The 71,178-nt window shown below is 37.7% G+C and overlaps 5 protein-coding genes across 23 annotated transcripts in view; all 5 read left to right on the forward strand.

The window, feature by feature from the left end:
• LOC112275863 (uncharacterized) overlaps positions 1–4,713 on the forward strand; it is a 5,684-nt gene extending 971 nt beyond the window's left edge. For 5 of the 8 annotated variants that reach the window (XM_090246604.1, XM_090246605.1, XM_090246607.1 and 2 more), the window contains 8 exons: positions 1,251–1,597; positions 1,873–2,027; positions 2,421–2,660; positions 2,811–2,914; positions 3,181–3,379; positions 3,661–3,728; positions 3,972–4,221; positions 4,398–4,713. In XM_090246604.1, coding sequence (XP_090102730.1) covers positions 1,429–1,597; positions 1,873–2,027; positions 2,421–2,660; positions 2,811–2,914; positions 3,181–3,379; positions 3,661–3,728; positions 3,972–4,221; positions 4,398–4,460 — 1,248 coding nt within the window. In that variant the 5' untranslated portion in view covers positions 1,251–1,428 and the 3' untranslated portion in view covers positions 4,461–4,713. Of the gene's footprint in view, positions 1–28; positions 583–1,250; positions 1,598–1,872; positions 2,028–2,420; positions 2,661–2,810; positions 2,915–3,180; positions 3,380–3,660; positions 3,729–3,971; positions 4,222–4,397 lie in introns of all 8 variants that reach the window. The other 3 variants (XM_090246610.1, XM_090246609.1, XM_090246603.1) reach the window with 3 other exon arrangements.
• A 25,984-nt stretch (positions 4,714–30,697) lies between these two features.
• Positions 30,698–36,377, forward strand: LOC149986483 (uncharacterized). Of its 8 annotated transcripts, none has more exons than XM_024506555.3 (11): positions 30,744–30,968; positions 31,218–31,282; positions 31,693–31,777; positions 32,915–33,261; positions 33,537–33,691; positions 34,085–34,324; positions 34,475–34,578; positions 34,845–35,043; positions 35,325–35,392; positions 35,636–35,885; positions 36,062–36,377. In XM_024506555.3, the coding sequence occupies exons 4-11, from the start codon at positions 33,093–33,095 to the stop codon at positions 36,122–36,124; spliced, it is 1,248 nt and encodes a 415-aa protein (XP_024362323.1). In that variant the 5' UTR covers positions 30,744–30,968; positions 31,218–31,282; positions 31,693–31,777; positions 32,915–33,092; the 3' UTR covers positions 36,125–36,377. The 8 variants fall into 8 exon arrangements, with proteins under 8 accessions (XP_090102739.1, XP_024362323.1, XP_090102745.1 ...); XM_090246619.1 differs by having other exon boundaries at positions 31,236–31,282; positions 31,693–32,246; XM_090246615.1 differs by lacking the exon at positions 31,693–31,777 and having other exon boundaries at positions 31,072–31,282.
• A 23,878-nt stretch (positions 36,378–60,255) lies between these two features.
• On the forward strand, positions 60,256–64,608 carry LOC112275643 (phototropic-responsive NPH3 family protein NPY4). Of its 2 annotated transcripts, none has more exons than XM_073530536.2 (5): positions 60,256–61,594; positions 61,730–62,403; positions 62,497–62,745; positions 62,846–63,368; positions 63,543–64,608. In XM_073530536.2, the coding sequence occupies exons 1-5, from the start codon at positions 61,321–61,323 to the stop codon at positions 63,551–63,553; spliced, it is 1,731 nt and encodes a 576-aa protein (XP_073386637.1). In that variant the 5' UTR covers positions 60,256–61,320; the 3' UTR covers positions 63,554–64,608. The 2 variants fall into 2 exon arrangements, with proteins under 2 accessions (XP_073386637.1, XP_024361954.1); XM_024506186.3 differs by having other exon boundaries at positions 60,264–61,594; positions 63,634–64,608.
• A 1,185-nt stretch (positions 64,609–65,793) lies between these two features.
• The window catches only part of LOC112275645 (uncharacterized), a 5,821-nt gene continuing 436 nt past the window's right edge, over positions 65,794–71,178 (forward strand). Inside the window, exons 1-6 of one of the 4 annotated variants that reach the window (XR_016500422.1) lie at positions 65,804–66,886; positions 67,509–67,567; positions 67,766–67,976; positions 68,224–69,297; positions 69,429–69,524; positions 70,007–71,178. The exon at positions 70,007–71,178 is cut by the window's right edge and continues 436 nt beyond it. Coding sequence is in view for 1 of the 4 variants with exons in the window: in XM_024506188.3 (XP_024361956.1) it covers positions 66,602–66,886; positions 67,509–67,567; positions 67,766–67,976; positions 68,224–69,156 (1,488 nt within the window). In the remaining 3 variants the exon portion in view is untranslated. Of the gene's footprint in view, positions 66,887–67,508; positions 67,568–67,765; positions 67,977–68,223; positions 69,673–70,006 lie in introns of those variants that run through there. The other 3 variants (XR_002967777.3, XR_002967776.3, XM_024506188.3) reach the window with 3 other exon arrangements.
• LOC112275646 (uncharacterized) overlaps positions 70,287–71,178 on the forward strand; it is a 927-nt gene continuing 35 nt past the window's right edge. The window contains exon 1 of the mRNA XM_024506189.3: positions 70,287–71,178. This exon is cut by the window's right edge and continues 35 nt beyond it. Within this exon, the coding sequence (XP_024361957.1) occupies positions 70,287–71,178 (892 nt within the window).

Genomic DNA, 71,178 nt, shown 5'->3' on the forward strand with positions numbered 1-71,178 from the left:
TTGAATGATGGATACTTAAAAACTGCAGGGGGTTTTCTGAGTAGACGAGTTCAGCTGCCCTTTTCTAGAACTGCTTTTCGTAGGAATTGTTTGCTGGAACTATTTGCTGCCAGGTAAACTCACAATTCAATTTCACTCGACAAGCATGGCAGAGTTGGCAGGAAAAATTGTTCGCAATATTGTTACTCTACGCAATTTTGAGGCACTTCATGATTATCCATGGCCATTTAATTGGATATTGAGCTAAAGATTTGTTTGTTAGTTTATTTCTATCCAGTTGAAAAAAGAAAGGCTTAAAAAAACCACATAGAGTATCAATTGTCTCTTTGAATTCGAAGTTGTTGATGAGTCGTCGGCAGTGTCAGCAGTAAACAGTATATTTGTTTTTCACCTTTGCTAACGCGTTATCCGACGTTATCTGATCCATGTATGTGTACTCGCAACGGAAGTAAATTTTCACACAGAGAAGAATTCCAATTCTATCGCAGTCTACGTTACCGAGATCGAAGTCAGTAACATTTTAGAATGGGACACTCACGTTTTCGGGAATACTGGTTGCCGGTGACTGAATAATTCGCGAAGGTAGTAAATACTTGCAAGCGAGTAATTTTCTTGTAGAAAGTCTATTGATATCTTCACAATATTTGTACCCACAACCTCGACTGTTGGGCTTGCATCTTGAGAACGCTTTTCAAGTTTTGGTAGCATCCTCAGGGTATGAATAGGTTCGTGTGGAGTCTAATGTAAATAATTAGTTATCTTCTGGGGTTCTTGATTACCATGAGATTAGAGGGTTGTTAAATCTGAGCACCTTGATCTTAGCAGAACAAGAACCGCTTGTGCTGGTTTCTTTCTGAATATGAGCAAGAGCTGCTTATGAGAAGATATTGCACAAATGGTCAAGTTCTCGAAGAGAAATGCAGGGAGGACTGTCGCCATCTCGTGGCTTCTTTGATTCATGAGATGCGAGCCAGCGTGTATGGATGCAGAGTACTGCCTGAAGAAAGTTATGAACCGATTCAAAATAAAATAGAGTTAACTAACAGTTGCAATAACGATCATAGGAGTAGACTGTGCTCAGATTTTTGCCGATTGCCTTCAGAGGGGTAGTTTCATGCCTTATAACAAGTGAATGTTTCTCACAATATTTGAATGCTCTGCGGCATCATTATCATAAATGTTGTGTTTTACACAGTTTTTCTTGTCAGACAAACTTGGGCAAGGTCTGACGCTCTATAGCGTGCTTGCAGGGGAGGGATTTTTTCTGACGCTTTTTGTGATAAACGAATCGAATACTTGAATGACAACTACATTTCCAGTATTCTTCAGCCAATATCTAGAAGACTTCTATTTTCCTTTATTCTCTTAGTTACAAACTTCCTAGAATTAGCAGTGCATCCAGGAGTATGTAAAGACCAACAAAAAAAGATGGCACAAAACTTGAACGGAGGATTATTCAACGTTTGGTATAATGTGAAGAATGAAGACGACCATAGACTTCAGGACGAGGAGGCTAGAGAGCAGGACCTTCGCAGAAGAAATGAGGCAGGTGGTATGGGAGCTAGTAACATTACGAAAATCTCTTATGAGGGTCCCGGTAAGCCATATTTTATCGTCGTTTTGGAACTAGTTTCAGGTTACTTGGAAATGTATTTCCTCTTGACTTGGTATGAGGCTTGCGGGAAACATCAAAGTCTTAGCACAAACTCATTATATGTTGATCATCGTTGGACTTATCGTACCAATTGCAGAGCAAATTGTCTCTTGACATTTTTGTTCTTCGAAGCGCCTCGCTCTCCAACTAAATTCAAAACCAGAATCTCCATGAATGTTATCCGCTTGAGATTTTAGGCGCTGCATGAATTTGTGTAGGTACATCTGGGACTCAGAATGATGATGATATATACGGTGACGTGCATGGAAAGTTCCGTACACCACGTATCTTTTGGCAAGGCTCCCTGGATTCTCAAGGATGTCCGAGGGTAGCATGTGCTGAGGTCAAGAGGATCTTTCGCTATATCATCATGGTAATCTTTCATCGCCCTTTTCATATTATTCATCACTTCATAGAGGGTCTCGTATGCACCATGACTGCTCCACGCTTGCTGTGAGGATCTCAGTATTTCCATGCAAAAGAAAGCGCTTTCTTGGTACATTGTGCCATGTTTGCCATTGTAAGAACAATCTTTCTAGCAGCTGAGGTAGTCCAGCAGTTATTTATTTTTTGTTTCCATCATGTGTGCTTCAAACGTCGTTGAGGCCATATTAGGTGAGTTCACATCAGGCATCAATAAGTAGGCATAAGTTATCATTTTAGTCTTTTCTTTTTTCATTCACTTCATAGTGAAGTTGGATGTTACTTGGTGAGATCTTGCAAATCAAGGTAATTGATGTATGCCCACATTGATTCCTAACCCCAGAATTTAGGAGCATATGGGAACGATAAAAAAGGATTGACAAAAGACATCAATGAGCACGATCCTTCGTTTGAGCCGAATGGAGTCGTTGATTTTCAGAGGCCATCAATGCCTGGTGCATGCCCTCCGTACTTCATATATGTCGATAAAGAACGTCAAGAAGTCAGCATGTACATTCGAGGTCTCAACCTCATGCACCGAGAAGACTACAAGGTTCTCTTGAATAATCGCAGGGGTGAAAAGGTCCTACAACCAGAACGATTACTGTCCCATTCGATTAAAGTTTATTACCGAGGAAGTGTCACCTAACGAATTTGAAGTTTCCTTTGTGTCAAGGTTGAATATTAAAGGACTCTTCGATTTGTAATCGAATGTTTTGTAATACATGTGCAGCCTTTTGATGGGGGTTACGTGCATTTTGGCATGTCAGAGGCTGCTGAATGGGCAGTCGAGAAAGTAGCACCAGACTTGAAGAAGCTACTTATGGCTAACCCAGGGTAGGACTTGCAAATGAATTGTCTCAGCACTTGGTTGTGGATTCAGAATTTGCTTTAGTATTGGTGTGGCAACTTTGCTCCATAAGCTAATGTACCTTTCTTGTGAATACCACATTTCAAGATGTAATGCAGCAGATAGCGATTGTCATGTCTGATGGATCATGAGAAGTGATCCGAAAGTTCTAACTTTTTAACCGGATGCTCCAGAAATATGAGGATTCTGTAACATCAGTAGTTAACATGTGTTGTTCCGCCATGATGCGTAGATACCGGTTGACAATAGTAGGGCATTCACTTGGAGCCGGGGTGGCCTCTTTGTTGACACTTTTCCTCATCTGCGACACAAAGAAGCTTGGAGGCATCAGTTCGGACTTGATTAGCTGCATAGCTATTGCCCCTCCACGAGTGATGTCACTAGATCTTGCGCTCAAGTATTCTCTTCCAATCACTAGTGTAATATACCAGGTACGAGTTCTCAGTGGCTCTATCTTTTGATTGATGGGTGACACTCAGTTTGTTACGAAAAATTGGATTTTCCTAATCCTAAGCACGTGAATTGCAAATACTTCTTTGTCTGACCTGTATACTATGAGAGTCTCATTGAACTCGTAGAATTTTCATTTTTAGTGCTTAAGTTTTTACATAGAGAGACATACCTAATTAACCAATATTGTTCCATTGCTACCCGAAAACGTTGCTTTCATGGATTGTGTAGCATATTTGCTGACTTGATTGCTGTGTACTAGGACGACTTTCTACCAAGAGTTTCAACGCAGGCTGTGAAGAAATTTATCTGCAAACTCTCAATCTTCAAGTATGCTTTCTAACACACTGCTAGATCAACTTCTGAGGTTCCCGATGAAGTCCGCAATATAGATGTATGAGAGTAGAAATCACACAAAAATCAGCAGGCGGATAAAGGCTTATGACTGCAGGGCTTGATAATCTTACAGTATGCTCGACTTAGGCAAATTGTTTTTCTTCTTTCTCTTTTCCTTTTTCTTTTGTATGCCCCCCTCCCCTGAGAACGTCACTAAGCGGATAAACATGAATGCAGGCCTGATGCCGCCTTACTCGTATACCTGTCCAAACAACTGTTACAGATGAGTAAAACTACAGATGATACCCAACGCCTTTTTCCACCAGGGAAAATATATCACTGTGTTTATAAAAAACCGGGAAAATCGGAAGATCGTCCAATTCGAGCACGTGTGGTACACCCGGAGAAGCATAAGTTCGAACGTATTGTATTGTCACAATCATCGATTCAGAACCATTACATCCTAGAATTGACGAAGCACTTGAAGGTACATATTTAAGTGCATCTTCCCATGAAGTTTGAGTGATATCAGTCGGACGAAAATTTTAGTCCAGCAATATTATGCTAAGGTTTTTTCGGATTCATGGCTTAATATGCAAGGATAGACGTTATAAATCGTACGATGGTGGTTGTTGAATAACGGAATACTGGTTTGTGATGCAGAAATACAACTGGCCGGAGGAAGTGAAGGACAAGTGGTTAAAATCAGTCCTCACAACAGCCTAAAAAAAACGTTTAGGGAGACCTAATAGACACTCCCACCAACAATTGATTTGCATGTGGGATTTGATTGTGCTTCAACCGTTTTCTATTTTTGTTTTTATCGTGCACAGATAATTCAGGAAGACCAGGCTAACAAGAATGTTCCCTATTAGATAGAAGCATGTAAAGTGTTATTCTGAAATGATGATTAAATTTGAATTTGATCCCTATGCACACATGTAAGTGTGGAGCATGAGGTATGCTATGTATTTGAGGAGATGGCTATTTACACTTGAGTGCAATTTTTGCTACCTCACATGGAAATCATTTTATCTCTGGTGAGCAATTATAGTATGGAGTCCACAAGGTGCAGATATTTGCCCTGCTGGTGTTGAATCCTTGCTGTGAGTAGCCATCACAAAGAGCTTGGCCATTTTTGGAGTTGGTACCAATTGCACCACAGTGGGGTGAAGCATGGTACAGTTCGGTAATCATGTGGGAATGGATCCACAGAAAACCTTTCACCCAACTTGGCATTACTATCTTGTGGCTCCATCAAAGGAATTTCAGACTTTTGACCCTCATGTATGCTCTTTTCTCAGCGAAGTGCATGAATACAGAATTCCAAGTTTCTTGAGGAAGGGAATGGATGGTTCTCTCTCTCTCTCTCTCTCTCTCTCTGCTGCTACTCCCTGAATTTTATGGTTCCATAGGGTCAAATCCAACCAAAAGGTTCTGTGAGGAGGAAGGTTGTCAGCCTCACCAACAGCCTCGAGTTGTTCTTTCCATAATTTAAGGGTAAAATACTTGCCCATTTCCAGGAATATTGTTCTTAGTATCCCAACTGTAAACCCTCTCCTCTGGATTTGCTAATAGGAGAAGGTTTACAGTTGGGATAAAAAGAACAATATTTGCCAATAGGACATATCTCTATGGAGCAATTGCACAGATCTGTCCTACTAGGAAAATCCAAGGGATTTGACTCAAACATGTTATTTTTATTATAAATAATTTTTTAAAAAAAAAACAAAACACAGATCAATCAACTATGATCAACATTAAATATAGATTGTGACACTATTTGTTTTAGAAACCTTTCCACGTGCAAGCTCAGAAACAAAATTACCATACATGGAGAAGGGAAGGTAGTTGAAAAATCTGGAAACTGGTTAAATAGGGAAATGGATATGGGGGCACAAATTGGGATTTTGGAAGAAATGAAAATGATGCTGTGGTGATCAAAACAAAGGCAAAGGACATGTGTGTGGTTTGCAGATCTGCATGATTACAATGACGGTTGAATTTGAAGATTCACAAATCCCAACATCAAACTGCGGTTGATTTAATCTGACCCTTTCCCTGCTCTGCAAGCACAATCTTTATGTGAGGTTGTACCCTAAGTTTAAAATTATTCATCAGACCCTGGATGGGTTTATTATCTGAGCAGCCCTTTGCCACAATCTCTGCAGCAGAAGTGTCTCAGCTCATAGATTGTATACAAAATGGGGGGGGGGGGGGGGGGGGGGGGGGTTCTTGTGTGCACCTGCTGACTGCTACTACAGCTTTTTTGCTACAGCATTTAGATGTCTTGCACTGCCACAAAGTTTTTCTTGGCATGTGAGATAATACACAAATAACAGAGAATGATCATAATCAGATATGTAAATTATCACAAAAAAAATTATACTGGTAGCCTAGTATAACCTTCTGGATTTGTTGTAGCTTTAAAGCTGTCAGGATGTATATTTTTTTTGTTTAGTAAAAAACGAGTTGTACAGAGAAGTCAATTAGCATGGCATGGTGAAAAGCTCAGTTTAGCTTTGTTAATTTTTCTCAATGTCAACCTGCCATGAGTAAATAGTGCTGAGTCCTTGAGTGAGGAAGAGGAGGAGGTTCACAAGAGTGTTGTGACTCATTCACTTGATAAAGCTTTCTTTACCATTCACTCCTTCACACAAACTAACAATCAAACAACAACAACAACAGATTAGTATCATTTGTACAGTTGGGGTACATTCCTCAAGTTAGAATGCCTAAAGGGCAAAGCTTGCTGTCCCTGTAACCCCCTGCTGGGGTACACACTTACTTGATCTCTGATCATCAGGAGTAACTCAAAATAACCCTCACAAAATTAGAAATCAACATTGGGATGCATGTGTTTCTTACTTTGTTTCTATTATTGTTTCTATAACAGTTCCTAATCCACTGAATGGGAACTCATCTTGGAAGATAGATGCATGTGGAGCTCCAATCTCCATATTTGATGTTTGTTGCCTGCCTGCCAGTCCAGGCTGCATGAAGGGTATGGTCTTGAGCAAGTTGTGATGGGGTGATGCTGGAATTGCACCCATTCACCCATCCATGAAGAGCACATCAGTACAATGCATAATAGAATGGGGTTTGTTGTTGTTTTTTTTATATATATATATATATATATATATATACATTGTTTTTATTATTACTATCAGCAACATATTTGCACACTCCAAATTCTTCTTTGTACTCAAATGAGGTCTTTGAGGAAACCCAATTTACATGTCAATGTACATTAAATTAAAAGTAAAATTTCACTCAGTTTTTCAAAGCATTGCATTGCATTTCATGTATATATATATATATATATATACATAAAAATATAATTGACAATGTTTGCAATAGAGCTTGAATAGTATTATTTTTAATATTATGCTTCAAATTTATTTATTGCCTTGGGCCTGTGAACCACAATGACAACCTCAAATGTGTTGCCTCACTTGTTTACTCTTTCAAACTGGTATGGATTTCACAATATGCTATGACCTTTCAAACCAAGCCTTTGAATGCTCTTGTTTTTTCTTTCACCAACATACATTTATGTGTGTGGTAATGAATGAATGTATGTTTCATCATGAGATGAATGCCACAAATTTGCATGCACAAGGTAATTTGAATGGATAGGAATTCTTTGAAGTTCAGCCTTCTGGATACTTATACATTCCATGTAACTCTCTTACATTACCCAATTTAAAAATATTTTCCCTTTTATTAAACAAAAAGGGGAGCTAAACAATCCAAGTAATCCTAGTTTAGAAATCTCCCCCGCTGTTGTGGTTCCCTCCGATCAAGGCCAAGTAAACCCAATTGATTCTTCCTTCTATAGCAAATAATACTGCTATTATTATTTGTGATTATCATTGTTATCAAAATCACTACTAATAAAATAAAAAATAATAAGTTTTTACTGATCCGAAGCCGCCTGAGGTAGTTGGGCGCCAATGAAGGCAAATGGGATGCCCAGGCATCCACAGCAAGTACTGGCTTGCAACGCAAACTAACCCCCTTTTCCTGTCAGTCCAAACTCCATGAAAATTATGCTATGTCAGGAGAGGAAGAGACAGACAGGAAAAGAGCAGGCCGAGGAAAGCGCCGTCAGTGGCAGCAAAAGTAGCAGAAGTCGAAGAAATAACAATGATTTGGACAACTCTGAAAGAAAGAAAGAGCCTATGTCTTTCTGTGTGTGTGAGAGTGAGAGTGTGTGTGTTTGTGTGTGTGTCTCTCCCTCTCTCTGTGTCTGTGTGTCTGTCTATTTGTCAGTCCTGACTCCACCGCCAAATCCTAGGAAGTTAGAGGGGCCTTGCCCAGGTTTACTTCTATACGAAGGGTTTCATGAGTAATATCTCCAAAAGACATGGACGACTATCTATGACTTCTACATGAACAGGTTTAGTTTTCTTTACTAAAGATATGCTATGTCTTTTAGTAAATTTTTCATCTAAAAAACACGTTGGGACTCCTGAATCTAACAAGGCAGAGATTTTGTAATGTTTAGGTTTTAAAATAATATTTAATATAAAATAAGGAGAGGGCTCTGAAGAGAGAATAGGACCTTTACTAGATGTTGTGCAAGGTTTCAGCTGCACGGTCTCTATTGTAGATGGACAAACTCGTTTTCCAACATATTGTCTTTTTTCACAGCCATACTCCTCATTTTGTGATTGCGTCATTTCTTTGGACAATATTGAGGAGTGTGCTTTGGTTCTCCACAATATAAACATAATTCTTCTTGACGACGACGAGTCTTTTCTTGCTTAGTAAGAGATTTGAAACGTATTACATCAATTTGTATATCCTCTACTTCTGAATATATGTGTTGAAGAGGTGTTGGTGTTGCCATTGAATTATAATAACGTTGAGGTCCACTTGTACGGTTCTCAGATCGGAATTCAAAAAGGTGATTGTCGCACTTCACAGCAAAGTCAATTGCTTGACTCAATGTTTGAGGATTAGGTAAGTTGAGCATTAATTTTTTTACCTCATATTGTAATCCATAGAAAAATTGGCTAATAAGTGCAACATCATCTAATTTGATATCAGTTACAAGTTGTCAAAATTGTGAAGCATACAACATTACTGATCGATTGCCTTGTCATAAAATACAGATCTTATTGGTTGCAACATGAATTGCATCATGTTCTCCATACATGGATCGAAACTCTGCTAGAAAAGCCTCTAGATTATCCAATATTAGATATCGTCATTCAAGAAAAGATGATAACTATGATAGTGTTGAACCTGAAAAAAACATATCAATAAATCTAACTTGCAATCCTAGAGTTGGATACCTTTGGGGTTGAAGTTCAATCACAAGTTATACTTGATTGATAAATCCTCGAAACTTGAATCTGGTGCCATCAAACTTCTCGGATAGGACAATTCTTCGTTCTCTAATACTGGAAGGGCATTCCACCATAGGAAAAAAGATATGATTTGGTGTAGATGTTGAAGTAGCTCCAACCATTTCTACATCTTCACTTCCTGCCAATCTTCTTGCTCCTTCTCGTGGTAAATTAAGTTGATGCATCACAAGCATTAACTTCCTCAATTATTCTTGCATTTGTGCCATTGCATTCTTCATTTCAACAAGTTCTACCATGATAACACTTTGAAAAGAGAAGATGTCTAATATCGCTCAAGACAAATAGAAGAGAAGACTTGAGAATAAAGAAAATACTAAGGACAATATCAGTTTAGAAGAGGGTAATCTGTAACTTCTAATATGCTTATATCTTATCAAGAAAAAGGGGTAATCCACTCTTAATTAAGATTAGACAAAGCTCTGATATTGTAGGTGTACTCTTGTCAATCTGTCAAGGACAAGAACTCGATGAAAAAATAATTCAGACAAGTGAGCCTTCACTCAAAGAAAGGTAATAAAATATAAATAAACAAGTATCTATATTGAAAGAAAAACTGAAATAGCTATTGCCAAAAGACAAGAAAACTAGAGACCCTTGAAACTAGACTGGAAGCAAGAAAGGAGTTGACAAGAGTGAAGAAGCCTTCACTCTTGTCTCTATATATACTATCTAACTAGGGGCTACGTGGTGACGTTCTATAGGACCTCCAATATGTGTTGACTTTGTAGGACACATGCTTTGACTTACAAGGCAAGTTTTTCTACGTATCGGCCACATAGTTAGCTTGATCTTCAAGCTAACAACATGTGTGGCACATGGCCAACTTGTTGACCATGTTTCTAATCCAAAAAGTCAATTAAAGACACCTATGAAGTCAAAGCAGCTTCTATAAAGTTTCTAAGAAGCTTCCATATTAAATATATAGAATTAACTTACTTTTACTTACTTTTACTTATTTCCACCTATTTATATTTGTAATTAGTAGCTTACATGAGTATGTCCGTGACATAGACCTTGTTGTTTTTTGAATCAATAAGTGATCTTGAAATTGAATATAGATAAAGTCATGCTCCAACGGACTTGGTGATGATTCAAGACATGTGCTGACATGAAGTACTCGAGATTCTTATGGTCTGTAGACATAGTAATTGGACTTGAGGTGCCTTCTAGATAATGATGTCATTCTTCAAATGAATCCACGATTGTAAAGAGCTCTTTGTCATGGATCTCATAATTAATCTCGACTGCTCAAAATTTCCTTGAATGAAAAGCTATTAGATGGAGTTTGTCATCTATTCCTATTTGTGACAACATTGCACCTATAGCAAAATATGACGCGTCTGTTTCCATAAAAAATACCTTAAAGAAGTCAATACAATATAAGTTTCACATAGAAATAAATTCTTTCTTTAAAGCATCAAATGATGCTTCTACTTCTTTATTCCACTCAAGTTTGTCTTTATAAGTCAAACGTATAAGTGGAGCTCCAACTTGAGAAAAATTCTTGATGAAGATTCGATAGTAATTAGCAAAGCCCAAAAAGCATTAGACACCTCATACTGTTCTTGGAATCTTCCAATCTATACCTTTTAAATAAATGATTATTGCATGCAATGGCTTGAGTAATAAATTGTTTCAAAGATTCTACTTTCGGTATTGTTAATAACAAATCTCTAATGCTATCCTTCAATCCATATCAAAATTGGTTGATAAGTGCTTTGTCATTCTAGTCCACATCGCAAGCAAGATTTTAGAATTTGGTAGCATATATAGTGGCTGATCGTGATCCTTACCATAAAGATAGAAGCTTAATCTCTCCTACTTATTCTCGATCACTTTCTCTGAATGTGGCCGTAAACACTTCTAGAAATGAATTCAAATCATAAAAGAGTCATGAATCTTTTTCCATTAAAGGTACAAACCAAAAAAAAGCACTTCCTGATAGTAGTGCGCCTAAAAATTTGACTTGGGTAAATCCATCAGGATATTGGAAAGGGTGCAACCTTAGATAGAACTTGACTTGATGCAAAAATCTTTGAAATTTTGATCTTGTTCCATCAAACTTCTCAAGCATACTAATCCTTGTCCCTATCATACTTGTAGAAGCAAAACTCCTTGGATTTGGTTGTGACGTTGATCTATTTGCTTCTTTCAACTGCACAACTTCTTATCGAAGACTCTGAACTTCTTCCATAGGCGTAGGCATAGTACTTCCATGATTCACATTGAAAATATGTGAGATTTTAACTCTTAGAGTGTTGACAAGCTCATGAAGATGTGCTATAATTGCAAATCTATTCTCACTTCCATTGAGAGTAGCATCCATAATCTTTCCTTCTATAGACAACTCAAACGAATTCAAAAGTTAAATTAGAGGAGAGTAATCCGCTGTCGTACTGTAAATACTTACAGTATGTAAAAATTAGCTAAAACATATTATATGTTGATAAATCTAGATGTATGTTAAAGTGGCTAGTAGATTAAATTAAAAGGAGTTGGAATAAGAAACTTTACTTTGTTTCTTAATTTCTTTTGATTTTGACATTAATATATATATATATATATATATATATATATATAGGACCTAAATGTTTAGTATGAAACCTTGGAAAAAGGTAGAAATCTAAGGATGAAAATCTAAACTAGTAGGAAGCTAATTGGGAGGGATGAAAGTAAGGCATGGTCGGATGAAGGCAAGGAATGGAAAACTTCATTCCCATTGGTCGAATACCATGCCCAATGGACTTTGAGCAGGCTGCTTGCGACCTTAAGAAGGGTTTCGGCGACTTCGAAGGAGGCATTCGGAGATTAGAAGCTAGGATTATAAAGTTTAGGGTTTGGAGAACAATTTGTATACAAAAATTAGAGGATTTGGAGTTAGGGTGAAAAAGTTATAACCATTTGAAGTTAAGGTGTTTATTTAAGACATACTGTTACTCTTTTGAGAGTACGAGGAGTTTTACAGCAGCTTTTGAAGATCGGAAGATGCGACTGGAACGGCGATTTCAAGGCCTACATCTTTCACGAAAGAGTTATTGCTTTTGGAGTTCATATGAAGGAGTTGTAAGAAGTTGAAGGTGACACTTCCAAATCAAAAGCAGTAAGTAAGTGGGTTTGTTTGTAGTAATGGTTGGAGCCATAACATGAGTTTTTGTCAAGGACAAAGACTCAATGAGGGAAAATATACAAAAAGGCTATCTTGATATAATAAGTCAAAATATAAACAAGTAGGTATATTAAAAGGAAACTGGAATGGCTATTGCCACAAGACAAGAAACTAAAGACTCTTGAACCTGGACTAGAAGCAAGAAAGGAGTTGACAAGAGTGAAGAAGCCTTCACTCTTGTCTCTATATATACTATCTAACTAAGGGCTACGTGGCGACGTTCTATAAGACCTCCAATATGTGTTGACTTTGTAGGACACATGCCTTGACTTACAAGGCAAGTTTTTCTACGTGTGGGCCACAAAGTTAGCTTGATCTTCAAGATAACAACATGTGTGGCACATGGCCAACTTGTTGACCACGTTTCTAATCCAAAAAGTCAATTAAAGACACCTATGAAGTCAAAGCAGCGTCTAGGAAGTTTTTAAGAAGCTTCTATATTAAATATTATAGAATTAACTTACTTTTATCTACTTTTACTTACTTCTATCTATTTTTATATGTAATTATTAGCTTACATGATTATGGCCGTGACATTACCCCCCCCTTCTAGAGACGAGTTCCACGAGGAGCGGTCATCATATGTTGAGGAAATCTATGATGCGACAAATTGTATTCGCCACATACTCTGATCTTTGTTCTCTTCGAAGATGATTGATAGGGCCTCTCAACCATCGGTAGTGTCCCATACCAGGGCGGGAAGACCACCATGTTATTTGATCATTGTTGAGGCCTTCGTAACTTCTTTGGAATAGAATATTTGGAACACCATCAGGAGTTGTTCCTACCTCTAGCAAAATCACCAAACATCGGGAGTCCCTTCCCAAATCGTGATACCAAACGCGTTGTATCTCACCATCTATTCGAGGAAGAACATGTCGTTCTTGAAGATGTTCATCTCGATTGCAACATCTTGGAGGTTGTGACAATCGTAATGTCTCGTCCGGAAGGTCAGCAAACGAAGGTTCTTAATTTGAATCCGTTGGTTGTTGGCTCTCCATCTAATTAGCGTCACAAATGTAAAGAAGTTACAAACAAGGATAGAAAATTGAATGTTATCTTGCCTCAATCTTGTCTCTTTTATAAGAGAGATTTTCATCTTAGTTTCGATGGATGTCGTTGATAAAAAACTTTGACTTTAGCTGATGCATTTGTTAGATTCCTGGATGGCTCCCATGTGCGTTCACTAATATCATATCCGCGCCAATGAACAAGATATTCTAGCTTATTTCGGCGCCGCCTTGAGTCTAATATCTCTTCCACCTCAAATTCTTCATTATTATCTACTTCTATAGGAGGCGGTGGCATTTGTCTTCTTCCTTGTATATCCACTGTCTTATATGGTTCAAGAAGAGACACGTGGAATACAGGATGGATCTTCATTGACTCCGGTAGATGTAACCGATATGCAATTGGGTTGATCTGTTCAGAAACAAAAAAGGGGCCAAGCCTACGATAGTCCAACTTGTTACAAGGTCGAGTAGTCTTGATATTGCGACAAAGTAGCCATACCTTATCACCCACATTGAGTTGTGGTTGCTCCTTATGATATAGATCTACTTTTATCTTTTGTCGTTCTTGAGCTTCCTTCAATTGCGTCTTCATTATTGCATGTAACTCTAACAACCGATTTGCCATATCTTCTACTGCAGGATTATCAACTTTTGAAAAATCAAAAGTATCAAGTCGTGGATGATAGCCATAATTGGCAAAGAAAGGTGTTTGTTGCGTGGAAGAATGTACCGTATTATCATAAGCAAACTCTGCCAATGGCAGAAGGGTTGTCCAATCATCTTGTTGGTAGTTGATAGTACACCTTAAATATTGCTCCAAGACTTGGTTTACGCGCTCTGTTTGTCCATCAGTTTGAGGATGGAAAGCCGAAGATAGCTTTATGTCCACTTTTAAAATCTTGAAAAGGATCCTCCAAAATCTTGACACAAATTGAGTTCCCCTATCCGATATGATATCTTTAGGTAATCCATGATAGCGATAGATATTATCAATGAAAAGCTTAGCTGTTTCTTCACCTGTGATAGATTTTGTACATGGCACAAAATGTGCCATCTTGGTGAAACGATCTACTATCACAAATATAGAATCATAAGATCTTGAGCTTGGAAGATCTGTGATGAAATCTATAGAAATAGAAGACCATGGTTGTTCTGGTATAGGTAATGGCTGAAGAAGTCCGTAAGGTCGATGACGAGGAATTTTTGATCTTGAACAAATATCACATGATTGTACAAAGTCTTTGACTGACTTCCACATTTGTGGCCACCAAAAATCTCTTGATATGAGTTCCAAAGTCTTATTATATCCAAAGTGCCCTGCTGCTGGAAAGTCATGACGTGCTTAAAGAACACGTAAACGTGTTTCTCCTTCTGGAACATATAGGCGTCCTTCAAAATATAATAGATTATTCTTGAACTCGAACTTAGAAGAATCATGAGACTTGGAAGAATTATTCTCGATATCATAAACAAGAAGGTCTGAGGACATACTGGACTGGATTTGCTTGAGAAAAGTTGAATCAACCGTCAATGTTGATTTCATTGCTCGGAGATGAAATTGCTCCGGTTTCAAGAGGACCGTTCTTTGTTGCTCAAAAGCTGCATCTCCTTCTTTTGGTGCAAAATAAGAACATCTAGATAGGGCATCGGACAAACCTTGTTGTTTTCCTAGCCGATAAGTGATAATGAACTCGAATCTTGACAAAGACATACTCCAACGAGCTTGACGACGATTCAACACGCGTGCTGACATGAAATACTCGAGGTTCTTGTAATCTGTATACACAGTGACTGGACTAGAAGCGCCTTCTAGATAATGATGCCATTCTTAAAAGGAACCCACGATCGCAAGAAGTTCTTTATCGTGGATCTCATAATTGATCTCGGCTGCTGAGAATTTTCTTGAATGAAAAGCTATCGGATGAAGTTTGTCATCTGTTCCCATTTGTGACAAAACTACACCCAAGGCAAAATCCGATACATCTGTTTCCTTAAAAAATGCCTTGAAAAAGTCAACACGATATAAGACTGGTACAGAGACAAACGATGTCTTCAAGGCTTCAAATGCTGCTTCCGCTTCTTGATTCCATTGAAATTTATCTTTACTAGTCAAGCGTGTAAGTGGAGCTGCAACTCGTGAGAAATCTTTGATGAAGATCCGATAGTAATTGACAAATCCCATGAAACATTGGACATCTCTTACCGTCCTTGGAATCTTCCAATCCATGATTATTTGGACTTTCTTAGAATCCATCATGAGACCATCATTTGAAATGATGTATCCTAAAAAGTCAACTTGAGTAGTGTGAAATAAACACTTTTCTATCTTAACGTACAATCCTGCATCTCTAAGTTTTTGTAATACTTGACGAACATGTATTTCATGTTCTTCGACGTTCTTAGAATAGATCAGGATATCGTCTAGATAGCAGACGACAAAATTGTCTGCTATTGAAGAATATCTGCATTCTTTTTCTCAAAAACGTCTTGATACTCCTGATATTGACTTCGAATGCCACTTGAAGTCTTTACGTTTTTAGAAATAGGTGCAGCATAAATAGTAAAAGTTGATCCTTCTTTTGCTGCGTGTATAAATGCTTTTGTACCTATCAGTACGGATTTTACTATACTAGACTTATAATTTTTTACTTGGTTAGTAGAACTATTAATAACGCTCTGGAAAAAGTCAAGTTTACACGAATTCCAATCTATTCGAGGGTTATATTTTTCTAGCCAGGATAAACCTAAAATAACTGGATTGGATGGGGATTTAATTATGTTAAAAGCTATGTAGCTATCATGACCGTCTATTGTTACTTTTATAGGATGAGTTTCATGAGTGACATCTCCAGAAGACAAGGGACGACCATCTATGACTTTTACATGTACTGGTTTAGGTTTCTGTACATAGGGTATTTTACGACTTTTAACAAATTGTTCATCTAAAAAACATGCTGAGGCTCCCGAATCTAATAAAGCAGAGGCTTTGTAATTCTTAGGTCCTCAATATAAGTCTATTATAAAACAAGGAGAGGGTTCTGAGGAGAGGATAGGACCTTCATTAGGAATTGTACAAGGTTCCAGCTGCACGGTCCCTATTGTAGCTGGACGAATCCGTTTTCCAACATGTTGTCTTCTTTGACCGTCGTACCCCTCATTTTATAGTTGCGTCGTTTCTTTGGACAATGTTGAGCAGTGTGCTTAGGTTCTCCGCAATATAAACATAATCCTTCTTGACGACGACGAATCTTTTCTTGCTCAGTTAGAGGTTTAAAACGTACCGCGTCAATTTGCATGTCTTCTACTTCCGAATGTACGTTTGGCAAAGATGTTGATGTTGCCATTGAGTAATAACGTTGAGGTTCCCGTGAATGATTCTCAGATCGAAATTCAAAAAGTCGATTATCACATTTTACCGCAAAATCGATTGCTTGACTCAAAGTTTGAGGATCAGGTAAGTTGAGCATCAATTTCTTTACTTCGTATTGCAATCCATAAAGAAATTGACTAATGAGTGCAGCATCATCCCACTTGATGTCAATTGCAAGTTGTCGAAATTGAGAAGCATACACTGTTACTGAGCGATTTTCTTGTCGCAGAATTCGGATCTTATTTGTTGCAATACGAGTTGCATCGTGTTCACCATACATAGATCAAAACTCCGCCAAAAAAGCTTCCAAATTGTCCAATATTGGATTTCGTTGTTCAAGAAAAGACGAAAATCACGATAATGCAGAACCAGAAAGTAGAGTGCCAATAAACCTGACTTGTGATCCTGGAGTTGGATAGCTTTGCGGTTGAAGTTCAATTACCAATTGTACTTGATTGATGAACCCTCGAAACTTAGATCTCGTACCATCAAATTTCTCCGGTAAGGTAATTCTTGGTTCTCTAGTGCTTACAGGGTGTTGTACAATTGGAAAAGGAACGTGATTTGTTGTAGATGTTGAAGCAGCTCCGATCATCTCTATATCCCCACTTTCTGCTATTCTTGTTCTTTCATGTGTTGGTGAATTGAGTTGATGCATCGCAAGCATTAACTCCCTCATTTGCTCTTGCATTTGTGCCATTGCACTCTTCATTTCAACAAGCTCTGCCATAATGATACTAAGAAAAATTTGTTTGATACTGCTCAAGACAAAAGAAAAGAAAGACTTGATAACAAAGAAGATACTAAGAACAATATCAGTTTAGAAGTGGGTAATCCGCAAACTTCTAATACGCTTATGTCTTGTCAAGAGAAAGAGGTAATCCACTCTTACTCAAGAAAAACAAAGCTCTGATATTGTAAGTGTACTCTTGTCAATCTGTCAAGGACAAAGACTCGATGAGGGAAAATATACACAAAAAGGCTATCTCGATATAATAAGTCAAAATATAAACAAGTAGGTATATTAAAAGGAAACTGGAATGGCTATTGCCATAAGACAAGAAACTAAAGACTCTTGAACCTGGACTAGAAGCAAGAAAGGAGTTGACAAGAGTGAAGAAGCCTTCACTCTTGTCTCTATATATACTATCTAACTAGGGGCTACGTGGCGACGTTCTATAGGACCTCCAATATGTGTTGACTTTGTAGGACACATGCCTTGACTTACAAGGCAAGTTTTTCTACATGTGGGCCACAAAGTTAGCTTGATCTTCAAGCTAACAACATGTGTGGCACATGGCCAACTTGTTGACCACGTTTTTAATCCAAAAAGTCAATTAAAGACACCTATGAAGTCAAAGCAGCGTCTAGGAAGTTTCTAGGAAGCTTCTATATTAAATATTATAGAATTAACTTACTTTTATCTACTTTTACTTACTTCTACCTATTTCTATATGTAATTATTAGCTTACATGATTATGGCCGTGACAGTTTTTGGAAGAATTTTTGGCTCAAACTTTTTGGAAAATGTAAAATTTTGTATTAAGAAGCTATACATACAAATTTCGTGGCATTTGAGCTTATATTTTGTGAGATATGAAGAAAATTGCACGTGGATATATGAAGACAAGGGTTTGAAGCGGCTGTTAGAGGTTTCAAGATATCTCAAGATTTGCAATAAATTTGCGGTTGAAAATTGTTGTAGAAGTTAATAAGAATATATCAGTACCTCATGTAAAATAAGAGTTTTTTTGGACGGTGGGATTAAGAGATATGAGGTATTGAAGTTCGGAAAAATCTCCTCATAAGAATAAACAAGGATTTAGAAGATTTTATCATATTTTGAAAGTTGTGGGTTACTTGAGGATTGTGTATTTGGTGTAATTACTTAAAAAGAGAAAAATTATATATAAACTTAGGGCTTTCCTTATTTTTAAGCTTGATTGAATAATTAGTGACAGCCAGAAGCCCAGCATTTTCTTGAGGCAAATTCTCTCTATCCCAACACCGCAATCTCTAAAAATAAATTCCACAAAGAGAGATAATTGACTTTCTTTAATTAAAAGATCAGTGTTAAAAAATAAGATTTTTTGTTTAAAGGTGGATAGTCTGCAACCTTTAAAATACAATAATAGAAGTGGGATAATCCACTCACTTTTAGAACAAGACAAAAATAATATGTTAGCATTCTTATTAAACTGTCAAGGACATGAATCTCGAAGAAAGGGAATCCTCAATACACTCTTCTATCATTGAAAAGAACTAGAAAGTCACTCAAAAGGTGATGTAATATTAATTAAAATGGCTATTGCCAAAAACAAGAAGACTAGAAAGTCTTGAAACAAGACTAAGACTAGAAAGGCGTTGACAAGAGTGAAGAAGGCTTCATTCTTGCCTCCATATATACTATCTAACTAAGAGTCACGTGGTGATGTTTTATAAGACCTCCAACATGTGTTGACTTTGTTAACCACATGTCTTATCTTGCAAGGGAAGTTATCTATATATGCACGATATCATTGGCTTGTTCCACAAGCTACTACATGAAGGTAACTTGTTCCACAAGCTACCAATACATGATTAGCTTTTTAGCCAAGTTTCTAACCTACGAACACATCTAAAGTCAAAATTACATCTATGAAGCTTCTAGGAAGCTCGTCTAGAAGACTTTATAAAATTATTCTATTTTACCTGCTTCTACTTAATCATATAAGTAACTATTGAGATAAATATATATGTCCATGATAAATGGTACTTTGACAATTGAAAAAAGCAACGACAAGATGGTGTTATAAATGTATCTAATACACTATTATGAAGAACTTCAAATACTAGCATCTGAATTGACATCTGACAATGAACTCATTTCTGATGAAGGCATCATCATATCACAAGAGGGAACTTCTTTCAAGACAACTCAGCACCATGGGATAGTGTATCAATATAAAGGACCGAGAGAATATTTGATATATCTACCTAATATAGAAAATTTTGATCATGTTATTACAAATTAGATGATCGAACATGATGTGCACTAGATCAGTACATTGGATTCATAATTGAATACTTCTATTATGTTACACTCGGTGAATGAATCAGAACCAACAAGAGAGTTGAAACAGGAAAAGGCATCTGAACCTTGATATCAAATTATTAACTTGGCAACAAATGAAATGCTTTGGATAAATAAAATTTATAAAGATATTCAAGATCAAGAGTTGACATGTTAGAAAGAATTTTTTATTCACTATAAATCCACTTTTGCTTGAACTTATGCTGATTTGAAAGCTATCCTCGTGAAAATCTCCGAGCATTGGATCATTTTGGAGGAGAATCCTAAATTTTTCCATCAGAGACAACATTGACTTAATCCAAAATATTCCCTAATAGTGAAAGAAGAAATAGACAAGCTTATTGAGGTTGATTTTATTTATCTCGTACCGAATAGTGAATGGGTTTCTCCAATCATGATGGTGTCAAAGAAAAATGGAAAAATCAAAATTTATCAGGACTTCCAAAAATTAAATGCGTCTACCAAGAAAGATTACTTTCTATTACTTTTTATGGATAGTATATTGGTTGTCATAGCAGGGCATGAATGTAATTCTTTCATAGATGGATTTTTTGATTATAATTAAGTTAAAATTATAAAAAAAGATCAGCTAAAGACTACTTTCACTATGGACTAGAGAACATTTGCTTATCACGTTATGCCTTTTCGATTATGTAATGCTCCAGCTACATTTCAGCAAGTGATAACTCAGGCATTTTAGGATTATTTATAAATATTTATGGAGATATTTTTAGATGACTTTTATACTTTCAGTATAAAATAGGATCATTTGAAATACCTAAGTAAATATTTGGATCAATGTACTATATTCAAAATATTATTGAAGTCTGATAAATATCCATTTAGTGTTCCGTCCGAAAAATTCTTGAAACACATAGTCTCCAAACACGATATTGCCACTGATTTAGATAAAATTCAGCACATAATGAACTTGTCAAGACCAGAGATAATGTTGGGTGTTTGCGATTTTGTTGGCCATGTCAATTATTATTGACAATTTATTCATTCATTTGTAATCTTCCATCAACCTCTAACTAATCTTTTAAAGAAACCACTGTCGGATGGCACCAGTCCAGTTTGGATCAAGGAGTGTATAGTGGCATTTGAAGAATTAAAGCAAAAATTAATATCTGCACTAGTATTGGTCGCTCTTTCTTGGACAAAGCCATTTCATGTGTATGTTGATGCATCCAATGTTGCTATTGGATTTGTGTTAAGTCAAAAGGATGAAAAGAAAATAGATCATCCAATATATTATGACAGTCGACAATTGGTGGCTGTCGAACAAAATTACACTACTACTGAGTAGAAAGCTTTGGGCATGATATATTCAATTCAAAAATTTTGGTATTATTTGTTGGGTTATCCATTTGTATTTTATATGGATCATGATGCCCTAAAATACATGATTAATAAGCCTCAATTGAGTGGACATATTGCCAGATGGATATTATTACTACATGAATTCAATTTTACTATTATCGTAAGACTTGAGAAGAATCATGTGAATGCTAACCATTTATCTCGGTTGTCCAATATCTTGAGCAATGAACATGTTTGTGATACATTTTTATATGCTAATTTATTTTCTCTGGATGTGATTTCATCAAAATATAGTGAAATAATTCAATTTTTGATATTCCAAACATTTTCATCTGCATTTAGTGAGAAGTTTAAGAAACACTTAATTTTGAAAAGTACACCGTGTACAATGATTGGTGATGCTTTGTATAAGCAAAGAAATAATGGCATTTTATAATGCTGTATCTTTCAAAGTGGAGTATAGTCGATATTAGACAGTAGTCACTTAGATAGTTGTAGTGGGTATTTTATCAGTGATAGTACTGCTTGAAAAGCTTTATTGGTCGGATATTGGTGGCCAAAAATATTTTCAAATGTACACCAATATGTTTGCTACTGTGATCCAAGTCAAAGGATTGGTCAACCAACTAGCACTTCTGCTATGCCGTTAGTACCAATTTTGGCCCAAGCACCGTTTAAAAAATGGAGAATTGATTTCGTTGGACCAATTACACCAGCATGGTGATATAGACATAAGCGGTATATTTTAGTCACCATGGACTATGTAATCAAATGGGCAAAGGCTATTGCAATACAATATGATAATGCAAACACTATTGCCACTTTTCTGTACAAGAATATTATTACTCGATTTGGATGTCCTAAAGAATTGATTAGTAATTGAAGAATCCATTTCATTAATTCTACAATTACAGCTTTGACAGATATTTACAAGATCAAGCATAGAAAAATAACTCCATATCATCTTAGAGCAATGGATAAATAGAAAAGATCAATAGTATTTTATGTAAGATATTAACTAAGAGTATTTTGGAGGTTAGCAGAGATTGGGATACCAAATTATTTGCAGCCTTATGGGCATATCATACAATGTATAAAGTAACAACCAATTCCAACCTGTTCAAATTCATTTACGAGCAAGAAGTACTCTTACCTATCGAACTGGAAGTCCAATGTTTATGGATCATAGTGGATAAATAACTCAATGATAAAGAGTCCATACACTACTAGTTGGTAAAATTGAAAGAATTGGATGAAATTCGGGCTATTGCTCTTTTAACAATGGAAGCTATCCAAAAACGATGGAAGAGTTACTACGATAGTAAACTGCGACTTAAGAGTTTTATGTCCAATGATTTGGTCTTGCTTTATGATAGTCATCTTAATACTTTTCTAAAAAAATTTTAAGTCCGATGGCATGGTCCATATTGAGTGGTTGAAGGATTTTTTAATAGGTCAGTCTAATTAGAAGATTTTATGGGCCATCAATTCAATACATGTATTAACGGGCATCAATTACGACTGTATTATACTTAAAATTTGGGACGGATTTCAATTTTTTTTCTTGGGGCTATACTTATTAGTATAGGTGGACTAGGATGTAGATACAGCTGAAATTGGAGATCTGCTAGACGCTAAGAAAAATATGAGATTTTTGAAATGCACAAATATTTCAGTTTTTGAGAAAGTCAGATAGCTTGCCATCAATTAATGTGGCATTAGTGAAAGAATAAATTGCAAACTATGACCTAGAGGATGAATCGAGCATAGTACAAGGGTACATTATCGATATTGATGAAAAGATCCTAGAAAAAGTGTTGTATCTTTCAATTGGAAAGCTTACAATGGAAGCAATGGACTCAAGCAATTTTAACCTAGGAACATTTTTCAAAAAAGGAATATCATCATTTGAGAAGAATCAAGGTTGGCGGACAACTAAGACAATTACATTAGAGCTCATGGAATGGATGTACTTTGTATTGAGGCATTTAGGATTATATCGACACAATATGTATATGTCAAGACGATTAATATTTGCAACAATAGGGATGCTTGATAGTATGGTGTTCAATTGGAAAGCTTATGTAGCAACCTATATTCATGCAAAAATGGGAGCTAAGCAAAAAATAAGGAAGTTTATAGTGTTTCTCTGTTTTAACTATGTGTATGCTGTGATTGCATTTATATTGAATTAAGCAATGCCAGTAGTAGAGAGAAATGTATCCTTGCTAGTGCCTCAAGAAGATGAATGGAATTTATTAGCACTCACTGCCAATTCAATGGATGTAATACATAAAATTAGGAAATCCAGTCGTACATTGGTACAGGAGGCAGTTCCAAAAGTTACACCAAAACCGGCTCCGATTTGTTTGACAGAAGAAGAGGAGAATAAAGTCCTGATTTTGTTAGATATAAATCAATTGGCATTTCTACAAGGCCAACTATCGGAAGGCATACATCTTAAGAATGCTTTATTGAAGTATATTTTGTAAATACATTGCATAATACGAGCATTGGATGCAAAGGGTAGTATCGAATAGGAATTAGAGACAAGCAAAAAGGTGATATCAGAGCAAAACTAAAGAATTGCAAAGAAAGAATATATCATCTAGGTGAATGCAGAGTCCAAGTTGACATTGGAATGGAAGTTTTTACAGAAAGCTTAGACAAAAGAAAAAGAACACATCTTAAAGATTGTGAAAGGTCAATAGAATAAATTGCTCAAAAATCGCCAGACATGGGATTTAGAACGGGAGAAAGTCAGGTACCAATTGCAAGTGGAACAGAAAAAGGCAGAGTTCTTGGTACAAAAAAAAAAATAGTATTGAGTGACGAATACAGATATGAAACGAAGTGGTTAAGGGTAGAAATTGAGGCATTGAACGCTGAGGTGACAAAATTAGCAAATGATTTAGTCAATATTGGTCAGTTATAAGTAGCAATGATGTCAATTTTGGAAGTTCTAAAATGGATGATTCACATAAGTACTAATTGGAATTGATGGATGTCCAAATTGTGAAATTGGAGGCTCAAGTCTGTGAATTGGGAGAGTACAATGAAGACCTTTCAATGCAGTTGATGAAAGAGCCAATAGAAAGATTAGAGGATAATGAAAGTTTATATTTGGAATCAAAATTGGTGGAACCAAAATTGGAGGAACCAACAATAAATAATGCGATAGTTGATTAATTGGGTGGACCAGAGGGATAACAATTTGATAGAGTTTTGTTTAGTTTTTTTTAGATATGTAATAATTTTGTATTTACAAGGATATTACACAGTTAGGAGTGGAGCTATGTAGAAGGGGTAGAAATTTGATTTTATAAGATATTGATAAAATAGATTAATCATTCCTAGGATAGTCAATTCAGTAGGACAGATGATTGAATTAGTTGTGAAAAATGATTAAATAAGGAATGACAGTTAGAATCTAGAATTTCAGAAGTAAAGCATAAGTAAGTTGAAAAAGATATAATAAGGGCCAGATTGTGATAGTCATGAGCCAAGGTAAGCTTGGAGCTACCTCTTTGTTTCTTTGTTGTTGAAGAATAATAGATAGTTTTTGAATATTGAGAAGTGAATCTGTGGAATAAATTAGAGATTGATTTATAAGTTATTGATTATATAATTAGAGTACTGTGTGATTGAATTATATAAGAAGTTACTAGAAGATTGATTATAGATGGAAGATTATGGTTCTTGTTTATTAAAAATTGTATGTGTTTCGACAAAAAAAAATTGTAATTATATTAATTATGTAAATCTAGATTGATTAGAGTGAAGTCTATTATTTTTGCTATTGGATGGAATTTATGTGTTTTGAATGGTCTTTTGAAAGTACAAGATTACACATTATTATTATTAATTGATGAAGAAATATTATTACTAGGAGAAAGCATTATAGTATTTCTTGGTATTTTAATGGTTCAGATTATGATTATTGTATGATCCTAACTTGTAAGCTCTTATGATAGTCTTTTCCTATGTTCAAATCTCTCTCTATAGATTTATTCTGAAAGAAATTTGTAGAATAAGTAAAATGATAACCACAATGATCTATTGTAGAATATTTTAGAAAGGATTTAGAGCAGTTATTTAGGTGGAGCCCTCTATAGAATCTTCTAGATAAGAAATTAATGTAGTTATTTAAATAGGGCCTACCACCTAAAAACATTCTAGAAAGTCTAAGGTGGTAGAACAAGGTATAAATAGGAATGGCCAGGGCTTTTTGGGATATCTGGTTAGGTATATGCTTCAAATCCTTTCTCTTGGTATAATTTGCTTCTACATATTTTTATTTAAATCTATTCTATTTTCTTTTTATTTGCTCAATTTTTTCTTTTATGTTCTATTCTGTTTAGTTTTGTTCAGTTTTGTTCTAGTTTGTTTTGTCTTATTTTATGAAGAAATCTTATATTATTGTGGATTGCAAGGATCTTGGATTTTTGAGATAATTAGTCATATTTAAATGTTCCTAGATCATAGATCTTATTTAGATAACTACCTTAAACTCCTTCTAAAAGATTGTATGGTAGATCCTACCTAGATAACCGTCCTAAGTTTTTTCTAGAAGGTTCCATAGTAGATCCTACCCAGATAACTTCCCTAAACTTTTTCTAGAAGGTTCCATGATAGACCTCACCTATATAATTGTCCTAAATTCTTTCTAAAATATTCCATGGTGGATCCTATCTAGTCCATAAATCTAACTTCAATTCTAAAAACTTCCATAACTTCTCAAACATTATTTTAACTATCTATCCTTATGAGTTAGTAATACAACTATCTTATCTATAACTTGTTATAATTTGTATGTATTAGAGTTATATATTTCTAGTTGACTAACAAAATTTTAGAATTAAACTATCAAAAAAATTAAGGTTATAAGAAATCCAATCTATTTGAGGATTGTACTTTTTTAATCAAGATAATTCTAAAATAATCAAATTATATAGAGATCTTATTACATTAAATATTATTATACTATTATGATCTTTAATTTCTATATCTAAAAGAACAGTCTTATGCATAACATCTCCAAAAGATAACAAATGACCATCTATGACTTCTACACATACATGTTTAGTTTTTTTGACTAATGATATTTCTTGTTTTTTGATAAAATCTTTGTCTATAAAACAAGGTGAGGTTCTTGAATCTAACAAAGCTAAGACTTTGTGATTTTTTGGTCCTAAATAAACTTCTATTGTAAAACAAGGTAAAAGATATGAGAAAAGAATATGACCTTTATTAAGAGTTATTTGAGATTTGAGCTACATGGTCCCTATTGTAGTTGGAAAAACTTATTTTTCAACACCTCATCTTCTTTGGCAACCATTCTTCTCATTTTGTGGTTGCATTATTTCTTTGAATAATATTGTGTATTGTATTTAGCTTCTCCACAATATAAGTATAAGCCTTCTTGATATTGTTGAGTGTTTTTCTATTGTGTGAGAGATTTAAAATATATCATATCAATTTGCATTGGTTCTAGCTTTGATTAATGAGTTTCTAAAAACTTGGGAGCTCTCGTCATTATTTGACTTATTCCTCTGTAGTTAATTTCTTATTCTTGACATCTTTTTAAATAATCAATTATTGCATATAATGGCTTGAGCAATAAATTATTTTAAAGATTATACCTTTGATATTATTAATAATAAATCTTTGACATTATCCTTCAATCCATATCAAAATTGATTGATAAGGGCTTTATCATTCTAGTTTATATTGCAAGCAATATTTTGGAATTTAGTAGCATATATTGTAACTGATCGTGATCTTTTTCATAAAAATAAGACCTTAGTCTTTTCTATTTGTTTCCATCATTTTCTTCAAATATGGTTGTAAACACTTCTAGGAATGAATTTAAATCATAAAAGAATTACAAATCTTTTTCCATTAAAAGTGCAAACCAAAAAAGAGTGCTTCCTAATAGAAGTATGCCTATGAATCCAAATTGAATAAATCCGTCAAGATATTAGAAAGAATACAACCTTAGATAGAGCTTCACTTATTACAAAAATCTTTGAAATTTTGATCTTATTCTATCAAAATTCTGAAGCATATTAATCCTTGTCTCCATTATACTTATCGAAGAAAAATTCTCTAAATTTGGTTTCAAGGTGAATCTACTTGCTTCCCACAAATGTACAACTTCTTGCTGCAAACACTGAACTTCTTCCATAGGTGTAGGCATGGTACCTCCATGATTTATATTAGAAATACATGAGATTTCCACTCTTATAATATTATCAAGCTCATGAAGATCTACAATAATTGTAAATCTATTCTCATTTTTATTGAAAGTAGCATCCATAATCTTTCCTTCTTTATAGATAATTCAAACAAATTTAAAAAATTAAATTAAAGAAAGATCATCTATAATCTCTAATATCAAATGAAAATTTTCACAAAAAAGAATAATCTACTCTTTAAGGAAAAAATTAGTGCTAAAAAATAATATTTTTTATTTCAAGGTGGACATTCTACAACCTTCAAAATACAACAATCGAAGTCGAATAATCCATTCACTTCTAAAACAAGATAGAAACATTAAGTTAGTACTCTTATCAAATTATCAAAGACATGAGTTTCAAAGAGAGAAAATCCTCAATATACTCTTAAGTCATTGAAAGAAACTAGAAAGTCAATCAAAGATGATATAATATTGAACTAAAATAGCTATTGCCAAAAACAAAAAGATCAAAAAGTCTTGAAATAAGACTAAAGACTAGAAAGACATTGACAAGAGTGAAGAAGGCTTCTCTCTTACCTCCAAATATACTTTTAACTAGGAGCTTTGTAGTAATGTCTTATAGGACCTCCAAAACATGTTGACTTTGCAAGACAAGTATCTTAACTTACAAGATAAGTTTTCTATATGTATACCACATGGTTAGCTTATTCTACAAGCTACCAACATGTGGTTAACTTGTTGACTAAATTTCTAATCTACTAATTAATTACAAATACACGTAAAATCGAAGTACGATTTATAAAGCTTCCAAGAAGCTTCTCTAGAAGATATTATGAAATTAGCTTAATTTTATCTAATTTTATCTACTTCTATATAATCATATAGGTATTTATTAGATTACCTATGTATATCCGTGACAAGATCCCATAAGTTTTTTTGCTTGAGACTTACTCTCATCTTAAGCTTCTATACATTATAATTTAAATTTTTTTTGCTTCTTTGTTGCTCTTATTACAATTATAGAAGTTTGTTCTTTAGTCATAATTTTCTACATAATAAATATTAGAGAAATGATCTAGATTATGGAAGCAAAGCTTTATCATTAAGATTCTCTACTACAAATTTTGTTCTAATGAAATATAGAAAATTTGATCAAAAAGCAATGCTCACAAGTACATTTACTTGCTACTTTTAGTGTTGCTTTGATAACATATTACAAAAAATCAAAATCACTCACTTGTTTTTATTGATAGTTTAATAATGTTAAATACAAGAAGTTATATTGTTATGGTGCCTTGAAGGGTCAAAAGATATCATTTGTTATTACCAAACTACTAAGATTTATTCATCTATTTAAACAAATGATATTATAAAAATGAGATCATACTATTAAGAAAGTTTTAGGATGATTTATTTAACATATAATTTATTTTACTTAAACAAGGGTCTAAATAATAATAAGAAATATAAAATCAATATACTTTTTGTACTTTCATTCTTGTTCTTGTTATTGTCCAACCTTGTCAACTGAAACCAAATTTTGATATTATTATAAATTAAAAGATTATTAATTATAAAGTTGATTTTTTTGTGAATAAAATGTATTGTTATTTAGATTGTTTCAATATAGAGTTTAAGCCACTACTAGATGGTTTGTAATGCATAGTAATCTTTTTTGGACTTATTTAACAAATTTATGGTATATATTTCTACAATGGCTTTTATGTAGGAGTTTCTATCTAGTATCCATTCTATCATTGCCACAGCCTCCATTTCTCAAAGATGATGTTTCAATTTATGCATCAATGGATATATAATCTTTGGCTTTCCTTATATTACCTAATAAAAAAACATGCTCAAAACTTCAACCATCATGACCAACATATTTGCTCCAAAGTAGATAATGGATTTCAAAGCTGATCTAATTGGAATATTATTCATAAGAGTAAGTCCTTCCTTAGGCCCCAGCTAGAATAGCTTTTCCATCCCAACAATTTCCAATACTTCATCATATGTCACTTCTTTTCTTCTGGCATGTGTTTTTGCTTGGATTGGAACATGTGCCAAGAGATTAAAAAAAAAAAAAAAAAAAAAAAAAAAAAAATGTCAATGAGCCAATCAAAAGCTTTAGATGTATATATAGACATAATGGATTTATGTATAGAAACTTGAGATGTATTTGTAGCTTAAGCCTATCTTTTATCATGCAATTAAATACCAAAATGTCATACATACTATAGATTGTGCAAATCCTACTATTGTATTAAAAGTAGTTATAAAATATTTTAATTATCAAATATTACCAATATAGAGTTCTTCAAGATTGTTAAACCTTGGTTCATAACAATATTTTTTTTGCATAACTAAATCATAATACTAGATTAAAAACTTTATCTCAATGATAGATACTACAACTTGCTCAATTTTTTAAAGTATCATAAATCATATCTTAGCTCTAACACACACACATATATATATATATATATATATACACACACACATATATTAATATATCATACTTTTACCATGTAGCAAAATCCATAAAAACTAATCTTTTATTGATACAATGGTAGTCCACAAATTTTGACTACAATATAAACTTGCTTTTCGACCTTCCATTTATCAAAAATTTAATATTTGTTACATCAATGCATCAATAAATGCTTATACATATGATAGAAAATATTATTGTCATATTCATGCAGTAGCAAACAGGTAACATATTTATGAAGATGAGAAGATATTTTGAACTACTTTTTATTTTTATTAATGTTAGAAAAGAGTCTTCAATGACACATCTTAAATTTCCAGTTCGAGAACCCCTACACAAATTTCACTATTTTGCAATAAATCTTAAATTGAGGAACTCCGTGCGGTTCATTCAATGGTCCGTCAACAATACATCCGTCCATCCACGCTTAGCCCCTCATCCATCTAATGACTTGCCCGTTCATGCGTCCGCCACCCGAATGTCCAGCTCGGATGTTCTGCCTCTCCTCCCACTACCGCGTTGCCTGAGGATCTCCTCCCAGCTGGCACCCGCTGACATGGCAGCCACCCATGAAAAAGACCAGGAGGTGAGGAGGTGTCGTCCTACGGGTGCCGAGGGACAGCTTCCACATCGGCAGCCGCGTCACCACCCTGTCCTTGTGAGAAGGCGCAGGCCAAGGCGATGGGAGTTAGCCTTTCGGGTGGTAGGTGTCATTAAAACTGGGGGGGTATGGACCCTCACGCGAAACCAGGGTAGGGGCGAGCGAGAAGGTGGCCACCAGTGTGAAAAAGAATACATACATACCAACAACAACAACAACAACACGGAATTGGAAAGGTGGATGAATGGATGTGTGGATGTAATCATCCATCCATCCATCTCTTCCGTCCTCCTCCCTTTCTCCCTCACTGTCTTCCTCAGTTCAGTCCATCCCCCCCCCCACCCCCCCCCCCAATTGTCGTCCCATGAAAGCCCTGTGGTCATTTCCATGGTCCTCCTTAGCGTATGCAGCTCCTCCTCCTCCACACCCTTTTCTCTTGCTCTCTCCCTTCCCTTCCCTTCCCTCCCTCGGAGCTCCTCTCTTCCGTGCCCAATTCCTTCTCCCGCTCTGCGATGGACTCGCCTCTCCTAATGGAACGCCATTGTTTGCTGACGAGTCGAGGCCACTGCCACCTCTGAAAGCCCCCCCTTCGCTGCTGATTGTGTTACAACCGAGACCAGGTATTATGCTGAATTTAGTATATGGATTTCTTTCTCTGTAACTTTGATTTTTCTGTGCGAATATGCTTGGAAGGTTTAGAGTACCAATGAAAGTACTCTGCAGCCGGCGCCATTGCGTCTTGGTCGTTGCGGCGATAGCCAGAGGGTTGATGTGGATTTCTTTCCGGTGGATTGCCGCGGAGTGTGGCGGTGGTGGAGGAGCTGAGAGTATGGTTGATCGGACTTTGAAATTTTCTTTCACTTGGTGAGGGTTGTGGCATTGGCAAGGTGCAAGGTGCGAGGCGGTTGAATTGCTAGAGCTTGATAAAGAAGAGGTAAAGTACTGTTGTGAACGGGAGATGGTTTTGAGAGATGGATTTTGCGACTGAATTGATCAAGTCTGGATGTGAAAGATTGCTCTCCTATTTTTAAGATTTGTATCGTGTCAGTCGAGAGAATTGGGCAAAGATTTTTAGCTTAAGGAAGAGTTTAAGTAGTAACAGACATTTATCTTGCGCTGGGGTTGGTCAAATTTTCTGTTCTGAAGCGTTGTTGGTTTTGAGGTATTACAAAAGAGTTGTTATTCTTTGAATTATTTTTTGACTGATTTAAAAGCACGCGGAGGTCAACGGCTCATTTCCGTAGTGCTTACTGTCAAAAAGATCTTGACTCGATGCAACATTGCTAGAAGCGGTATGTGTGGAGTGAATCGCAGAATTGAATGATGGATACTTAAAAACTGCAGGGGGTTTTCTGAGTAGACGAGTTCAGCTGCCCTTTTCTAGAACTGCTTTTCGTAGGAATTGTTTGCTGGAACTATTTGCTGCCAGGTAAACTCACAATTCAATTTCACTCGACAAGCATGGCAGAGTTGGCAGGAAAAATTGTTCGCAATATTGTTACTCTACGCAATTTTGAGGCACTTCATGATTATCCATGGCCATTTAATTGGATATTGAGCTAAAGATTTGTTTGTTAGTTTATTTCTATCCAGTTGAAAAAAGAAAGGCTTAAAAAAACCACATAGAGTATCAATTGTCTCTTTGAATTCGAAGTTGTTGATGAGTCGTCGGCAGTGTCAGCAGTAAACAGTATATTTGTTTTTCACCTTTGCTAACGCGTTATCCGACGTTATCTGATCCATGTATGTGTACTCGCAACGGAAGTAAATTTTCACACAGAGAAGAATTCCAATTCTATCGCAGTCTACGTTACCGAGATCGAAGTCAGTAACATTTTAGAATGGGACACTCACGTTTTCGGGAATACTGGTTGCCGGTGACTGAATAATTCGCGAAGGTAGTAAATACTTGCAAGCGAGTAATTTTCTTGTAGAAAGTCTATTGATATCTTCACAATATTTGTACCCACAACCTCGACTGTTGGGCTTGCATCTTGAGAACGCTTTTCAAGTTTTGGTAGCATCCTCAGGGTATGAATAGGTTCGTGTGGAGTCTAATGTAAATAATTAGTTATCTTCTGGGGTTCTTGATTACCATGAGATTAGAGGGTTGTTAAATCTGAGCACCTTGATCTTAGCAGAACAAGAACCGCTTGTGCTGGTTTCTTTCTGAATATGAGCAAGAGCTGCTTATGAGAAGATATTGCACAAATGGTCAAGTTCTCGAAGAGAAATGCAGGGAGGACTGTCGCCATCTCGTGGCTTCTTTGATTCATGAGATGCGAGCCAGCGTGTATGGATGCAGAGTACTGCCTGAAGAAAGTTATGAACCGATTCAAAATAAAATAGAGTTAACTAACAGTTGCAATAACGATCATAGGAGTAGACTGTGCTCAGATTTTTGCCGATTGCCTTCAGAGGGGTAGTTTCATGCCTTATAACAAGTGAATGTTTCTCACAATATTTGAATGCTCTGCGGCATCATTATCATAAATGTTGTGTTTTACACAGTTTTTCTTGTCAGACAAACTTGGGCAAGGTCTGACGCTCTATAGCGTGCTTGCAGGGGAGGGATTTTTTCTGACGCTTTTTGTGATAAACGAATCGAATACTTGAATGACAACTACATTTCCAGTATTCTTCAGCCAATATCTAGAAGACTTCTATTTTCCTTTATTCTCTTAGTTACAAACTTCCTAGAATTAGCAGTGCATCCAGGAGTATGTAAAGACCAACAAAAAAAGATGGCACAAAACTTGAACGGAGGATTATTCAACGTTTGGTATAATGTGAAGAATGAAGACGACCATAGACTTCAGGACGAGGAGGCTAGAGAGCAGGACCTTCGCAGAAGAAATGAGGCAGGTGGTATGGGAGCTAGTAACATTACGAAAATCTCTTATGAGGGTCCCGGTAAGCCATATTTTATCGTCGTTTTGGAACTAGTTTCAGGTTACTTGGAAATGTATTTCCTCTTGACTTGGTATGAGGCTTGCGGGAAACATCAAAGTCTTAGCACAAACTCATTATATGTTGATCATCGTTGGACTTATCGTACCAATTGCAGAGCAAATTGTCTCTTGACATTTTTGTTCTTCGAAGCGCCTCGCTCTCCAACTAAATTCAAAACCAGAATCTCCATGAATGTTATCCGCTTGAGATTTTAGGCGCTGCATGAATTTGTGTAGGTACATCTGGGACTCAGAATGATGATGATATATACGGTGACGTGCATGGAAAGTTCCGTACACCACGTATCTTTTGGCAAGGCTCCCTGGATTCTCAAGGATGTCCGAGGGTAGCATGTGCTGAGGTCAAGAGGATCTTTCGCTATATCATCATGGTAATCTTTCATCGCCCTTTTCATATTATTCATCACTTCATAGAGGGTCTCGTATGCACCATGACTGCTCCACGCTTGCTGTGAGGATCTCAGTATTTCCATGCAAAAGAAAGCGCTTTCTTGGTACATTGTGCCATGTTTGCCATTGTAAGAACAATCTTTCTAGCAGCTGAGGTAGTCCAGCAGTTATTTATTTTTTGTTTCCATCATGTGTGCTTCAAACGTCGTTGAGGCCATATTAGGTGAGTTCACATCAGGCATCAATAAGTAGGCATAAGTTATCATTTTAGTCTTTTCTTTTTTCATTCACTTCATAGTGAAGTTGGATGTTACTTGGTGAGATCTTGCAAATCAAGGTAATTGATGTATGCCCACATTGATTCCTAACCCCAGAATTTAGGAGCATATGGGAACGATAAAAAAGGATTGACAAAAGACATCAATGAGCACGATCCTTCGTTTGAGCCGAATGGAGTCGTTGATTTTCAGAGGCCATCAATGCCTGGTGCATGCCCTCCGTACTTCATATATGTCGATAAAGAACGTCAAGAAGTCAGCATGTACATTCGAGGTCTCAACCTCATGCACCGAGAAGACTACAAGGTTCTCTTGAATAATCGCAGGGGTGAAAAGGTCCTACAACCAGAACGATTACTGTCCCATTCGATTAAAGTTTATTACCGAGGAAGTGTCACCTAACGAATTTGAAGTTTCCTTTGTGTCAAGGTTGAATATTAAAGGACTCTTCGATTTGTAATCGAATGTTTTGTAATACATGTGCAGCCTTTTGATGGGGGTTACGTGCATTTTGGCATGTCAGAGGCTGCTGAATGGGCAGTCGAGAAAGTAGCACCAGACTTGAAGAAGCTACTTATGGCTAACCCAGGGTAGGACTTGCAAATGAATTGTCTCAGCACTTGGTTGTGGATTCAGAATTTGCTTTAGTATTGGTGTGGCAACTTTGCTCCATAAGCTAATGTACCTTTCTTGTGAATACCACATTTCAAGATGTAATGCAGCAGATAGCGATTGTCATGTCTGATGGATCATGAGAAGTGATCCGAAAGTTCTAACTTTTTAACCGGATGCTCCAGAAATATGAGGATTCTGTAACATCAGTAGTTAACATGTGTTGTTCCGCCATGATGCGTAGATACCGGTTGACAATAGTAGGGCATTCACTTGGAGCCGGGGTGGCCTCTTTGTTGACACTTTTCCTCATCTGCGACACAAAGAAGCTTGGAGGCATCAGTTCGGACTTGATTAGCTGCATAGCTATTGCCCCTCCACGAGTGATGTCACTAGATCTTGCGCTCAAGTATTCTCTTCCAATCACTAGTGTAATATACCAGGTACGAGTTCTCAGTGGCTCTATCTTTTGATTGATGGGTGACACTCAGTTTGTTACGAAAAATTGGATTTTCCTAATCCTAAGCACGTGAATTGCAAATACTTCTTTGTCTGACCTGTATACTATGAGAGTCTCATTGAACTCGTAGAATTTTCATTTTTAGTGCTTAAGTTTTTACATAGAGAGACATACCTAATTAACCAATATTGTTCCATTGCTACCCGAAAACGTTGCTTTCATGGATTGTGTAGCATATTTGCTGACTTGATTGCTGTGTACTAGGACGACTTTCTACCAAGAGTTTCAACGCAGGCTGTGAAGAAATTTATCTGCAAACTCTCAATCTTCAAGTATGCTTTCTAACACACTGCTAGATCAACTTCTGAGGTTCCCGATGAAGTCCGCAATATAGATGTATGAGAGTAGAAATCACACAAAAATCAGCAGGCGGATAAAGGCTTATGACTGCAGGGCTTGATAATCTTACAGTATGCTCGACTTAGGCAAATTGTTTTTCTTCTTTCTCTTTTCCTTTTTCTTTTGTATGCCCCCCTCCCCTGAGAACGTCACTAAGCGGATAAACATGAATGCAGGCCTGATGCCGCCTTACTCGTATACCTGTCCAAACAACTGTTACAGATGAGTAAAACTACAGATGATACCCAACGCCTTTTTCCACCAGGGAAAATATATCACTGTGTTTATAAAAAACCGGGAAAATCGGAAGATCGTCCAATTCGAGCACGTGTGGTACACCCGGAGAAGCATAAGTTCGAACGTATTGTATTGTCACAATCATCGATTCAGAACCATTACATCCTAGAATTGACGAAGCACTTGAAGGTACATATTTAAGTGCATCTTCCCATGAAGTTTGAGTGATATCAGTCGGACGAAAATTTTAGTCCAGCAATATTATGCTAAGGTTTTTTCGGATTCATGGCTTAATATGCAAGGATAGACGTTATAAATCGTACGATGGTGGTTGTTGAATAACGGAATACTGGTTTGTGATGCAGAAATACAACTGGCCGGAGGAAGTGAAGGACAAGTGGTTAAAATCAGTCCTCACAACAGCCTAAAAAAAACGTTTAGGGAGACCTAATAGACACTCCCACCAACAATTGATTTGCATGTGGGATTTGATTGTGCTTCAACCGTTTTCTATTTTTGTTTTTATCGTGCACAGATAATTCAGGAAGACCAGGCTAACAAGAATGTTCCCTATTAGATAGAAGCATGTAAAGTGTTATTCTGAAATGATGATTAAATTTGAATTTGATCCCTATGCACACATGTAAGTGTGGAGCATGAGGTATGCTATGTATTTGAGGAGATGGCTATTTACACTTGAGTGCAATTTTTGCTACCTCACATGGAAATCATTTTATCTCTGGTGAGCAATTATAGTATGGAGTCCACAAGGTGCAGATATTTGCCCTGCTGGTGTTGAATCCTTGCTGTGAGTAGCCATCACAAAGAGCTTGGCCATTTTTGGAGTTGGTACCAATTGCACCACAGTGGGGTGAAGCATGGTACAGTTCGGTAATCATGTGGGAATGGATCCACAGAAAACCTTTCACCCAACTTGGCATTACTATCTTGTGGCTCCATCAAAGGAATTTCAGACTTTTGACCCTCATGTATGCTCTTTTCTCAGCGAAGTGCATGAATACAGAATTCCAAGTTTCTTGAGGAAGGGAATGGATGGTTCTCTCTCTCTCTCTCTCTCTCTCTCTGCTGCTACTCCCTGAATTTTATGGTTCCATAGGGTCAAATCCAACCAAAAGGTTCTGTGAGGAGGAAGGTTGTCAGCCTCACCAACAGCCTCGAGTTGTTCTTTCCATAATTTAAGGGTAAAATACTTGCCCATTTCCAGGAATATTGTTCTTAGTATCCCAACTGTAAACCCTCTCCTCTGGATTTGCTAATAGGAGAAGGTTTACAGTTGGGATAAAAAGAACAATATTTGCCAATAGGACATATCTCTATGGAGCAATTGCACAGATCTGTCCTACTAGGAAAATCCAAGGGATTTGACTCAAACATGTTATTTTTATTATAAATAATTTTTTAAAAAAAAAACAAAACACAGATCAATCAACTATGATCAACATTAAATATAGATTGTGACACTATTTGTTTTAGAAACCTTTCCACGTGCAAGCTCAGAAACAAAATTACCATACATGGAGAAGGGAAGGTAGTTGAAAAATCTGGAAACTGGTTAAATAGGGAAATGGATATGGGGGCACAAATTGGGATTTTGGAAGAAATGAAAATGATGCTGTGGTGATCAAAACAAAGGCAAAGGACATGTGTGTGGTTTGCAGATCTGCATGATTACAATGACGGTTGAATTTGAAGATTCACAAATCCCAACATCAAACTGCGGTTGATTTAATCTGACCCTTTCCCTGCTCTGCAAGCACAATCTTTATGTGAGGTTGTACCCTAAGTTTAAAATTATTCATCAGACCCTGGATGGGTTTATTATCTGAGCAGCCCTTTGCCACAATCTCTGCAGCAGAAGTGTCTCAGCTCATAGATTGTATACAAAATGGGGGGGGGGGGGGGGGGGGGGGGGGGTTCTTGTGTGCACCTGCTGACTGCTACTACAGCTTTTTTGCTACAGCATTTAGATGTCTTGCACTGCCACAAAGTTTTTCTTGGCATGTGAGATAATACACAAATAACAGAGAATGATCATAATCAGATATGTAAATTATCACAAAAAAAATTATACTGGTAGCCTAGTATAACCTTCTGGATTTGTTGTAGCTTTAAAGCTGTCAGGATGTATATTTTTTTTGTTTAGTAAAAAACGAGTTGTACAGAGAAGTCAATTAGCATGGCATGGTGAAAAGCTCAGTTTAGCTTTGTTAATTTTTCTCAATGTCAACCTGCCATGAGTAAATAGTGCTGAGTCCTTGAGTGAGGAAGAGGAGGAGGTTCACAAGAGTGTTGTGACTCATTCACTTGATAAAGCTTTCTTTACCATTCACTCCTTCACACAAACTAACAATCAAACAACAACAACAACAGATTAGTATCATTTGTACAGTTGGGGTACATTCCTCAAGTTAGAATGCCTAAAGGGCAAAGCTTGCTGTCCCTGTAACCCCCTGCTGGGGTACACACTTACTTGATCTCTGATCATCAGGAGTAACTCAAAATAACCCTCACAAAATTAGAAATCAACATTGGGATGCATGTGTTTCTTACTTTGTTTCTATTATTGTTTCTATAACAGTTCCTAATCCACTGAATGGGAACTCATCTTGGAAGATAGATGCATGTGGAGCTCCAATCTCCATATTTGATGTTTGTTGCCTGCCTGCCAGTCCAGGCTGCATGAAGGGTATGGTCTTGAGCAAGTTGTGATGGGGTGATGCTGGAATTGCACCCATTCACCCATCCATGAAGAGCACATCAGTACAATGCATAATAGAATGGGGTTTGTTGTTGTTTTTTAATATATATATATATATATATATATATATACATTGTTTTTATTATTACTATCAGCAACATATTTGCACACTCCAAATTCTTCTTTGTACTCAAATGAGGTCTTTGAGGAAACCCAATTTACATGTCAATGTACATTAAATTAAAAGTAAAATTTCACTCAGTTTTTCAAAGCATTGCATTGCATTTCATGTATATATATATATATATATATACATAAAAATATAATTGACAATGTTTGCAATAGAGCTTGAATAGTATTATTTTTAATATTATGCTTCAAATTTATTTATTGCCTTGGGCCTGTGAACCACAATGACAACCTCAAATGTGTTGCCTCACTTGTTTACTCTTTCAAACTGGTATGGATTTCACAATATGCTATGACCTTTCAAACCAAGCCTTTGAATGCTCTTGTTTTTTCTTTCACCAACATACATTTATGTGTGTGGTAATGAATGAATGTATGTTTCATCATGAGATGAATGCCACAAATTTGCATGCACAAGGTAATTTGAATGGATAGGAATTCTTTGAAGTTCAGCCTTCTGGATACTTATACATTCCATGTAACTCTCTTACATTACCCAATTTAAAAATATTTTCCCTTTTATTAAACAAAAAGGGGAGCTAAACAATCCAAGTAATCCTAGTTTAGAAATCTCCCCCGCTGTTGTGGTTCCCTCCGATCAAGGCCAAGTAAACCCAATTGATTCTTCCTTCTATAGCAAATAATACTGCTATTATTATTTGTGATTATCATTGTTATCAAAATCACTACTAATAAAATAAAAAATAATAAGTTTTTACTGATCCGAAGCCGCCTGAGGTAGTTGGGCGCCAATGAAGGCAAATGGGATGCCCAGGCATCCACAGCAAGTACTGGCTTGCAACGCAAACTAACCCCCTTTTCCTGTCAGTCCAAACTCCATGAAAATTATGCTATGTCAGGAGAGGAAGAGACAGACAGGAAAAGAGCAGGCCGAGGAAAGCGCCGTCAGTGGCAGCAAAAGTAGCAGAAGTCGAAGAAATAACAATGATTTGGACAACTCTGAAAGAAAGAAAGAGCCTATGTCTTTCTGTGTGTGTGAGAGTGAGAGTGTGTGTGTTTGTGTGTGTGTCTCTCCCTCTCTCTGTGTCTGTGTGTCTGTCTATTTGTCAGTCCTGACTCCACCGCCAAATCCCAGGAAGTTAGAGGGGCCTTGCCCACCTCGACGTCCGACTACTTTATTTCCTTATCTTCCTTCACACATGCTGCACCCCTCATCAGTCTGTAGTCATCCAGTCTGTCTGTCTGTGTGTCCATATACTACTTCGATGACTGGGATTGTCCTACTAGCATCTCTTTTTTGATCTTCTCTTTCACCAGTTTTTAATTGATAAACTATACTAGTAGTTCTCCTTTGTAGCTGGCTGCGGATGAACAATCACCAAACTCTTCTACCTAGAGGATGAACGTTTGTAGTAAATTAAGAATTTGGGCAGGTTCACAATTATTTCATGTGTTTGCTTATCTTAGTCATCCAAGATGATGAACTCAAGTGAAGATATATTATATCAATTGGGTACAACACACATGTAATGCATTATAATAAAGAGTGAACATTATACCTAAAGTTGACATTTCAACCTGAACCTATTATTTGGGCTTATTCAACAATTCTTCTTCCCACAAACAGAAGAGTCTACTTTGTTTTTGTTTGTGATATGTAGATAAATGATTATAATGAAGCCTCTTTAAACTACAACTTTCTCTGAAATATCTAATTTAGTTTATTTTAGGATCACGGCCACGTTTTATTTTTAGTAAATTGTGAATAGATGAAATTCATCTATAGAGTTGTCCAGAAACATCCATCCTTGCCAAATTTGATAAATTCTATCAAATTGTTTAGAGTTCAAGATTCTCTCAAGCAAGAAGTCCATGAGGTATTGCCAATACTCATCTTTCTCTTACCTAATCATGGAGAAGTTGGATTTGATAGTGCTTGTCTTAAAAAAAATAGAAGCAAGCCTTCCACAGTTTTTTTTTGAAGTTGTAGAAACTGACCATCATAATGAGCCCATCCAACATGAAATTCTATTATTGAATCAGAGCACTTGTCAATGGCAACTTTGAAGGTCATTTCCTTTTGATAGGCATGTACCATGGCTTGGTGGTCATTTTCAATATCTTTGATGGATTAAGCATCTTATCCAATCATAGCTTAAGTTGACTAATAGAAATGTACAACAAAGATGTCCATAGTGCATACAAACCATAGGATAGTACTTTCAAAATATTCTTGTTGTTGGCATTATTGTTGTGATTGTGTTACACAATAATGGATACAATGTCATTGACGAGCCTAGCAAACAAGGTTGTCATATTATACAAACAAAGTCATATGATTGTCAATGCAACCAATGAAGCAGCTCATGAGCAACACAGTGATGTGTTGTCATTCAGCTATCATGTAAAAATAATGCACATATATTTAAAATGTAATTTATTATATAATGTGGTAAGAGCCGCATTATTAGATTTTAGTTAGTCACAAAATATGATTAGATTACTACTTTAAAGTAATTAGTTTAAAAAGAGCTAATATTGAGGTTGATTTTATATTGATAATATTTTTTATATATTTAGAGCCACCTTTATTAGACATTAAAAATTCTTGAAATATTATTTTGTTTCTTTTATTTGGTGTTAACGACATATTTTATATAAATCTTATATAAAAAAAGATTGAAAAGAGATTTTGGTAGAAAAATGAATGGTTAGGACATCTATATGGATGAATGGAGATAGATGATAAATATCTCTATTGCTATTGGCCAAAAGACATACCCAATGGACTTCAAGAAAGCTACTTAAGGCCTTATAAGAGATTAGGATTATTCTTTCGAAGTCATTTGAACTTGGGAGGTTAAAATCAGAGAATTTAGGATTTTGGCTATGGTTTTGATGCAAAATTTGAGTGTTTATGAAAGAGCTCTCAAAGTTAAGGTATTAGTTTTATACCTAATATCACTCTTTTAGACATAACGCAAGCATACAAAAAGCAATGAAGGATTGGTGACTGGAATTTAAGAGAGCATATTTTTAACTACACTTTTAATGTACTACTTGATAAATTTTAAGCTAGGATAAAGGAGCTATATGAAGTTGAAGTCAACACTTGTAATTTAAGGATAGTAACTGACCTGATTCACTAATGGTTTTATTTTGAGCCATATCTTAAGTAATTTGATAAGATTTTAACTCTAAATTTCTAAAAATATTTTTTTTCAAGTTAATAAACTTTATACACAAATTTTGTGGCATTTGGAGTTTGGATTTTTGAGATGTAGAGAAAATAGTATTTGAGTGCTTATAAATTAGGGTTTAAAGAACCCGCTAGGATTTTAAAGATGCCAATTGATCTGTAATAGATCTATGGTTCATTTGTCTTGTTGTAAAGCTTAAGAAAAAAATCTACAATATCTATGGAAAAATTATGATATAAAGATAGATTTTGGTAAGGAGATTATGGATTTTATTTTGAGTTTATAGAAAATCAAACTCATTAACAATTAGTTAGTTATGATTTGATATAGAAAAAAATGTTGTCGTACTATAAATGCTTATAGTATGTAAAAATTAGTTAAAACATATTATATGTAAATAAATCTAGATGTATGTTAGAGTGGCTAGTATATTAAATTAAAAGGAGTTGGAATAAGAAACTTTACTTTGTTTCTTTATTTCTTTTGATTTTGACATTAATATATATATATATATATATATATATATATATATATATATATAGGACCTAAATGTTTAGTATGAAACCTTGGAAAAAGGTGGAAACCTTAGGATGAAAATCTAAACTAGTAGGAAGCTAATTGGGAGAGATGAAAGCAAGGTATGGTCGGATGAAGGCAAGGAATTGTTAGGGACATAGTCCTTAGAACCTTCTAGAGACAAGTTTCTAGAACCTTCTAGAGATAAGTTTCTAGAACCTTCTAGAGACAAGCTTCCAAAATCTTCTAAAAGCAAGTCTTTGGAATCTTCTAGAAGCTTCTTAATTGATAGAAGATGTTAGGGACATACTCCTTAGAACCTTTTAAAGATAAGTTTCTAGAACCTTCTAGAAGCAAGTCTCTGGAACTTTCTAGAAGCTTCCTAATTGGTAGAAGTTGCTTGAGAAGCTTCCTAAATAGAAGTATATATTGGAATCGAGGCTGAAGAGTTCTTCAGTCTCGACAACACATCTTTTGGAGCTCTAACTTACCTCTCTGGTGTTGTTCTTGTATTCATCTGATTAATTTAGTTCTTGCCAGTTCTTCTTGAACTTCTTGTTAGATCTCAAGTCTGTATTTTTGTGTCCATGACAGTTTGTCGAGACTTCACTCACCTCAGATATCAGAGTTAGTTTCTTCTTTGTTAGAGTGTGGATTACTCCTCTGCTTGGAAGTGTACTAGCATTTTAGAGGTTGCGGATTACCCTCCTCTAAACTGATACTTCTTTTGTTATAATATTGGAGTCTTATTCTTCTTAGAGAGAGTGGATTACCCCTTTTCTTGAAGCTCTTAAGGCATATTAGAGGTTGCGGAGTACCCTCCTCTAAACCAATATTGTCTTTTTGTAGAGTCAGTTCTGTCCTTCTCTTAGAATGGCCGGGGGTCAAGACATTATTATGACGGAAATTTCAGAGTCCAAGTTAGATGCTATCATGAATGCCCTCGCTACGTTATCGCAAAGAACTGCAGAGATTGAAAGAGTCGTGGCAAGGCTTCATAATGATAGAGCATCTGGAATGGCACAATCTAGGTTGCACCAGCCTCAAACTTCTACACTTAGAGAAGCAACTTTGCCTCAGGTTCAATAAGCACCGCTGGTTCTACAATGTAAGGAGCCCCGAGTTAGCCTTCCGGACAAGTTCGATGGTACGCATTCCAAGTTTCGAGGATTCGTCAACTAAATCAAGTTGATAATAGTTTTACAGCCCGAACGCTATCCAACGGAGGAGTCACGTGTTGGGCTTGTTGAAACCTTACTTACAAGACAAGCTCTATCATGGTTTGTTCCTTTGTTTGAGAAACGATCGTCCATACTAAACAACTTTGAAACCTTTTTAGAAGCATTTGCGGAAGCATTTGGTGAACACGACAAGGTTCGATGGCCTACAACAAAGATCCGGTCACTATGACAAGGGATGCGTTCTATATCAATCTATGCATCGGACTTCAGGCAATTAGCATGCAACATCAATTGAGATGAAGAAGCGTTGATGAGTCAATTCTATTGGGGTTTAAGGGACGATGTGAAGGATTTGCTGTTAACTCTTCCTGATCCGCAAACGCTCAACGAAGCTATTAGCCAAGTTATGAAGTACCATAATCGCCTATTCCAACGTCGCCAAGACCAACGTTCAAGACAACATACGGTTCGCCACATGCCAACTATGTCGGCAAGTAGCATGAATTTACATTCAGAGGTAGAAGACATGCAAATTGATGCGGTACGTGTCAAATCTCTTACCCTAGAAGAAAAAAAAGCGACGTAGGGAAGAAGGTCTATGCTTGTATTGTGGTGAAGAAGGCCACAAAGTTGGAAACTGCCCCAAGAAGCAAAATCGACGTATTATCAAGACTAGAAGCATGTTTATTCAAGAAAACGAGGATGCCCAGCCACAATAGGAACCGTGTGACTGGACAGTGAAATATCGCAACAACAACCAGGTTCCTTTCTTTCCACTCAACCTGCCCTTTGTTTTACAATCCCTTTGCTTATTGGCCCTCAGAAATTGAGAACCTTAGCATTATTAGATTCAAGAGCATCTGCTTGTTTCTTAAACAAAGAATTTATAAAGCATCATAAGATCCCTTTAGTACAAAAATCCAAACATGTTCACGTTGAGGTCATAGATGGACGACCTTTATTGTCTGGTAGTGTCACCTATGAATCAGAACCTATAGAAGTGACGTTTAAGGGCCATAGTAGTCATATTATTTTCAATATTATTAGAACCCCATCAAATCCTGTTATTCTTGGTCTTTCCTGGTTGAAAAAGCATAATCCATCCATAGATTGGAAGTTGCGGAAGATGACCTTTCCCACAAAACCACCTAAGAGCAAGCCTAGTAGAAAATCCCGAATAGAGAAATCTTTATTTATTGGAACAAGAGCGTTTATAAGATCGTCTAAGGAAGGCACACCGTTTGTCATTTATGCGACTCCAACTACCGAGGAGAAGATCTCGACAGCAAGTATACCGGAGCAATATAAGGATTTTAAAGACGTATTTCAAAAGAAAAATGCCGACATGCTACTGGAACACAGACCATATGATTGCGCCATAGACTTACAGGAAGGAGCACAACCGCCTTTTGGTCCAATCTACAATCTATCGCAGACGGAGTTGGCGGAATTGCGGAAGTACATCGATGAGAATCTAGCCAAGAACTTCATCCATCATTCAAAATCGTCAGCTGGAGCACCCATCTTATTTGTGAAGAAGAAAGATGGTTCATTGCGGATGTGCGTGGACTATCGAGGCCTCAACAAGGTAACAAAAAAGAATCGTTATCCGTTACCCTTGATTTCTGATCTCTTAGAACAACTTGGACGTGCAAGGATCTTTACAAAAATTGATCTAAGGGGAGCTTACAACCTCGTACGAATTAAGGAAGGAGATGAGTGGAAGACAGCGTTTCGTACAAGGTATGGCCATTTTGAGTATAATGTCATGCTTTTTGGTCTTACCAATGCTCCAGCGATCTTTCAACATGTGATGAATGATATTTTCTGAGAGCACCTTGACGATTTTGTTGTCATCTATTTGGATGATATTTTGATATTCTCCAAAAATGAGGAAGAGCATGAAAATCACGTTCGTTTGGTCTTGGAGAAACTACGTGAACGAGGACTATATGCCAAGTTGGAGAAGTGTTTATTTCACCAAACAAAAATGGAGTTTTTGGGATTTGTTGCGACTACGGAAGGCTTGAAGATGGACCCCAAGAAGGTGGAAGCAATCGTGTCTTGGGAGGTTTCAAAGACGGTTAGAGACATACAATGCTTTCTTGGTTTTGCTAACTTCTTTTGGATCTTTATCAAGAATTACTCTCAAAATGCTGCTCCTCTCACTCGGTTGACATGCAACGATAAGCTGGAATGGAGACTACTAGCAGAGAAGGCGTTTGAAGACTTGAAGACCGCATTTACTACGGCTCCAATCTTGGTACATCAAGACTTTAAAAAGGCCTTTTATTTAGAAACTGATGCTTCGGATTTTGCTTTAGGAGCTGTACTTTCACAAATGGGAGAAGACAAGAAGCTCCATCTGGTTGCATTCTATTCTCGAAAGTTCTTTGCTACTGAAATCAATTATGAGATCCACGATAAGGAACTTCTTGCTATAGTGGATTCTTTCCAAGAATGGCGTCACTTTCTTAAAGGAGATGCACATCCAATGACCGTATACACAGATCACAAGAATTTGGAGTATTTTATGTCGGCTCAAGTTCTAAATTGACGTCAAGCTCGATGGAGTATGTTGCTATCTAGGTTCGATTTTGTTATCACTTATCGACTTGGAAAATAGCAAGGACTATCTGATGCCTTATCAACGAGATCGTATCTTGTACCAAAGGCTAGAGAAGCAGCGTTTGATCAACAATGTACGACATTGTTGAAGCTAGAGCAATTTCAGCTTTGCGCTACTATTGTGCCAATTGATGCTGACTTCCTGAATCAGGTACGTGTCGTGACCATTGAAGATTCAATAGTCATTGATATTAAGCAGCGTGCCAATGACGACAAGTTCAAGGTGGAGGGAGATCTTTTATACTTTGAGGAGCGGTTATATATACCAAAAGGACCAGCACGATTCCGAGTTCTTCAATCTTGCCACGATTTTCCAGGTGCGGGACATTTTGGATTCAAGAAGACTTTGGAGCTTATTTCTCGAGATTTTCGGTGGCTCCAAATGTAGAAGGATGTGAAAGATTTTGTCCTCTCCTGTGACATTTGTTCAAGATCCAAGAATTCTCGACATCACCTTTATGGACTCCTACAGCCATTGTCGATTCCACATCGACCATGGACTTCAGTTTCCATGGACTTCATCATGGACCTTCCATCATCGAACTCATTTGACAGCATCTTTGTCGTGGTAGATCGGCTTACAAAAATAGTACACTTTGTTCCTTGCAAGAAGACATTATCTAGTGAAGTCATAGCAAGGCTCTTTCTCGATAATGTGTATCGATATCATGGACTACCAGATGATATCATATGAGATCGAGGAACCCAGTTTGTATCAAAGTTTTGGAGATCTCTCTTTGAAATATTGAAGGTGGATATCAAGCTTTCTTTAGCTTTTCATCCTCAAACTCATGGGCAAACGGAACGGGTAAACCAAGTCTTGGAACAATACTTACGATGAAGCATCAACTATCAACAAGACGATTGGCCCACATATCTGTCGCTAGCCGAGTTTGCATATAACAACACCCTCCATTCATCGACTCAATACACACCATTCTTTTCCAACTATGGGTATCATCCGAAGCTTGATTTATTGAGTCCATCAACAAATAACAATCCAATAGCTGAAGGATTTTCGAAACAACTATCAGAGCTTCAAAATACATTGAAGCTTCAATTACAATCCGCTCAAGAATCCAACAAGGCGTTTGCAGATAGATTTCGAAATCAAGCACCTACTTTCAAAATTGGAGATAAAGCATGGCTTCTTCGACGAAATATGAAGACCAAGTGGTCATGTGATAAGTTGGACTATCGAAGATTGGGACCATTTATCATCCAGAAGCAAATCAATCCAGTGGCTTACCGTCAGGAATTACCAGCTTCTATGAAGGTACATCCAATCTTTCATGTTTCTCTGTTGGAGCCTTATCGAGAGTCGTCTTTTCTTGGAAGAGTGCAATGTCCGCCACTTAGTATTGAGATTGAGAACCACAAGGAATACGAGGTTGAAAAGGTACTGGATTCATGGCGAAGGTGGGGCAAGTTGGAGTATCTTGTTCATTAGTGCGGCTATGACATTAATGAGTGAACGTGGGAGTCAGCTGAAAATCTCGCCAATGCGCCGCAAAAGGTATAGGAGTTTCATCAACAACATCATCATAAACCTAAGTCGGTTCGTCGATAGCTTCCTTCGGAAGCTTGCTCATCCAAGAATATAAGAAAGGGAGAGAGCACTACCAAAATTCGTAGTTGATGTAGTTATTTTCTCCAAGATAAAATCGAATTTTTTTAGTAGCCATGGTTTGGTCTTCTGATATGGATAGCCAAGAGATAGATACTATGCCAGTCAGATTATCTCAACCAACTAACTCACGAAGGCGACCCCGAGATGAAGAACCACCTGCACCACGATGACGACGGAGGATACCAAGTAATTGATCACTGGTGATTGTATTTGAGTCCGAGTCTGCTTACGATGGTCAGCCAAAAGGCATATTTGCAGGACAATTTCACAATGAAGACACGAAAGTTCATGCTTGGTCAGAAGTTGAAGGAGTAGGCCACTACCGTTGGCTTCAAGGGTCGATGAACCACTTACTTCGTGAACAACAGTTGGAGTTCATAGCAAACGTTATGCGACAGATCTTCATTTTCTTGCGTTGGTACTGATTGACAACAACATTGCTTCTCAGAGACCTCGAAGCTAAAGGAGGGGGTGATGTTAGGGACATAGTCCTTAGAATCTTCTAGAGACAAGTTTCTAGAACCTTCTATAGACAAGCTTCTAGAACCTTCTAAAAGCAAGTCTCTGGAATCTTCTAGAAGCTTCTTAGTTGATAGAAGTTGTTAGAGACATAATCTTTAGAACCTTCTAGAGATAAGTTTCTAGAACCTTCTAGAAGCAAGTCTCTGGAACCTTCTAGAAGCTTCCTAATTGGTAGAAGTTGCTTGAGAAGCTTCCTAAATAGGAGCATATATTGGAATCGAGGCTGAAGAATTCTTCCGTCTCGACAACACATCTCCTTGAGCTCTAACTCACCTCTCTAGTGTTGTTCTTGTATTCATTTGATTAATTTAGTTCTTGCCAGTTCTTCTTGAACTTCTTGTTAGATCTCAAGTCTATATTTCTGTGTCCGTGATAGGAATGGGAAACTTCATCCCTATTGGTCGAATACCATGCCCAATGGGCTTTGAGGAGGTTACCCGCGACCTTAAGAAGGGTTTCGGCGACTTGAAAGAGAGCATTCGGAGATTAGAAGCTAGGATTGTAAAGTTTAGGGTTTGGAGAACAATTTGTGTACAAAAATTAGAGGATTTGGAGTTAGGATGAAAAAGTTATAACCGTTTGAAGTTAAGGTGTTTATTTAAGACATATTGTTACTCTTTTGAGAGTACGAGGAGTTTTATAGCAGCTTTTGAAGATCGGAAGGTGCGTCTGGAACTGCAATTTCAAGGCCTACATCTTTCACGAAAGAATTATTGTTTTTGGAGTTCATATGAAGGAGTTGTAAGGAGTTGAAGGTGACGCTTCTAAATCAAAAGTAGTAAGTAAGCGGGTTTGTTTGTAGTAATGGTTGAAGCCATAACTAATTTTTGACTCAAACTTTTGGAAGAATGTAAAATTTTGTGTTAAGAAGCTATACATACAAATTTCGTGGCATTGGAGCTTATATTTTGTGAGATATGAAGAAAATTGCATGCAGATGTATAAAGACAAGGGTTTGAAGCGGTTGTTAGGGATTTCAAGATATCTCAAGATCTGCAATGAATTTGCGGTTGAAAATTTTTGTAGAAGTTAATAAAAATACATCAGTACCTCATGTAAAATAAGAGTTTGTTTGGACGGTCGGATTAAGAGATATGAGGTGTTGAAGTTCGGGAAAATCTCCACATAAGAATAAACAAGGATTTAGAAGATTTTATCATATTTTGGAAGTTGTGGGTTATTTGAGGATTGTGTATTTGGTGTAATTACTCAAAAAGAGAAAAATTATATATAAACTTAGGGCTTCCCTTATTTTCAAGCTTGATTGAATAATTAGTGACAGCCAAAAGCCCAACGTTTTCTTGAAGCAAACTCTTTCTATCCTGACATATTAGTGCTTTCACTGAGAGAGCCTTAAGGCACTTATTTTTCAACAAGTTGAAATGGGGGATCAAAATCTAGGGTTTGGATTATCAGGAGGAGTGGGTACCCAAGATTTATTCAGGGCATTTGCTCAATTTATGGAAGAAAGGCAACAAGTGCATGGACATGATAGAAATACTACTAAGGCCTTACAAGTAGTAGTGGACAAAGTTGGGAGGTTTGATGGAAGGAATATCACCAAGTTCTTAAGGATTTACACATGTAAAATGGAGATGCATCAAGTTTCAGAGATGAAGATGATTACCACCTTTGATTTGGCAGTGGTACCAGAAATCAGAGAAAGGGTGCAAGAATTACATTCTGAGACTATATCATGGAAGAAATTTGAAGAACTCTTGAAAGATGAATTTTTTGAAGAAGATTCAGAAAGAATAATAAGACAGAATTTTTTGGAGTAGATTGAGCAAAGGCTAGGGAATCAATTGGCTCCAAATGAATTAATCATTGAATTTGAGACCAAATTTGGGCAATTACCTCGGCAAAAGAGGCAGCTCTTGGAAACAAGGAAAACTGGATTATTTTTACAAGCAGTTGATGAATATTTGGAAGACAAGCTTCTCTTTTATCTAGCAGATAAGACATGTGAGAGTAGTTTTACAAATAATTGGAAGCTAGTAAAAGAGACTGTGGAACTTTTGGCTAAACAACAGAAGATTAAGACTCATGGTTTAATATCGAGATTGGAACTAGTGCCTACATCTCAGAATCAAGGACCACCTCAAAGGATGATAAAGACTATTAATGATGGTACTCTTGAAGAATTGGTTAAGAATATACAAGATTTGAAGGTGGAAATGACTGAGTTGAAGAAATCTCAAATAGCAAATTCATCAAAGACAATTGAAGGCTCAAAGGGATTTGTAGAGAGATGTATGTAGTATGACAATTCAAACCACAAGCGTGGTGAATGTGATAGCTACAAAGGTGCAATCAAGGATGGTATTGTATACTTCGAAGAGGACAGGATAAGACTCACAGGGTCAGATGAGTCTTTAAAGACTAATTTTGAGAAGAGTGGCATGAAAAAATTGGTAAGAGAGCAAATATCAAGAAATAATGCCATACAAAGAGAAGGAGCTGAGTCTTACTCTGTTACAATTGAACAAAAAGTACTTAAGGCTATTTCCCTACCAACTACAGAAGTCATGATCAGGGCAGCTGAAGCTATCAGAAAAATGACTGGGTGGAATGATCCAGTTGATGCTATTAGTATTAAAGCATATTTATGCGGAGATAAATATGATGATGATTTACACGATGTCATGGTTGAAGAAAAAAGAGGTAGAGCTATTTATCAAGAAGATGTTATTGAGCCTAAAAATAAGAGGAGATCTCCAAGAAACAAAGAAGCTTTTAAGGAGCAAAAATCAGAGAAAATGCCTTCTTCTACTCATCTTGGTGGTGCACCATTACCAAAAGAGTGGTGGGAGAAGAGCAAAGAGAAAGAAAAAGATGATGCAAGTAAACCTAAAGGTAAAAATCCTGCTTATATGCTTCAATCTGACATTAAAACATCTACAGATATGAAGAGCATTTTGGAGGAAAAGATCTTAGATGCAAAAATTGAATTCACTCTGAGGGAGGCTCTTAGTAGAGCTAAAAAGGATTTCTATGAGTTGATCATCAATGTAATAAAGAAGAAGAGGTAAATGATAGCTGAAGCTATTATGATAGAGGCATTGGATACTCGGGTAACTATGGATGAGGAAGAAGAGATAGGGCAAGTATTTGCACAATTTGCAATACCAAAAGCAGGAATTAAGGTTGATATGGAGAATGAGGCTTTAAATATATATGAAGAAGCTATAGATGAGCATCAAATGAAATGTGCATCTATAAAAATTACTGGGATAAAGAAGAATGTACAAGAAGCATGTGTGAATACTTGTTCTAAATGTAATAATGATGAAATGGGAAGTAGTAGCTATTCAGTTCTTTATTGGGCTAGAGCTACTACAGAGACATATATGAGGTTGGGAGACTCTAAAGACCCAATTTTGACTTTATTTGATCATGGATTAGAAATCAATATCATGTCAAGGTGAATATATGAAAAAAATAAGTGGCCAGTTGATACCAATCATGGTTGGATAATTAGAGCTACAAACAACCAACAAGGTGATTTATACAGAGCTTGCCCAGCTGTTAGGACTAAAATTGGAGATGTGGAAGCGGAGCAAAATTTCTTCATGCAAAACTCTGCTATATATCGAGTAATACTTGATCAACCTTATATAACAGCTGCTAGAATGGAAACTAGAGTCTTGGATGATGGTTCACATTATGCTAGGATTCGTAGTTGAAATGGAAGGAAAGTTGTGCAGTTTATTACTGTGAAACCTATTCATGAAAGGCATAGAGAACAATTAAGAGGGATGCCTTTGGAGCCAGGAAACCACTTTGTAGATTTTTAGAAAGCACCCTTGTAGAATGGGGACACATGGGTGCAAATAAGTCATCTGCAAATCCCATTGTAGATAATATGAATTTTGGATTTTTAAACTTGACTAGTAATGGATTTGTGAATATTCGAAAGATTAAAGATTTAGATTCTATATATAGAAGAAGGATGAAGAAATAAGAGAAAAAATTAAAAAGAGTGGATTTAGTTTCAAGTGATGAAGCCATAGTTGGAGTAATAGAAGAAATAAGTTTAGAAGATTATTTGATAAAGGTTCTTGAAAATTTAGCTATAAGCATAGATGGAAATGCTATAGTAGAAATATATTCAAGAGAGACTTATGAAGAATTAGAAAAGATAGTGGTAATTGGTGGGTTTGCTACAAGCTATGGATTGAAACATGAAGTTAGAGTACAAACTAAATATAAAGCTATAGGAAGAAAGGTAAAGCCTATAGCTACTCAATTACCAGTTGATACTATGGATCATATCAACCAAGCAATTAAGGAGCAAAGTCTAAGAGAAGGACGTGGAATTAGGCATCAATTTACTCAAGAATCATTAATTAAATTGAAGATTGGAGGGGGTGATTTCTTGACATCAACGAAGAAAATTATATTTCCAAAAATGCTTATTAGGCATGGTAAGGCATTTGCCTCAACTCCTGATGAAATTGGATGTGTGGATCCTAATGTTGTAGTACCTATGGTAATTTTTACTGTGCCGCATGTTCCATGGGATTTAAAGCCTATACTTGTGCCCAGAGCTTTACTTCCAAAGTTGATAGAACTACTAAAAGAGAAGGTGAAGATGGGTATTTTAGAACCTTCAATTGCTCCCTATTCTAATAGATGGTTCACAGTACCTAAGAAATCAGGGGCATTAAGGTTTATTTAGGATATGCAACCTGCAAATAGAGTAACTATTCGAAATATGGGATCAGGTCCTGTAGTAGATGAAGTGGCTGAACAATTTGCAAGTCATGCCATCTATTCTATTGGAGACTTATATTCGGGATATGACCAATTTTAATTGGCTAAAGAGAGTAGGGACTTAACTACCATTAAGACTCCTTTGGGTTTAATGAGGATGTGTACCTTACCTCAAAGTGCAACCAACTCAGTGGCTCATATGCAAAATGCTATGAACCAAATATTGAAAGAATTTATTCCTGAAAAAACCATACCATTTTTGGATGATATACCTATAAAAAGAAATAAAAAAAAAAGACAAGGATGAAACTATGGAGGTTGAAGGTTGTAGAAAGTTTGTTAAGAGGCATATTGAAGATGTGGCTCAAATATTGGAGAGATTGGAATCAGTTAATCTCACGTTATCTTTGGAAAAATCAAGCTTTGGAGTTGATGAGATTCTAGTGGTGGGACACATATGTGGCAAATATGGTAGGAAACCAAACCTTGATAAAGTTGATGCTATATCTAGAATGAAGGCTTGTAAAAATGTTACAGAAACCAGAAGGTTTTTAGAAGCATGTGTATTCTATCACATTTGGGTGCCTCAATTTGCCCATATCTTAGAGCTACTATATAAATTATTAAGAAAGGGTAAAGGATTTGTTTAGAAAGAAGAACAAAAAATAGCTATGAAAAACCTAAAAAAGATGTTGAGTTCACCACCTGTGCTTAGACAAGTGGATTATTAATGTGGGAGATCGGTGGTTGTAACAGTAGATACAAGCCCTATAGCAATTGGATGAGCTATTGGACAAGATGATGTAAAAGGAAGAAGATTTGCTATAAGGTTTGGAGCTAGGATTCTTATAAAGAGGCAAAGGGCTTATCTACAAGTTAAAAGAGAGCTTTTGGGAGCACTCACCGCTTTAAAGGTTGAGAGGAATTATTTGATTAGAGCAAGTATGGTTTTGGAAATAGACTGTTTGTCATTACTTGGAATGATAATTAACTGTACTACTCTAGACATTGCCATGTTAAGATGAATAGCCTACATAAGAACATTGAATCATGTTTTAGTACATATCACTGACAAAGAAAACTTGGTGGCAGATATGTTGTCTAGAGCTAGATATACTTTCAAAGAGGAAATGATGGCATACGAAGGAGGTGAAGATCAAGAAGAGAAGAGTTATGAAAATTCATTTGCTATTAGTGGAATGGATTTTGGTGATAAGATTCAAAAATTCTATGAAGGTTTGTATGAAGGCAGATTGAAGGATATTGGAATTTATTTAAGTACAATGAAGAAACAAGAAGGCTGGATGGATAAAAACTTCAAAGATATTAAACATCAATCCTATGGTTATTTGCTCAGAGATGGATTCCTATGGAAGAGGCCAAAATGAGGAGATAAAATTCCATTGAGGATAGTAAGAGATCTTGAAACTAAATTTAAGGTTTTAAGAGAATATCATGATACACTTTGGACAGGGCATAGAGGAATTTGAGCTACATATACCAAGATCAAGGAAAGGTATTGGTAAAAAGGTTTATACAAGGATGTAGAAGACTTTGTGAGCTCCTGTACAGAGTGTCGACTACAATCTAAAGTTAGGTACAGAGATGGATTACATCCTACTTATCCACCTTCAATATATTTTCAATGGGTGATTGATTTGGTAGCTATGCTATTAGGACTTTGGGGTATGAAATACTTGGTTTTGGCAAGAGAAGAGCTATCAAATTATGTTGAAGGGAGGGCTTTGAGAACCAAGACTACAAAAGTAATATGTAGATTTATATTGAAAGAAATCTTTAGTAGATATGATAGCATTGGGAGGATGAGAGCTAATAGAAGAGAATTGGATGTTGTTGAAGCAAGAGAATTTTTCAACAGATATGGAGTTCAATTGAAGTTGACTACTTCTTATAATCCTGAAGCCAATGGAAAGAGTGAGAGGGGTCATCCTCCTATCATTTATGCATTGATTAAGGCATGTAAAGGTAAGTCAATTCAATGGCCTAAACTGCTTCCATTTGCTTTATGGGCTGATAGAACTACTCACAGTACTGTCACTAGTTATATGTCCATGGAGTTAATGTTAGGACAAAAACCTATGATACCAATTGAAGAAACCTATCCTATATGGATGTTTTTATCTTAAGAAGATGATATAAATAGAAAAAGATTATTGGAGCTTCGAATCCAGTAATTGGGTAAGTTACCTGAAGACCTAAAAATTGTAGCTGAGAGGTTAAAGAAAGCAAGATTGAAAAATAAAAAAAGATTTGATAAGACTCATAGGTTGAGGCCTAAGCCTATAGAGATTGGAAACTGGGTTCTATTTTATGATAGCAGCCTTGAGCATCAACATAGTACTATAAAGAAATTTGCAAAAAAATGGTTTGGACCATATGTGGTGGTTACAGTATATGATAATGCCACATATACTTTATGTGAATTAGATGGACTTATCATAAGGAATCCAATAGCAGAGGAGAGGGTAAAAACTTTCAAGAAAAGAGATGGGTTATTTCAAATAGAAGACCTTCAAGAATTCTTACCTCAATATTTAGACCAAGAAGATGAAGAGGAGTAACATGTGGCACATACCGGAGGATGTGCAGGTTTGGAGGGAGTGGATGTCGTAATGTAAATGCTTACAGTATGTAAAAATTAGTTAAAATATATTATATGTTGATAAATCTAGATATATGTTAGAATGGCTAGTAGATTAAATTAAAAAGAGTTGGAATAAGAAACTTTACTTTGTTTCTTTATTTCTTTTGATTTTGATTTTGATATTAATATATATATATATATATATATATAGGACCTAAATGTTTAGTATGAAACCTTGGGAAAAGGTGGAAACCTAAGGATGAAAATCTAAACTAGTAGGGAGCTAATTGGGAGGGATGAAAGTAAGGCATGGTCGGATGAAGGCAAGGAATGGGGAACTTCATCCCTATTGGTCGAATACCATGCCCAATGGGCTTTGAGGAGGCTGCCCGCGACCTTAAGAAGGGTTTCGGCGACTTGAAAGAGAGCATTCGGAGATTAGAAGCTAGGATTGTAAAGTTTAGGGTTTGGAGAACAATTTGTATACAAAAATTAGAGGATTTGGAGTTAGGATGAAAAAGTTATAACCGTTTGAAGTTAAGGTGTTTATTTAAGACATATTGTTACTCTTTTGAGAGTACGAGGAGTTTTATAGCAGCTTTTGAAGATCGGAAGGTGCGACTGGAACTGCGATTTCAAGGCCTACATCTTTCACGAAAGAATTATTGCTTTTGGAGCTCATATGAAGGAGTTGTAAGGAGTTGAAGGTGATGCTTCTAAATCAAAAGTAGTAAGTAAGCGGGTTTGTTTGTAGTAATGGTTGAAGCCATAACTAATTTTTGACTCAAACTTTTGGAAGAATGTAAAATTTTGTGTTAAGAAGCTATACATACAAATTTCGTGGCATTGGAGCTTATATTTTGTGAGATATGAAGAAAATTGCATGCGGATGTATAAAGACAAGGGTTTGAAGCGGTTGTTAGGGATTTCAAGATATCTCAAGATCTGCAATGAATTTGCGGTTGAAAATTTTTGTAGAAGTTAATAAAAATACATCAGTACCTCATGTAAAATAAGAGTTTGTTTGGACGGTCGGATTAAGAGATATGAAGTGTTGAAGTTCGGGAAAATCTCCACATAAGAATAAACAAGGATTTAGAAGATTTTATCATATTTTGGAAGTTGTGGGTTACTTGAGGATTGTGTATTTGGTGTAATTACTCAAAAAGAGAAAAATTATATATAAACTTAGGGCTTCCCTTATTTTCAAGCTTGATTGAATAATTAGTGACAGCCAAAAGCCCAACGTTTTCTTGAGGCAAACTCTCTCTACCCCGACAATGTTAGGGCATTTCTAGATGCTTTACAAATCCTTGTTTATAAAGCTTCTTAAATATAAAAAAAATATCAGTAGAATATCTTTTGGTATTATTATATTTATTTGGCTTTTATAATAAGAATACATCACTTATTGGAACTTTTCCAATAAATTAAAGCTAAACTTTCTACAATTAGATACTTGGTGTATTTCTACATAGAAAATCACACCATACAACAATGGTCTTTATAATATCTACAAGACATGCTGTCATTTAAAACGAAGCTCCATAGGAAACAAAGTCAATCATGAGACAAAACAACTGCAAAGAATTGATTTCCACCTTATATGCTTTGCTATTCAGATCTTACTCTCTATTGAGCTCAATTAGGTTATTTTTTTGTATCATTGAATAACTTAAACATTGATAATGCTCATTCACAAGTCAGTATGGATTACTTATCATCTCCATTGAATAATACGTCATCAATAACCACATCCACATTATCTCAATTGATTATGAATATGAATGCCTTTTTCTATCTATGAGTGAATTGCTAGGGTGTTTTTGAAATTCACCTAGTCAAAGAATTGTTTCTTTGAGGCATTGAGGAGGATGTTTTATTTTGCCTATGCTTTAGTGTACTGAGACTTTATATGTGCCATGATGTTGTCTATATAGAAAAGAATTGAAAATGTTTTTACATTCATCGTCCACTTCTGCTTATGCCTTATGAGATTGATCTCTTCACAACGAAACTTCTCATAGAATAAGCATCATGTTGATAGAACTTAGTCGATGTTCTCATTTTATAGATTTGGCATAAGTTTGATGTTTTCATCTCATAGATTTGGCACAAGGTCGAACTTCATCTTCATAGAGGATTTCCAAGGGTTCTACAATTCCTTCACCATAGTAAATTTGACTTGCATACCTCAATGTAACTATTATGAGTGTAGATCAATATTCCATTGCATGGATTGCATTATGCAACATCTCTCTTAACTATACAAAAGAATACCATTTGAACCTTATTTTAGAGCATCTTGTTAAGCTTATTCTAGAAAAATTAGGATTTTTTTTGGAATAGGCCCTAATTTAAAGAAACCTAATTATAATCCATTTTTAAAGATGATAAGTTATCAAAATAATTATTTTAAATTTGTAAAAAGTGATTTCTTTTACTTAATGATGACACTAAATTATAATAGGTGCCATTAGACTTAAGAATACTAATTATGTTTTGAAAAAGTATAAGAGTATTATTGCATAATTTATAATTTTTATTTTATTTTACTTTGATTCACATAAGAGTGTATAGGCCAACATAATAAGTTGGTTCAAAGTTAGCCATCTATTATTGTATTATATACATATTCTACTTTAAATAGAAATTTTATATTATTTTTAAAAAATGGTTTTAATTAATTTTTTAAAGATAACTTTAAAATAGCCAAATATTAGAATTATATCATAGCAAAGTTCTTTGTTAGTTTCATGTACCAAAATTATAATTCTCTAGTTCAATTTTTTTGGTGTCTACTATATTCTAACAAATTATACAATAATCACTTTAAATATATATATATATATATATATATATATATATAGTATATTTATAATATATTTATATGTTTTAGATTTAAGTTTTACTTCAACAACTTTTTTTTTATAGTAAATATTTTTTTTCTATATTCAATTTAAATCTACATTATTTAATTATATATATATATTTATATTTATATTTAATTATGCTAATAAAAAATTATACACCATATAATAATATTTTATTTGTCTATATTTTGTAATAGTATTGCATGGACTTAGTTTAGATAATTATTTACTAAAACATAGTTGGTGTTTAGTCACCTCTTAGAAATTTTGTTACAACTTGAAACTTTTTGAGCTACTTCTTTGTTCATTATGTAATCTAAAATATTTATGCTAATTATACTTTTAATTAGAATAAACACACATCCTCAGACTTAAATTGTCACAACTAAACGTTTGAACAGATTCGATGAAAGAGAATAAAAATAAAAGTTGAGAGAAAGAAAAGAAAAAAGAAAATCATTATACACACTGATTTTGAAATCTATATGGGAAGAGGAAGAGTCACACCTTCAATAAGAGAGGCTCATTCCACTTGTAGTAAACACAAAACCAGTGTGATCTTCACAATCACCACAAAGAGAGAGCCAAATGGTAAAATGGGCCTTAAATGGAAGGTAGTTCTTGCCCTTTCAAGAGAAGGGAAGGGGGGGCTGCAACACAAGGACGTATCCAGATTTACTAAAGTTGAAAAATAAATAAATAAATAAAAATCGATACAAATCATACCATGCTTAGTAACAAACCTGATCACGGGTGAGATTGCAGCACACTTTGTGAAGGTGCATCATAACTGTAGGGTTCCGTAATTAAATGCCTAATTTACCGAATTGTACCGCCGGTGAGTTTTGACTTGGACGCCGTCAAAGCCAACGAATGGCTACTCCAGCTCTACCCCGACCCTGACTTAAAAGAAAGGCTCAGGCCAGAAATTGTTTCATTCTGTGTCATTGTCGAGCAGAGTTCCCTCCCCCTTCATTCCCTTTACTTTTTTTTATATGAAAGAATTAAACTTGTTATTCTCCCCCGAAGTTGCGGGTTTGAATTGAATGACATGGACATTTCATTTTTATTTATTTTTCAATTATTCAGCTGGAGATTTGTTCACTCTAATCAGTAGAGGTGTATGATACAAAAACCAGTGTTGGATCGTGGTTCTTCGGAGCTGAGTCAATTTTCAAAAACAGTCTAGTATCTAAACGCACACCACACCTCATTGGCTAAGTTCCTCAAAGTTTCACCAACCACCGCCTTGAGCTCAATCGTGAACTCAAATTGACTTTATTTCAATTTAGAGTGCGTAGAAAAAATGAAAAATAAAAATCAGTCATGTGGGTTTGTGCAAGATCGAACTTTTACGGACAAAAGCTAGTAGCTGAACCAGTTTTGTTCTCTCACATCACCTTGTGTATGTGTGTGTGTTGGGAGTGTGATTATTTATCAACACGAGGCACTGCTCCTGATAGTCCGTTGAACTACCGCACAAAGATGTGAGGGGAACGTGCAGCGGACTCCACTCCAGGGGGGGGAGTCAAGCAAGCAAGTCCGAGTGGGGCGGAATCCAAGTATAGCAAAGCAAGGGTCCTGAATTCAAGCAGCGTGCACAAGGCTACAGCCTAAGTGGACTAAATACAACAGCCACTAGCCGAACTTCATGCCCCTTGACGGAGCCCCCGCCTTCCGTCCAGTGCTACAGTTGATCTCCGTCGTAGCCCCACACACTCACTTCCACTTTTTCACTCTGTCTCTCATTCATTCAGTCAGTCAGTCCCTCACACACTGGGTTGCCGGCCCCCCCATCCGTGTGATGACGATGGATTAACTCAGTTGTAGTGGAAATCCATTTTCAACATCGGTGGAAGGAGGGAGTAGATAAGAGCGATGGATGGGTGATGGGTTTGTTAGTTACCTGCAGCACTGTGGCCTGTAACAATCCAGGTTCTATGTGGCTGGCTTTTTGGCTATTTATGGGCGAGTGAGTGGGACGTTTGAGGTTTTCTCAGCGCAAACGACGATGAACGTGGAAATGTCATTGCAGGGCGTTTTCAATTATTATGATTGTGCGCAAATAGGGGCATATGCTGGTTTCTGGCAATGCGATGTGAGGGACAAGAGATATCATAGCAGGAGATAATCTGATGTATCATATCGTCAGGGAGGGAGGGAGAGAGGGAGGGAGGGTGATGAAGGTTGGATTACCTGCCGCCATGGTCCTCGTGCTCCTTAATCCTTTTCTCTAATCCTTATTAACTGTTGCAAGTGTGGTTGGTCGCTTTGTCCGCCGGGCTGCCGTGCGAAGCAGCCGTTGCTGAATGACATTGATGGTGCCGATTCGCCCTTGACGGAACTGGTTCCCGTATTGCAACAATAGTTTTTGTATGATAGTTGTTTCGCACACCGCTCCTGCCTGGCGCTCCGTCGGTTGTGCTAACGTCCCCTCCTACAGCAATGTCGATTTCAGCAGCGTTTGCGCTTGGCAATGTAATTCGCAAGAAAGGGAGGCTGAGGAGATTCCAGCAGGAGGGTGAGCGAGGATGATGGTCATCGGCTTCGGCGCTCTAACGCAGCAGATGGAGCCGCTGGAACAACGCAGCGTGCGGATGAATGATCTCTCTAGACTAAGTAAGCAAGGAGTCCGATTCTGGCGATCTCCTTCGCATTCATTGCTAACTGCTTGTTAGCGGAAGTGCCGTCGTTTACCCTGGCTCAGATTCACGACGAACCGAAGGCGTGCAGATACAGAAAACTGTAGTGTAGAACTTGGAAGGATATCGGTAAAACTTTCAAAAATAAAACTAAAAGAGGTGAATGCAACAACTGAAGGGCGTTGGATAGATTTAGAAGTTCCGGCATTACAAGGGATGCTGCGTGCTCTTCCGGGGTTTAAATGGCCATGAACAGGGAAGGTGTGGTGAAGAGGGAATCAGAGGCGAAGAGGGAAGGAGGATTCAGCACATGGCTGCAGCAAGTGAGACGATCTGGAGAGTATAGCGATGTCACCGTGCGAGTGGAAGGGGAGGATTTTCATGTACACTTGCTGCCGCTTCTCAATGCAAGTGCCTACTTTCGCAACGTGACCAGCCACCCGCATTGGTCCTCGGGGTGGTCTTCTGATGCCAGTCACCAGGGATCCAGAGTCATTTCTCTCCCCAACTTACCAGGTAGCCACTCCTTCTTCTTTTCAAGGCCTCTTAACATTCGCAGCTTAAGTCTTGGTTGAAGAAATCCTCAGCATGACAAGAAAGAAAAATGAAAATAATAATAAAAAAAATCATTTCGTTGCTGGTCTTGTGTAGGTGGAGCGGAAGGGTTTGCAGGAGCTGTTGATTACTGCTACCTCATCAAACCCAACTACACAATCCAGAACGTAGCGCGCATTCGCGCCGCCGCGGAGTACCTCGGCATGAACGATGTCTTAGAGAGCACTAAGAAATTCCTCTACCAAAACATATTCGCGCACTGGCGCCCGAGCGTTGGCTGCCTCCTGCAGTACCATCCCGTAGGCTCCCCGGTGGACGAATACATCGAGACGCGCTGCTTGAAAGTCTTGGTCGCTGCCTTAGCCCGTGCATTCGGTGAGACGAAGCACCTATCTGCGCCCATGCCGCTTAGAGCAGGCAATCTACAGACCTCCCCATGCCAAGTGCTCTCCGAGATTCTGGTCAGGACTGCTTCCTTACCAGACGCGTATGCTGCCGAAGCGCTGGATGCACTGGTAGAAGCAGATGTGAACTTGAACCTGAAATGTCGCCAGGGACGCACCGTGCGCAGCTGGTTAGATAGCGTCATTGACGACCAGTGCACCACAGACAGAGCCAGATGCTCGGTCGTGCTCTGCCTTGCCAGGATGCTCTTGCGGGGCGCACCTGTTTGTCGACCATGGCTGGAGCTTTCTTCTCAATACTGGTGTAGTCTCTTGGAGCATGTGGACCATCTCGTGTCTTTGGTTGGTGACGACGAAGACATGCAGGTAGTAGTAGGCCCCACCTCTGCATTCAAGCAGTTTGGAGCGATGTTGCTGTGTTGAGCTTCGAAAGTTTTTAAGGTTTTGAATTCATTGCAGGAGAAGCTGCTGGACGTGAAAAGAGTGATTGAGCGGCGGGTAGGGGTGAGCCTCGACGAGCTGGACGATTATCTGCACTCTTACAAGCTCGGGCCGGATACTTTAATGGCGATGGTGGGGTACTGGTTGGACGAGGGGCACCCGGATCCGGCGTCTTTTGAAGAGATTGCTGGTGAAGTTGACGGGTTTTTGTGGACGTATGCGGAGGCGGGAGCAATCGATCCTGAGACGTTTGTGGCTCTGTTCAAGGTGAATTGCAAATCCCAACCTCTCCCTCTCCTACCCCGTTCTGCAATTTCTATTGAGATATGAAGCCTCACGTTTTTAAGGCCACTGCGGTTAAATTCAGGCCTTCCCAAATTCTTCGCGACAATCGCACGACACCATATTCGGCGCAGTCGAGAAGCTGTTGGCGACCAGGCCGGATGCCTCTCCCGAAGAGAAGCAGAGTTTATGGCGGTTAATCGATCCCGCCAAGCTTAGTCCGGCTGTGAACGAGAGGGCACTCAACAATCCTGGATTCTTGAGTCAACCCCACATCCTAGAGATAGTCCTCCAAAAGCACAGTGAAGAGCTAGCAAAGATGCCTGACACAGATGCGCAAAATATGAGGCATATCATGCAGAAGGTGATCAACGCAAGTCTGAAGCTACTGGAGGAGAATTCGCGACGGTCTCAAGAGATCATGGAGCTTCAGCAACAATACTCTGCGCTCATGGGCGGAAAGATTTGCCACTTGCAAGATAGCTGTGATAACAGTCCGAGTCCTTGTTGGAGACCGAGTTTGACGATTACTCACAGGACCACGCAAAGTGAAACCGAAGGCTCAGAGTACTCCGAGACGCCGTCGTTGGCGACTGTCAGCTCAATAGGTGCGCACTATCACTCATTTCCTTGCTTATTAGTTGAGTCTATCCTGATTAACATTTATAATCGACATGTGGCTTGATCAATCGTTTGCCACTTCGAACGACATACCAGTTGACGTACTCTTTGTTCTGAAGTGGTTCCGAATGCTGCGAGCTTATGTCCGGTTCCATTCGCAGATTATTCATAGACAGTTCTGTTTTAGAGAAACTGCGTGGATGCTGTGAAAGGAAGATCTCATTCCGAACTTGAAATCCGCTGTAAATGCAGAACCCCGACTGAATTTGCGAGATATCTACTCACTCGGAACCTAGCCACCTGCTTGGAGAAACGAATTGACAGTACATCTACATTTGTCCGAACAGCTCTGATGGCTTTTTAATGTACATCGTACAGCAACTCAATAGACTAGACGTGCTGCACTCCTACCACCCACCTGGTTGATGGAAGTTATTCGCCATCTTTCACGCTCTAGCTGGCAAACTTCAGTTTCAGGGTGCTTTCGAAATTACGTACGTATCGCCTCAATCGCAACATTACCTTAAATCTTCCTATTGAGGACTTGAGAGGAGAGGCTCTTAGCCCTTTGGAAGCTTGAGCATGAGAAGGAAGGCCTATCACCTCGATAGGAAGGACTGTCTGGAAGCGGCTGGCTAGGTTTCAAGGATTTCCAAGGAGGGATCGTGCGGCGAACCCTCCATGTTTGACTCCCTTTTTCTGCGCTCGAAAGCACAACTTGGATTTGAGTAGAAACCTCAAGGTTTTGAGGAGGGCATCAAGGTCTTTTCCGCTTATAAACCGCTAACACTTCTGCGGCACAAAAGACATCATGCAGGAGTTAAGTAATGGGGAAGTGTTTGATACACAGTTGGTTGATAAATACGCATTTGGCGGCACACCCAACTTGTGCAAACAATTCAGATCGGCTTTCTCTGTGTAGAGTAGATCGCTTGTGTCGAATAGAAAGACGGCAGCAACAATTTCCAAACATGTTGCAACTAATCCATGACTTAAAAAGCATATGCTTGGTTACAAAGATAGTGCAATTGAACCAGCCTGTGTAACCAACTTTGAGTCACTTGGCCCGGATTGCCAGTAAAACAAGTAGCGTATGATCTTGTGACAATTACTATTCGTAGAGCGGATTCGAAATTGTTGAACTCTTAGATGATGAAGAAGAAAAATCTGTGCATTATCTATCGCCAAAGCAGACTCATTCATTCCAAGAGTCCTTGGCTTCTTCCACTGTCGACCCCTCAAGTTTTCGCGTTCTCCTTACCAATTGCAAATTTGCAGCTTTGAACACTTGGAGCCTGAACAGGATAGCAAAGATTCTTTCGAAAGTCGGAAGACATTTGATTTATGAGCTTGAGTAGTGTATTCCTGTATTCCTTGCAAACGAATCTTCACACAACCTCAAAATTCTTGGATGAGAGTTCAGAGGTCTTAGTATTTAAAGGAGAAGGTAATAACTTTTAATTCTTTTGATTTTATGGGTCTTTATACTCAAAAGTCTTTTTTGAAAAGTTATGGTGTTGAAGTCTCTCATTTGGTGAAGAAATTTTTTTCTTCAGAAATCTTGGTTTTTGGAAATAGTATAAAATGAAAACATTTCATGAAATGGATCTGTTCTTTCTTTTTTACAAATCTAAAGATTCCAACTTACATCTTGATTCTAATAATTGTAACAAAAATGATGTAGGTATATATGTATATATATATATATATATATATATAGTTTTTGACTGTCATTTTAGGAATTTTTGAACTATTGTAAAAATCACCTCTTAAAGTAGGCTTAATTCAAATTTAGGAAGTTAACACTATTTATGCCACATAGAAACAAAGAGCATTCCACCTCATCTTTTCTGCTTCGTACTTCTTGATTGATTTTTGTAACAAACCCATATAATTTTTTTAAAAAATACATATGAAATTAGTTATTTATTTATTTCAAACTTCATGTTTATATTTTCATTATATATATATATATATATATACACACACAAAGAGAGAGAGAGACCAAGCTTTCAAAACGAATAATTCTATTGAGTATAATATTTTACACTAAATTATTTAAATTTCACTATATACATATATATATATATATATGTAATGGATTGCATACATAACAAAGTTGCTTACAATTGCCCAAATATGGATGTTAATTTCATTTTGAATCATAAGGAATAATTAAATCTAAAAGAAGAACTTGAAACCCTCAAATGAAGTGTCAAATTGGATATCAGTTTCTCAATCATGATATTATCATTGTAAGGTTGGCAATTCACAGGCTGCATGAGCGAGCATGGGTACCACTATTAGCGTCGTCCCGACGAAGAATACACACCTATACGTACAAATACATATGAGTATATAATAAGGAATACGAGAAAGTACGAAGGCGGGGACGGAGGCCGCCTTGGTGCCGGCATCGCTGATGCCCGCGTGACGACGTCGTCGGATCGATCGATCGATGCGTTTCAATGCTGCATTCACCGGATTCCGCCGCATTCATCTGCCCTCCCTCCCTGCTCAGATTTCCTGATCGTCACATGGTCTGCTTCCAGCCGCTTCGATCGTCGGCACTGAATCTTCATTCCGTTAAGACTCTCGATCGGCGCATGCATGATCACAACCTCTGAAAATTTGCAGCTACGAGCTCGACAGGTCGTCGCTGGTTTTCAGTTGCCGCGCGGGAGCTTCGCAGTTCTCACTTCATTACTGCGTGATCAGTCAGCCTGGTTGGCGCTGTTGGGTCCTATCGCCATTTGTTGGGTGAGGGGGCGAGGATGTTATCCCTCAGAGGGTTTGATTTCGAGGTTGGCATTATAGTTGGAAGCGTAGGAAGGGAAGAGATGCGGCCCTTTGACTATTAATGGATAGCTGCCCTGCAATTAGTATGCTTGGAAGGTATACGAGAGGTAGCTTAATGAACGAATTAATGTGAAGCAGCAGGGTTTTCTCGGTTTGAAGCGGAGGGCAATTTGTGTGGGAATTAGATTCGAGTGTCGTCGTTGCTTAAGAGGTTTTGCTTTTGTGGAGGCTTACCTGGCCGTTTGTGGGGTTAGACATACGCCGAATATTTATCTGAAGTAGCTAGAGGGGGACTTATGGTACTTTGGTATGTAACCCTAAATAGAGAGGAAGGAGGGTTGTGAGGTTGGCGGAGTGGAGGTGCTGCAGATCGTAGAACCTAGCGTTTAATGCCGGAAGTGCCACTGAATGTTATGTGACTATGGTGAACTTAACCATATGCCTTGTCAAGGCGGGGGCTGGAGCTGGAGGCAGCCCAGGTGAGAACCAGGAGTTAGCTGGTGGGACAATCCCCTCAGCTTCTAAGGATCCATCGATGTCTCCTCACTTGATAGACACAGACCTACCGCTTTTGAGGGGAGTGGGAGTCGTGCCTTCAGAGCCCTGCGCTGTGAACTTCGTGGGAGTGAAGGCTCATCGCAGACCTGGGGACAAGGTTCACATCTGTGTGCGGTGCAATTTTCCGATTGCTGTTTACGGTAGACTGGTATGAGCTCACCCTCCGAACCAATTCTTTTCTTTCGACCTTGAATTGGAGGTCGTGAAGGACTTGTGCATTGATTTAGGCGAATCCATCTCGCATTGTGTAGAGTTAATGAGCAGTAGCAACGGTTCTATCGAGTACATCTTGAAGCACTTCGTATAGCTGCCATGGATTGTTTGTATGTAAAATTCCCTTGAATACTTAAGGTTATGATTTGCTAAGGACCGGAACTTGTGGTTACTTGTTGACGTTCTGTACTCACTTGTTTTGTTTTCTGAATTTTTTGCAATTAATACATTCATTTAAACCTTTAGAGAGCACCTTAGGAGTAGGGATCACAAATATTTACCCAAATGATTTCAATTTTTATCAGTTTAAAAAATCCACCGAGGTAGCAACTCTTTTCTGATTTAACCACTGTTGTTGCTCGTCCCGTAAAGATAGACTACAGAGAGTCTCTTCACTTTGTGGTATGGTTTTAGTTGAAGCATTTAATCATATGTTAACGTGTTGTAATCATATAAGCACGTTTCTTCATGCTAATATTAGAAATGATGCTTATGAACTTAATTATGCTTGAAGAAATTGGTGTGATGGCAAATATATTTCCCACGAATGGCTGCAGATACCGTGCGAGCATGTGTTTTGCTTGACATGCGCCAAACTTGACCCAGCCTGCTTCCTGTGAGTCTGACGCCTTCTGCTTGCTCTCGTTGCCTCTAACTAAAGTGCTGGAATAGTAAAAGAACTTGATGGGCATGATTGTAATTTGGTTCATTGTGTGTTCACAGAGGAGTGCCTTTAGCGACTAGTTCACAGAGGAGTGACTTCACAGAGGAGTCAGTTTCTTAATTGCATATGTGACTCTGGTTTTGCTTGCAGGTGCGAGGAAAGGGTTACTCGTATTCAGAAGATGGACGTTCTGGAAGGTATCTATATCTGTGGTGCCCCAGGCTGTCTGCGATCTTTTCTTGCAAGGCCCGATTTTGACATGCATATATCTGATGTTCATTCCCAGCTCTTGCAACTGGAGCAGGGAAGATTATCACCAGAGAGAAACCCTTCTGTTGGAAACGCAGCCCCTAAAACTCAGGTAACCATGTGTTCCATGTATCTATCCAAAGTGTTTCCCTTTCTCTATCAAGCCTTTACTCTCATCACGTACTAGCTATGTATTATGGATACTTCCTCTGAGTACAGTGGATAGTTAGTACACTGATGGTCTTTGTTTTTAAAGTACTTTGCGTCAATACTGGTATTCTATTTCAAGTCTTCACGTTACAGTAGTACTTTCACCTGCAGTGGAGTGCTAATAATATTATGTACGTACGCGGGTCCAGTCACAACATGCTGACGCAACTCCTCCCGTGCGGCAATCCTCCGGCACCCTGCAAGTGGTTCCCCCACGAAAAGAACTCCAACGTAAGCCATCGAAAGGGGCTCGGCAGGATCCCCAGGGTGTACTTGCTCGCCCTGTCCCCGAGCTTCGGTTGCCAGAGCAGTTCCCACACTACACACGCGACCAACGATCAACACACGAACAGGAGACGAACCACGCAAACGCCTTCGACTCACATGGAAGCGATCAAAAGGTGAGGAGACACAGAGAATGGGTGATGCATGCTCCTCAAGGGCAAGGCGAGGATGAGAGAGAGAATTACGAAAGACAGTCACAGAGGGGAAGGCGGCTAGATGGAGGCTCTTCAAATCATTCAGGACGAAAGAAGGAAGGAGAGGGCGACTATAGGAACCCTCGCTCTCCCCTGCCAACTCCGAAAGGATTGCACGAGCGGAAAGAGCACCAGCTCAGCCAGCAATCGAACCAGCAGCACCCGCCTCCTCCACCCTCCTACCTTCCAAGTTTCTCCCCCGCTTATCTTCCACAGCAAGAAGGAAATAGCTTCCCTTCTCGGTTTGAAGCTTCCAGGGGTTTCCACTCCAGCATGCCATTTGAAAACGGTCCTCAGCTGAGACACCCGAATGGTTCTATCAGGCCTCCCGAGGGTCATGGACACCGCGGTCCTGCCAGGCCCATGAATAGGAGCAGCAGCCAAGACCAGTTTGGTCAAATCAGACCACTTCAGCCACAATTTTATTCAGAGTATGGCCCTGCCCATGGGATGGCTCCCATGGGCCACCTTCCCTCTCCTCCTCCTTCAGGGCCTTTTTCAAAGCGGACCCAGTTCAATGGCCAGAGGATGGATTACAGCTGGGGCCCTGGAACTCCTGGTAGCTTCGGAGGCCCGCCTCATCATCATGGTTACCCGAATTGAATGCCGCCTTCAAATTCTTCAATGAAGGGTGAGTGCATCTGGATCCTCTGCTGAAGAAAAATAAAAGAACAAAGAAAGAAGCACTGGTACCCGCTGCTGAGGAGATTGAGGTGCTTCAAAGGTCAAGCTCAGTCTTGTCGGGTGAGATACATTTTTGTTTTTATTTTCACCATGGTTTCAGGCACAGCTACTTCATGGCCTTGTACATTTTTCTTTAGAAAAGCATTTGGTTGTTGATGTTCATGGCTGATGAGGCTTTTGGCTAAAGCCAGACGTACTCTTTGAAGAAGCTCATCCTCCAAAGGACTGTCATATCAACTTATCAAGCTTTGCTCTTGCACAAGTGCGGCGTGTCTTCAAGCTTGCAGGCAAATTTCTCACAAGATTCATTTGCCAATCAGATTAAGTGATGACATATGCCTCACAAACCCTGTAATCAAATTGGACTACCTTATTCTCTTTATCACCTCCACGATTCTTCTTACTCCTAAAAATACTACTTTTGGCTTTTCATTTTGTCGGTGACGTCTAAAGACCCCCAGAGTGAATCATGTATCAATTTATTTGGTTAATGTGTCAGTAGCAGTTATGATACCATTGCTATATATATATATATATATATATAGATATATATATACCATTTATCATTCAAAAAAAAAAAAACATGAAGTGGAAGTGGAGATCATGATTATTGATTCTGAATGCAATCATGATTAACTAAACATTAGATAGTGGTGCACAACAAACCATTCAATCTCACTACAGAATTTATTTAGTCGCTGATGGAGTTGCAGAGATCACGCTTTCAGACCAAAACCTGACCATGAAGGATTCGTTGGATTCTGACCAGAACCGTCATCATGCTTGGGTTGATACTACATGTACATAGCTTCCATGTTGGCAGGAAGCCGAACCGGGAGATCAGGTTCGTCAGGAACGGGAAGTGGGGGGGGGGGGGGGGGTCTTATCTAGAGCGGGTATGGGAGCAGAGGCAGCGGGTGTGAAGGGAGGCTTGCCCGGGTTGCGAATGAACGCGAACGGGAAGGCACAAGCAGTGTAGTGCAGTGCAGTGAATGAGTGAGTGAGTGAGTGAGAGAGTTGCAACTCAGGAATTTGGAGTGCACTTAGCGATGGCGTCTTCCCCCGCTGCTGCAGCTGCGACGCTGCCTCTCACATCGCCGTCCTCTTCGTTTTCCTCCTCACTTTCATCTAATCCTACTCATGTCTCGTTTCGCGGGCTGAAGTCGGTGGCCCCTTTGGTGAAGCGGGCGGATGTGCAGAAACCATTGCAACGTCACGGCTTGAGTGGGAAGAAGCGTGGCCCGGTCTTGGCCATGGCTGTGACGCTCCCCGTGTTGACGCTTGAGGGAGGTGCAGCTGGGGAGGTAGAGATGGACTTGAGAACAGCCCGTCCAGAGACGGCGAAATCTGTTGTGCACAGGGGATTGATATGCGAAATGCAGAACCGGAGGAGAGGTACGGCGTCCACATTGACGAGGAGCGAAGTGCGGGGCGGAGGCCGGAAGCCTTACAAGCAGAAAGGTACCGGGAGGGCTCGCCAGGGGTCCATTCGGACGCCTCTCCGTCCCGGTGGAGGTGTGGTGTTCGGCCCTAAGCCCAAGGACTGGTCCATCAAAATCAATAAGAAGGAGAAGCAGTTGGCCATTAGCACTGCCCTCCAGTCTGCTAGCGCGAACACCGTCGTTGTGGAGGATTTTGAGGAGAAATTTACCGCGCCCAAGACGAAGGAGTTTATTGCTGCGCTGATGCGATGGGGCGTCAAACCGGGGGAGAATTCGTTGTTGTTCTCCATGAATCCCTCGGATTCTCTCGTTCTGTCCAGTAGAAATGTAAGTACCTGCAAGCTCATGACACCTCGTAGTTTGAACCTCTATGACGTCTTGAGGGCGGACAAATTGATACTCACCAAGTCGGCAGTAGAGTACTTGGAGCAACAGTATGGTGCATCGGAGTCATTTGAGATCGTTACATCGTATGAAATCGTGGAAGGAGATGCCGGTA

Source organism: Physcomitrium patens, chromosome 23, assembly GCF_059467195.1.
Source record: "Physcomitrium patens ecotype Gransden chromosome 23, ASM5946719v1, whole genome shotgun sequence".
In the NCBI taxonomy this organism is placed as follows: Eukaryota; Viridiplantae; Streptophyta; class Bryopsida; order Funariales; family Funariaceae; genus Physcomitrium; species Physcomitrium patens.

Coding starts and splice junctions, on each gene's coding strand:
- LOC149986483 (XM_090246613.1), top strand. CDS start 30,713: ATGAAAGCCCTGTGGTCATTTCCATGGTCCTCCTTAGCGTATGCAGCT. Junction 30,969..33,057: donor TGTGTTACAACCGAGACCAG/GTATTATGCTGA, acceptor TAGAATTAGCAG/TGCATCCAGGAGTATGTAAA. Junction 33,692..34,084: donor TCTTTCGCTATATCATCATG/GTAATCTTTCAT, acceptor TCCTAACCCCAG/AATTTAGGAGCATATGGGAA.
- LOC112275643 (XM_024506186.3), top strand. CDS start 61,321: ATGGCCATGAACAGGGAAGGTGTGGTGAAGAGGGAATCAGAGGCGAAG. Junction 61,595..61,729: donor TTCTCTCCCCAACTTACCAG/GTAGCCACTCCT, acceptor GGTCTTGTGTAG/GTGGAGCGGAAGGGTTTGCA. Junction 62,404..62,496: donor GTGACGACGAAGACATGCAG/GTAGTAGTAGGC, acceptor AATTCATTGCAG/GAGAAGCTGCTGGACGTGAA.